At 41.2% G+C, this 72,089-nt stretch overlaps 3 protein-coding genes across 3 annotated transcripts; 1 reads left to right on the forward strand and 2 right to left on the reverse strand.

The window, feature by feature from the left end:
• The first annotated feature begins 9,067 nt into the window (after positions 1-9,067).
• On the forward strand, positions 9,068-33,841 carry rimbp2b (RIMS binding protein 2b). The gene is made up of 20 exons (XM_026322166.1): positions 9,068-9,172; positions 10,521-10,625; positions 11,896-11,946; positions 14,423-14,627; positions 15,526-15,653; positions 16,137-16,216; positions 16,934-17,043; positions 17,122-17,994; positions 20,109-20,260; positions 20,673-20,838; positions 21,034-21,335; positions 21,565-21,714; positions 21,908-22,069; positions 25,582-25,690; positions 27,611-27,792; positions 28,056-28,224; positions 28,755-28,858; positions 30,000-30,071; positions 31,056-31,190; positions 33,644-33,841. The coding sequence occupies exons 2-20, from the start codon at positions 10,524-10,526 to the stop codon at positions 33,839-33,841; spliced, it is 3,450 nt and encodes a 1,149-aa protein (XP_026177951.1). The 5' UTR covers positions 9,068-9,172; positions 10,521-10,523.
• Positions 33,842-36,505: 2,664 nt separating this feature from the next.
• Positions 36,506-43,959, reverse strand: piwil1 (piwi-like RNA-mediated gene silencing 1). Its single transcript, XM_026321560.1, has 20 exons — positions 43,894-43,959; positions 43,649-43,739; positions 43,375-43,503; positions 43,057-43,271; positions 42,781-42,902; positions 42,582-42,662; positions 42,153-42,350; positions 41,887-41,995; positions 40,928-41,054; positions 40,470-40,587; positions 39,957-40,071; positions 39,672-39,859; positions 39,397-39,469; positions 39,026-39,226; positions 37,902-38,005; positions 37,725-37,795; positions 37,478-37,631; positions 37,086-37,211; positions 36,858-37,005; positions 36,506-36,622 (listed from the first exon to the last, which is right to left on the reverse strand). The coding sequence occupies exons 1-20, from the start codon at positions 43,957-43,959 to the stop codon at positions 36,506-36,508; spliced, it is 2,553 nt and encodes an 850-aa protein (XP_026177345.1).
• Positions 43,960-62,195: 18,236 nt separating this feature from the next.
• On the reverse strand, positions 62,196-66,259 carry fzd10 (frizzled class receptor 10). The gene has a single exon (XM_026322310.2). The coding sequence runs from the start codon at positions 65,451-65,453 to the stop codon at positions 63,702-63,704; it is 1,752 nt and encodes a 583-aa protein (XP_026178095.1). The 5' UTR covers positions 65,454-66,259; the 3' UTR covers positions 62,196-63,701.
• Positions 66,260-72,089: the final 5,830 nt, after the last annotated feature.

The raw sequence follows: 72,089 nt of genomic DNA on the forward strand, positions 1-72,089 counted from the left end.
TTTACACTGTCTGCATCCATTTTTACCAGTTTGCAGCCTCTTCCTTCCCTGCCTTTCCTGGTGCATTGTTGTACACTGTACACTGCCTGTGCTATTATGCATGCTGCCCAATCAGCATGGCTTTAAGAGCGTTACATGGAGGAGCGCTCTGATTAGTAACACATGCTTTTCAAACTAAATAATTATATAGGAAAATTAAGAAATAAAAGGGATGAAAGGTAAGGCAAGATTTTCAGGTTTTCGTTTTAGTTTTTACTCACACCACTGGCATCAAATGTTGAATTGTCAAGTATAGTGGTTTATAACTATGTACAGTACAAGTGATATATCTACTGTTAGCATGCTGACAGGCTTGGTTAAAATGATGTATGGTTTACACTATACTTGCCTAACATGTTAGCATTGTCTTTGTGAGCATGTTAACATGTATTTAAAGTAGTCTTAGTACAGCCTCTCAGTCACCAGCAGAGCTGTGGAGCCTTAGTGCTGTTAATTTACAACCATCCCTGGTCACACTGAGTGAAAGCTTTTCAGCAGATTTGTGTTTGCTCTTTTTCATCACATTATTCTTAGAAGACCACACCCTAAATCCTCCACAATTGAACCTAATAATCATTGCAGCCCATGTCTGCTTCCTACCAACAAAAATACCTATTAAATATATATGCACATGAACATAGACTACCTACACCTACATGCAGACTAGTGAATGCTCCTTGTTTCCCCGCCGAGTGTCAGTGCGTTCTCTCAGGAAGCTTCTGTTCCTGACAAACTATAGCAGCCATCCTCTTTTTTTCTCTCCCCAGGAGACTGAGATCAGCACCAAAAGGAAGGAGTGTGAAGCACTTGAGGCAGAGGTGAAGAAAAAGAATCAAACATGTCAGACTTTGGTAAGTGCTCCAAAAATATACCTTGGCCTCTGAGTGAAAGGACAGAGACTAAAATTGATTTGCACCTGAGAGCCCTGCCTGCTGTCATCACACACAAATGTCCCCTGAGAAAATGAGTGGCAGTCTAATGTAATGACAGCTTGGTTCTCAGGCAGTGATGACTGAAATAAAATAACAGTGAAATGAATTTGAGAAAAAGAGATACACTTTGTAGCAGTAATTGTTTTTCATGCACAGAATACAGTGTATAATGCTATGAAGCGCATAAACCTCAGGCTTTGGCCACATTGGTTTCTTGTATCCACATTAGTTCATGAATTTCTCTTTAAGTAGAAAGCACTACACAGCAAGGCACAGTGTGTTTTTAAGTGATGGTCACCACTGTAAAAGGTCAGAGATATGTTACACACGTCTTGTATTTTCAGATGCTGTTTGGTGCATCTTGAAGGACATTTTCTCACAGTGCCCCAGAAATGTCATTCTGCCTGCTGGAGTGACCCTGACACAGGACAAACTGCAAAAGAAAAGGCAAAAAAGGATGAGGTGGAGAGAACCTGCTGAGAAAGAAACCAAAAAAAAAAACCAAAAACAAAACAAAAAAAGAAAACATTCTGCTGTTTTACATGACTCATCTTGACATTTTATATTTTATTAGTACTATGTTGGGCAGCTCGGTCGATTAGTGTTTAGCACCGTTGCCTCATAGCAAGAAGGTTCCTGGTTCAAAACCCATCAGGGACCTTTCTGTGTGGAGTCTTCATGTTCTCCCTGTGCTTGTGTGGGTTTTCTCCAGGTACTCTGGTTTCCTCCCACAGTCCAAAAACATGTATGTCAGGTTGATTGGTGACTCTAAATTGCCCATAGGAGTGAGTGTGAGTGTGTGAGGTTGTTTGTCTCTATGTGGCCCTGTGATGGACTGGTGACCTGTCCAGGGTGGACCCCTGCCTTTCACCCAAAGAGAGCTGGGATAGGCTCCAGTAGATCCCTGTGACCCTGGTTAAGGAATAAGTGGGTATAGATAATGGATGGATGGATAGATAGATAGTCCTATGTTAGTCTTCCTTGCTCAAGACTGCTCTTGATGCTGTATGTCAGTATATTGTATAGTTTATTTGCCAGAAGTGTAGACTGGCCAACTAGCAAGCTGCCAGTTAAAGGTCATCTGTAGACCAACAGACTAGTAGTGCTGTAGAGCAGTGCTTTGATGAGTGGCTTCCCATTATTATTTGTACTCATTTTTGCTAACTGCAGATGATTGCAATAATCACAGTAGTGCCCAGTATAAGATAGTAATACAGTACAGCAATAAATCAAGGAAGAACAGAAGACTGTAAGCTGATGTACTGGAAGCAGATATGCTCTAAGTGATGCATGAACAGCTGCAGCATTTTGAAATGCAAACAGCCTTTAAGAAAGACTGACGATAAGTGCTGAAGACTGATCTGTGGCCATCAGTGACAGTGTTTTCTGTTGGTTTGGTTGATTAAACAACTTTACCACTTGGGCTGTGGCTGTGGCTTTACCACTTGGGCTGTGGCTGTGTTGGCCTTCGTGTTAAAAAGAGTGAGTATGATTTGCCTTAAATGATGCAATGCAGCCACATGTGGCAAATCACATAAAACAGTGTGTGTTCAGTTTTTATTGTTAGGTAGTGCTTGAGAGTGGAAAATTTGCAGTTGGAGTCAGGCTAAATGAAAAAACCACTGACCTGTGGTGCCAATTATTACCCTGCTACAGCATGTTGTATTTATTTTAGCTGGGGAAAAAACAGAAATAAGAGGATTCCACAGTTTCTATCTGTCTGTTTCTAATCACAGCATAAATAAAGCTCAAGTGAAGTGTTCAGGTCTGAGGGCTTTTACCTTTATGGGAGTCACACTATGGGAGTCAGCTCGGCTCAGTGTTGCCTGAGAGAGAAAGACATCTCACTACTATGATGTTCCAGCAGTTGTTTTGAAAGATTGTTCCCTGTTGGCTCTGCAGCACAATGTTGTTTAATTTTAGTTGAATTCACTGGGATTTTAGGAAAAGTGCAAGTGTAGACATTTGTATGCTTATGGTCTGTGGTTGGGAAGTTAGAAAAAATAGCACAGCGTGTTTTATGACTTATGGATGCTGAAGTTTATCTCTACATCAAAATGATACATGGAGAAACAGAAGGAGGTGCAGAGTGATGTAGAGCTCCTGAAGTGAGCTTTTTCCTGTGAAAGACAGGAGCTAGAGGCATTTAGCAGTAATTTAAATGGAACTGTTTGGTCCTGGACCATTTGAATTCAGTCCCTCATGCGCCCAAGCCCCCTTTTTCTTTAGAGGTCTTTGTGTGTGGCTCTCTGCCCCAAATAAACACTCCATTAGGGCTGTTTTCTACGATGCCCTCCTCTCACTTTCCCTGCCCAAAGAGGGCACTTCCATCTTTGCCCATTGTCAGCATGCAGAGAGTGAGGGAAGCTACCCAAAGGACAAAGCGTCCCCAAATGCCAGGCAGAAATGGTCTCCACAGACCGCAGCACAGCCCTTATCTCGTCCCACACTGAGCTCCAAGAACAGAGACACAAACGCAGACAAGACCAATGAACACTATTGTAAGGGCATGGTGAGTTGACAGTTATGTCACTCCCTGTTTGCTCTAGTCTGCTTACCTCTCTCTCTCTCTTCTCTCGTTTTCCTTCCCGAGTTAAAGGAAGGAGTACGACTCAGTGCAGCTGCTCTGCTGGTGGATTTCTAACTGTTTCCCAAACACTCAGTGGTTATATAGGAATATACATTGATTTCTAGTGTTCAGATTTTAAGCCATGTCGCCTCATAGTGAGTTCATCTGTTATGTATATAAACACATAGTCTGTCTGAGTGACAGCAGCCATCTGGCCCCTCCAGCTTCCTGAATATTGGGTGTATAACTACAGACCATCAGCAGAGCATGCCTTCTGTTAGCATTTAAGACCTGTTACCACGGCGACAAGCTTTAGCTGTGACAACATCACTTGAATATGTATCAGTGCTAATCGAAGATCAATATTGAGACAGACAGTAGGCAGACTCAACAAATCCAAGGGCTGAACCGTGGAGCTGTACTCTCTGTAGCCAGTGTGAAATGCCTGGCTTTGTGATCAGCTTTCAGTCTGAGCTGTTAGTAAACACAAATACCTTCTGTCAAAGGCGTGATTGGCAGCATGTGGATGCTTAAAAGTAAAATGTCAAATCTCTTTCAAGACACAATTGCTTTTCTCAGCAGAACAGCAGTGAGGCGGGTAGCACTTTCGCCTCACGGAAAAAAGGTTCTGCGTTTGTCCACCGTGGGAGTTTGCATGTTCTCTGTGTCTGTGTGGGTTTTCTCCAAGTACTTCACCTTCCTCCCACAGTCCAAAGACATGCAGGTTGGGGTTAGATTAATTGGTGGCTCTAAATTGCCTGCAGCTGTGAGTGTGAGTGTTTGTCTCTATGTGTCAGTCCTGTGACAGACTGGAGATCTGTCCAGTTTGTACCCTGCCTCTCACCCAATGTCAGCTGGGATTGACTCCAGCCCCCTGTGACCCTGGAATGATAAGCAGTAGATGATGGATGGATCTCATTTCTCTTCATGCTTTTATTTATTTATTTATATATTTATTTATTTAGTGAGTTTTACACAGCACAGTCTAATCATTAATCATGTAAATGTTGTGGACCCTGGCTTTGAACTTCATGTTTGGGATTTCTTGTATTCAAATAATATAATAACATATTTAAAGGTCATGGAAATTATGAAAGAAGCATACACTTATTCTCTTTAACACAATTGGTTTTGGCAAATAAATAAGATGCAGACTGAAAAGGTTTAGATGTTTGTTAGTACAGTATTGTGTTGCTGTCTTCTGTACTGAACAAGAGAAAATGATGCTGCTTACATTAGCTGAGCATACAGAACAGAGCGTAAATAGATTAAATGTTTGTTTTGCTCATGTGTTAAATGTCAGAGTTTATTCATCTGTCAGGCTTGTCGAAATTAAACATGCCGCTCCAGCTCGGCAGGCTGTGTCAGACCATGTCTAGATGAAACACGATTGCCTCTTCACTGCTTTCAAACAGGAGTAACCCAGGTACTCTGCCCCGGCCATAATTATATTGTTTTATATTGTATATTCCATAGTGTACCATTCATGAAAGTATCCTAATAGAACTTCTTTTTTTAAAAGTCCTTGTTCATTGATACACAGTAATGTTATTACTGTGTTTGCTCATTAGACTGCAAATAGCATATTATAGTAGAGTTCCTCAAATAACTTTTTTTATGCATATATTTGTATGTCATGGAGATTTTTTTTGTTTTGTTTTTTTTTGCTTTTTTGCAGTCTCTAAAGCACCACAATAATCAAATTGACTTTTTGTTGTGTACATTTTATGTGTACATTGGTTTTAGTACTCATGGCAAATCTCACCTCAGCCGGAAATCTCTGGTTTTTAGCTGAAAAATGTGGGCTGCAGCTCAATATAGGCCACAAAGTATTCGGCATGGATTTCTCTCCATCATTGTGTTCACAGGCCCTCCGTAAAAATGTGTCTTGCCAAAGGATTATGACGTACAGTATGCTGATCTGTTTAAAGCGTTACAAAGTCGACAAAACAGGACAAAGACACAGCTGATTCTCTGTGTTCAAGACACTTTGGTTTCCATCGCTGCGTGTGTGCCTGCACATCCAAATTCCAAAAAGCAATAGTAGTAGTATGTGCTATTTTAACTATTATTGATATATTACTGTATACTGTTCATTATTTATCGTTTGGAACTGCCCTGTCAATACTGTATGGGATATGCATTAGTTAGTGGTATGATGTTGGTAGGTTTGTATAATTTGCAATACTTTTAATTGTCCTAAACACTTTTGTAAAAAGACTCAATAAAACTTAATATAATGCTCGAAAAATGCTCATTGCAGTTCATGAGTTATTATGTAGTTACTGTATCATCTTCTTAATATATATACTTTATATTATATACTTAATTTATATACTTTATAATGCTTTATTGCTGCAAAGAAAGTTGTTTAGCATTTCATGTGTTAATATGTATCCATGCATGTTACTATTTTGTATTTACTACTTTGTCCATTTTCCATCTGAGACATCCTTCATAAGTAAAACATAAGGGAGCTGGGGTAGATGCACTATCAGAGCCATCAAGAAGGACTGTATTTACTGTAAATGTATGATGCATGAACCGTAGGTTTCTTAGCTCACCACAAGAACAACACTTGGCCTACGTGCTGCTGTAGCCACAGCAAATCGCACCTCTGAGAGAGTTCCCCGTTTGAAACTGCAAATTGCAGTCGAGGCATGCTTCATGTCTTTTGATTGAATTTAATGAAGTCTTCTTCCTCTGCAATAAAGGGATTTTTTTAGCTCTGAGAAAGAGTGGAGAAATTGGGCTCTTTTTGTCTGTGTGTGTGGTTAGGAGGGCATATTAGAAGATGTGTTTGATTTACATTCACAGTCAGTGGTGAAGAAGAAAGATTTCCTGGTTTCTACTTACATCTGCTCCTATATATTTAAGACACTGACATAAAAGCTAATGCTATGCTGTTTGTAGTGTTCCACTGTAGTGGCTAAAATGGCAGCTTCTTTTAGTCGAGCTTGTCTCCAACATACTAGAGAACCTTGTGCAGTCTCGTCAGATGAATAATGCATGGCCTATTTCTAATAAGACGCTGGGTTTGAGTGCTATGCTCAGACCTCATCATGGTGGCGGCTTGGGTTCTAATTTCTAAACACTGTTTTTTTTTTTGCCTAGGAGAATGAACTTCAAGATTTCCTCCAGGAGAACAAGCACTTAAACCTCCAGTTCTTCAACAATAACCACAAGGCATTAGAATATGAGAAGGTAAGAGACAAAAAGACCTTGCTGTTGGCTTTTTGACTATATAAGTGTTGCTCTATGCATATTATATGCAATTATTTTAAGGACATATATGATCATATGTCATATGACTACACTTAAAGCACACTTAGGAATGCTGGTGACATGGCTCTGTGGATAACAGTGGTGGGTTGGTAACCTTAACTTTCATCTGGTGCCATCATCATGGTAAAATAGCACTTTGTCAATGTATGATAGTGGTTTAGATTTTGTTAATTGCACAAAAACATCATCATGTGCAATGCTTGTCTGAAATTATACAGGATGCACATCAAATTTAATTCTACTCCTTGTGCAGACACAATAAAGTTTGGATTAATTAATTGGATTAATTTATTGCACTGTTTTCCCTGTAGCCTCAACTGCACTTTTTGCTGGATGCTAATTGCCAAAATATTAGTATGCTAACTCACTAAACTAATTTGTTGAACATTAGACCTGGCAAACATCATCATGTTACAGTCATATTGGCAGTATAAGCATCCTTATGTTTGCTTTTTGCACAACTCAACACTGAGCCTCAGTGTGTCTAATGTGTCTGTAGACTCAGTATTGTTTTTTTTCATAGACCACAGACTCTCTGTCTTAACATTGACATTCTATCAGATGACTTTCTTACTATAACTTAGCCCAACAGGCCTACAGTGCTGGGTAAATGGAGCTGTTTCCAGCATATCAATTCAAGCAATGGACCTCCAATTCTGTAACAACTCCCTCACCTTGTGTTTGAGCCCCAGGACCTCAAAGGCCTTCAGAGCTGATAACACAAAGAGGATCATCAAACAAAGAGCATCAGCTCTCTCTCTGTAGGCAGGAAGGCAATTTCCTGAAGGAGCTGACTGGCAGGTAGTTACAGATGAGGTTGAAGAAGGGCAGTACGCTGGTTATTCATGTCTTATCGGGACTGGGGTGGCTTTTGGAGGCAAAACATCCCGAACTGTTATCACACTGACAGATATGAGATCAGCTCTTTGCAAAGCAGTGCGCATATTAGCCCTCATACACACCTCGGTGTTCTGATCTCTGAGTCACTGTCTCTGAATGAACTAGGAGGGACGACTAACAGCACCTCCCTCCACCCATGACAGACTGTTGACCATGTTGACCTGCTTCTATGTCTACATTAAGTCTGACAGTCATTCCTATCCATGTGAATAGCTTTTAGTGTGTGGAGGCGGGACTCACTTATTTCTGTTTGTGTTTTGCTTTGCTGGTGTTTGCTGAAACACCCTCATTGAGGGATCATTAGTCATTCATGGCTGTTCTGAGGAAGGGGCTTTACCACATTACAGCTGCAGGAACCAGTTATCTCACTGCAATGTGGGGCCTTTAAAAAGCTGATTGAAAAATACTGCCTGCATACAGCTAGTCTGTGGGAGGCAGATTATGAAGGATATGTGGAAATAGTCACATTGTGGATATTATTCATAATGGGATTATCGACTTTATTGCTGTTGAATTAGTATACAGTGTTAATATGATCTACAATTGCTTTGTTCAATTGAATGCTTACTGATTGGTTAACAATAAAGCATGAATAATTTATTCATATTTTGAGCTATAGCCATGTGAGTCAGTTTTTGTTGATATTTTATCTGAGAGTTGAGGACACTTTATATTATCATTGGATTTGATTATGGTGAATGAAAGAATTTAAAATTAGCAGTACTACAGCCACAACCTACAAATACATTCCTGTTAATGGGTTCACATGATTACACCGATCGCCAGTAATGCAGCAAAAATGTAGCAAAGCACCATGGAAATGCAGAGAAGAGCAGACTTCGTCTTTGCCAAGGTGGATGTAGAAAATAGTAAAAAAAAAAAAAAAATCAACTGCTGAATGAAAATGGAAATGCATTTAAAATGTTGAACTGAACTTCAGCAGTTCAAAAATAAAAAAACAAATGACAAAGATAATAAATGTGCACAGTGTCTGCACATTTGTACATTTTCTATGCTTACCTTCTCATTACTGATGTGGGATGAAGACTGCTTCTGACCATTTTACTAAACGGAGGGTGGAGACTTTGGCTCATTAAACTTTAGTATTAGAAGGAATAAAAAAATTAACTCTCATATCTCTAAAGGAAGACATAAACCTGCCAGTTTCCCTGAAAATGCTAAAAATAAGTTTGGGGGAGTGTGAAAACCAGATATAAAAACACTGCTGATTAAAGCCATAAGAGCCTGTTTTGACCCAAACAACCAAACTGTAGCACAGATGCACTCTCAGTGTCTTTGCTCCGTGCTTGTCCTGTCTGCACAGGTGAAGTCTGAGTATGCCCAGCTCAAAGAAACCCTTGGTGCTGTGACGCAGGAGAGAGATTTAGCCCTGTGGGAGAGGAACCAGCTCCAAGGCAAACTGGAGAACCTAGAGCAGGTGCTCAAGGTGAGGAAGCAAGAGCAGACACTATCTATCACTGTGTGCTTCTCTAGTTCAAGTTGTGCGTCTGTCCTGTCCAAATTCAGGTGTTTTTACGGAGCCAAACCCCTTGCTATAATCCCTTCACCTCCCTCGGCTACACTGCCTACCTTCTACTTATCTTCTGTTCTACTGTCTAATGTCCCTGACATGTCTGTTGCCTTCCAGTGTCGTGTTGGGAGGTCTGACCAGGAGCTGTGAAAGAGTAGAAGCTTGGAGCAGTCTGCCCCCCCCCTTCCTTTCCCATTACACCCTTTCCAGTTGCCTCACCCTCCATGACCTATCCCTTCCTGCCTACCCCCGTCCCCTCTCCCCCTGCTAGATTTATAAGGTATCAGTGCTATGTTTGTCTGTTAGGGAGCAGTCCTTTTCAGTCCCATTCTGAATGCTTTCTGTCCACCTCAGTGGCTGTGCTTATCTCTCCCTTTATCCGTGGGCTGCTTACCAGACATACGAATGGTCACCTGGCTATAAGACCACAGCACTGTGGAATGTGATTTTTGCATGAGGCAGGACAAACAGTTTGGCTTTATGAAGAGAGGAGGGGGAGGAAGAGTAGGTAGAGGAACTGGGTCACGCCTCCTGATAATAATGTCACCTATGAGTTTGATGACATTACCTATCTTAGACCTTATTTTTTTACTGGCATGAAAATGTAATTTGCTTCTTTCACCTACAGTGTTGCAAATATTCACATATAGTGGGAGCAGTGATGTGACTGGATGACACGGGCATATATTGTCATGAAGAGCCTAGCATTCAGTCCCTTGTATTGTATGGCTTTTTTTTGTTATGGATGACCACAGACAAGTGAGCACGCTATGGAGTTTGCTCACCCTTTTCATGTAACATAAAACCCTGTATTGATCACGCAAAGACAACAACACTGAGGACAGCTTTTCAAACAGTCCCTGTAACCAGACTTCTAAGGTATTGTGTTACCCAAAGGGGGCAGCAAACCTGACTGTGGATTGGTGTTAGTTTTTTTTTTTTTTCATTTTGTTCACACAGCAAAGCATCTCTACTCCTCATCCATGAGCACCTTTGTGCAAGATTTGATCTGATCTGTCCTGCGGATCATTCAACATAAACATGTCCTCACATGGTGTTTGTTGTGGCACAGTTTATGTCTTTCTTGTTTTTAAGGGTTTAAAGGTCAGTACACTGTTAACCAGCCTCTGTGTGTGTCATGTGAGTAACACTCTGTGTTGTCTCTGAGTGTGGAGTAGAACCACCACTAACCACGGCCCTCTCTATGCTCACCCCCCACCACACATCTTCCCCCTGGCTTTCCACCCCTGCACCATGCGGACAGCATATGCGCGAGGCTGCGGAGCGGAGGCAGCAGCTAGAGTTGGAGCATGAGCAGGCCTTGGCTGTACTCAATGCAAAGCAGCAGGAGATTGACCTTCTTCAGAAGGTAAGGGAACTCCGGTTACATAACACATGCAGCACAAGAGGGTTGGACTTTCCGCTCAAGCCTGTGCTTGTGTCATGGGTTAAAGAGCTTTTTGCTGAGCACTGGTTCGATACAGTCCAACAAGCATGAAAGCCAACCCAAAAACTGTGTTCTGAAGAGCAGAGCAAAGAATAGCTCTTTCCATAGGCTGTAGCACTCACTCATCTCAACATTTTCATCATGGCACTAGTACTGCTCTCCACTTGCATTTCTTATCCCCATCCTTCAGCTGTCTGTCACTCTCAACGCCATGAGTGCTCAACATTTCATGAGCACTCCTCTTGTTTGTTACAAGCGAGCATATAAAACACTCAAAACCCGAAGTAGATAGGCTTCCTCCTCTGTGCAGTGGAGCTGACTGTAATGTCAAAGCAGTGACTGAGATCGCTGGTAGTGCGAGCATGATTGACACTATCGCCAATGCCTTTCTTTAAAAACTGTGTGTGTGTACCCCAATGTTGCTGTTGCTGCAGTGTTGGTGCAACTTCACAGTGAGCCTTTCACAGGCAGAATCGGCTGCTTGTTTCCTCTCATTAACTGGAGCTCATTACTGCCTTATCTTCCCTCAGACACCGGCTGCTCTATGCATTCTCCGAAATTAATTGCTTGTCCAGAAGATGTAGGAAATTGTACAGTTTGCAGATGCTCTAATGTTCATGTGGACCTACTATGTTTGTTCACACAGAGCCTCTAACTAGGCAGTGTTCAAATGACTATTTTGAGTGTGGTCATAAAATAACAAGAAATAATAGCCTGCATCAGATATGTAACATTCTGTAGCTACATATAAGGAGTATGAGATTATAATCACCAGATTGATCAGAGGTGTCAAATCCAGATTATTAAAAAAAATGGCTGCTCACGGGTATGTGGTCTACCCAGGACTGTGTAGTAAACTGACAAATTCTTCACTGGTTTCATTTTCTTCCATGCACATAGTTTTTTTAAGTGAAAAAATAGAAAATCTAGACGGTGAAAATGATGTAAGAAAAGCTTCAGTATATTGAGCTGGCTGCAGTTTAGTGAGAACTGATTTTTTAATGATCCTCCCCTGCTGCCTCAAATAGTGTGGACAAAAATATTGGCCTTTCAACCATTCTCACACTGAGCACCACTGAATGAGGTGGTTTTTCTGTTTTGTTTGTCGTGCCCTTTAATTGGTGTTTTAAACTGAAACTAAACTGCACCGTTACTGAAAGTGAACTGAGACACTGCACCCTGTGTTTCCCAGGCTCAGGTTGAGGCTAAAAAGGAACATGAAGGCGCTGTCCATCTGTTAGAGGTGAGCGTCTCAACTCTGCCGGGTATGCTGTGTGTGTTTATGTGGTTGCTGCTGGACGATGAGGGACCAGTCAGCCTTGGGGCAGACCTGTGTATACCTTCAGCCTTTTTCTGCTCCTGTCTTCCTGAACTCACTATGGGAACCTCTATGTCCTTTTACCTTCAGTTTTCATGTTAAGAATGAATTCTGAGCTGAGTATATATTTTTCCTTGGACAGTGCTATTAAACCAGTTTGTGAGGTAACATTTAAACCTTTTCATGAAAGGTGAATATGTTATAAAAAGCAAAATGTCACAGAGTGCCTTTATCTAACTATTATTGTCATCTTTCTGTTAGTTTTGTATTAACATGATGCGTTTGTTGTCAAAGCAGCCTGTAATTTCAAGCGGGTTGTGTTTTCAGGATGTGTATGAGTGATCACATGTAATGGAGCTTGATTTCTTTTTCACATCTCTTTTCACTGTATGGATGTGTTTTATGCTTATACAGAACCACTTGGACAGCATGCAGGTATTTCAGAATTGATTTTATTTACTTATTGATTTTTTTTACAATTTCTCCAGAATAGTAAATACGACATACAGTTCCCCATGTGTTCGCTGGCTCAGCAGCTATGATGATGTAACATCACATTGCAAAAAGAACAATTCATCACGAATTCTTAAATTGTAAGAAGGCCAAATGTTGACGTTAAATATTTCGACTGATACTGTACATGATTGAATGTGTGGTTGTTGCCATTTGGTTTTAAGGGCAATACAGAGCTGCTGCAGAGCAGTTTTCTCCCCAACAATATCTCAGAGCAAAATCACAAGCGCAGGGTTTTTTTGACAGGCTGGAACATGACTGACAGCATAAACTGGAGGTCTTTCTGACTTGATCATAAGGAAAAATTCAGCCACACTCACTTAGCAATTGATGAAAAGACTCTAAAATCAGATGAAATTAAAGATTCATCTTTAATTTCATCTGATTGTAGAGTCTGGAGCCTGGGGCCCCACTGACAAACTTCAGTTCCACATATTCAAAAGTCTATCAACACAGTGAGGCGTGCGAATTTCACTTTTAAAACTGTGTGTTTAGATGTGAATAAACAGATGCCAATGAATGAATCTATTTAAGTAGTTAAAATTGCAATAAGGTCTCCATACAGCTTTGTGTATTGCACATATTTTCAAATGAAATCTTTTCAGTTTTTCATATCAAAGAATCACATTGTCAGACAATGATGAATGCGATTCTTTGTTGTTATAGCATTGCATGTACTGTATGAATATCAAGCATGTGTTTTCGAAACTGTCTACTTGCCATGCAGATGAGAACAGTATGAGGCTATTAAAACTAATGATACTAATACTTATTATACAATCATTCTATTTCATAAATGCAGAACTTTCTTGACATCATGTTATATCCAGCAACAAACTGTCTGCATGACATGGAGTCCAAACAGCACAGAGAGTACTGTAGCAGCAGCTGCTGCTGTGTGTTGGGCAGTGCTAAAAAAGTTCCATGGTAGCTTCAGGGTGTCGTCCAGAGCCTCTCTGGCTCACCCTCCAGCACCTGGAATTTCCATTACTTCTGCCCAAACAGTTATGTTCAGTTTGTCTGTGTTAATTTGTGTAATTATGTGCAATAATACTTCCTGTTCTTAAAGTGTACAGCTGGTGTTATTTTATATATTTTTTCATGTTAAAAACATCCCATGAAAAGATCACCCCCAACAATATACCCCAGTTCCATATACTGTCTGTGACTGTAAAGTCATCATACATATAAATATCACTATAAAAAGAGGCAAAGTAATTTCCTGGGCACTGTAGTTTTTAGCAAATATTACGCAAACAAACAGTAAATATTATTTGTACAGGGAAATATTTTCAGTCACACATTAGTACCTATGTGGTGCTCTGGTTCATACAGTATTTACAGCAGCAGGACTGTTGAAAGGCTTTTGGTTCTGAACTAAAATAAAATAAACTGCAGTGTCCATGTTCATCAGAATGAAAGAACATGTTAACCATTGCGATGTGTTTTTACTAGACATCCACAGAGCTCTATGGCTCAGAATTCAATTATTGATGGTTTTGGTCTTTTCAAGGGATTATGTGTACGGAAATAAGAAAACATATAGAATATCATCAGCCTCAGCATCTAAGACACTGTGCTGTTTGCATATGGCCTTGAAGCTAGAGGCTTTTTTATTTTCAGTATTATTAACATTAACCATACTGTAGTTGTGCATGTGACTGTAGACACATAAGCTGGTATACATAAATGCTGTATTTGTGTCTTCTACTATTTCTATGTACAGAATATTCAGTCCCACATCTTGTGGTTTCCTTATTGGTTTTTTCTGTTGCTCCTCTCTTTTTCCCATCCTGTCTCTTCATTCCTCCGCTTGCCTGTTTTTCTTTCTTTCTATTCTGTCTTTCTCTCTTCTGCCTCTGTGACTCTCCCCACCAACCATCATCAGGCCAAAGTCCGGGAGCTGGAGGAAAAATGTCGGACCCAGAGTGAACAGTTCAACCTCCTGTCAAAAGAGCTGGAGAAGTTCCGACTCCAGGCTGGGAAGTTTGATATCCTCAGCACAGAACCGTTGACTTTATGTGAATCTCCTGGATCTCCAAACAAATCCCTTTCCCAGCTCCTTAATGGACTGGCTGCCCCCACAGGAAAAGGTACATGTTTAGAAATGTTTATTTTTTCACACTAAAATGTCTCATAGGTCATATATTAGTATTTCATTTGCTTAAAGAAATATTTTATTGATACATCAAAGATGCTACAAGCAGTGGGAGTCGTACTTTCAACAAGCTGAAATCCCATTCACATCTAAAAAAACCACCAAATTCATTAGGCTTGGTCTCAGCCAGTCTTTCTAAAGCACTGTGCAGCTTATTAAATATGTCCTTTCTGTTTTGTGAGAGATGCTGGGAGCAGCTCCATACTGAGTCAGTTTCCCTCACAATGAGGTGATGAAAATCACAGCTGAAACGAAAAGCCTGAGAAGCAATGCTTCTGACTGCAAACACTAGACTTCTGCAGTAAACACAAACTGTTAATGAAATAATCAATCATAGTGAGAAATAGCCTCTAACTGGCAAAACATGTTCTCTTATTGTGTGAGACTTGTTTTTTTTTATGCTTCACAAATCGTAGCATCGTTCAACTCTTTCTATGAAACTGAAATTACTTTTATGTGGTAACAAGTGATTGGAAACTCAACAGTATAGTACAGTGAGATATGTACCAGGATCTGATATTACCTGCTTAACAAAAATATTAGTAAAATGATAAATAATCATATGGTAGGTCATAGTAAGCAGACAAACTGATACCGTATTGATAGTGTATGTATAAAAGTTGGAGAGCGTATTTATATGACTATTTTTATGGTTTAAATTACATATACTGTGGGTTACTGTAGGTTTCTAATTCTTTGTACCTTATCAGTGCTTTATCTGTGTCCCTCTCTCTTAAGTGGACATAGTTTAACTAATGAAGTCTTTTTGTAATATTTGAGAGCAGTCCTGTTATATTGTGGTTCTAATGGGAGACTCTTTGTTTGTACCACAGGAAATGAAGCACCAACAAGCAGATCTTTGATTTCTGAGTTCATTCGACCACTCCAGATCAGTGGAGACAAGCCCGAGCTCCTCTCTGTCAAGCCAACATTCCTCACTCGCAGTCGAACCAGCAGCCCAGCACGGGCTTTCCTCTCTGAGGTGAGTATCATATGGAACGTTTCTCCATTTACACTTTACATGATGTGTAAGAAACATGAAGCCTAACACAAACAATGACTAACAAAACACTGACATGACAATGTGAGGCGGAATAGAAAGAAAAATACCCACAATTTCAATTGTGTTGCCTTTGGTGTGTCTTTGTTATCACTATTATTATTATTGTGTGCTGTTAGAAAAATGATATTTGGCAGATTGCAAGCTTAACTAATGGACAATATATTGAAGTGCACAGACACCAGGATTTAAAGACCAAACATTTTTGGTTTTACACTCTGTGAACATCTTAGCATTTTTATAGAAAATAATCAAACCAGTTTATTAGCAAAACCCTTTCAGCCTGGAGCGTTGGCCGCTCTGGTTGTGTGAATATAAAGTGAAAGTTTTGAACACATAGAAAGAACGTTGATGTTGAAAATAGGATTATTTTGCCTTCTCTAGATGGACAAGGAGCTAAGCTCAACCACAAGGTCCAAACTGAGGTTCACAGGGAAGGTTCGTCTGTGTATTGCTCGGTACAGGTACGTATGCACGACACATACTTTCTTGGTCACCTGTTGTTCACTATTCATGTCATTTTTCATTTTGGGCACATAGCATAACATCAAGTGAATTTAATATTGTTTTAATGCTTATATAATTGATGAAGCAGATCAGATTGTATAAGGTTTTTAGACAGTATGTACAAAATTAGCATTAAACCGTTATTGTTTTCTGTTCTTTCAAGACCTTATAGTGGTTGCATTTTCAGTGGAGATTTGTGCAAATGTAGCAAATCCCCACAAACCAAAGGGAAACATGACAGTGGTGAAGGGTGATAATGATGGAGGTGACCAAAAATCCTGAACTGGCTTCTCAGTGTACACAAGTCCTGGATAAATCTAGCTGTGATTATTTGCTTTCTCTCACAGAGCTTAAGGCTGCAGTCTTAAAGATGATTCAGTGTTTCTATCTCTAAAGAAACTGACCTGTCAGCACAAAAAATAATTGGAATCCTCAAAGCACAAATATGTGAAGCAGCGCCAGGGTTTTCAGCCCACACTGTCCTCAGCTCTTTTTAAAAAACAAAACAAATAAATAAGTCACTGCATATTTTCAAAGTAATATTTAGAAAATTGATGGTCCCTGACATACAGTGCAGTCGCTGTGTTTGACATGAAAACCCTGGTGGAGAGTAGTTTGAAAAGTGTGTAAAGTATAACACTAAAAGTTGAATTATCCTTTCATTTTTGCTCTAGTTACAATCCTTATGATGGGCCTAATGAGCATCCTGAGGCAGAGCTCCCCCTGGTGGCAGGGAAGTACCTCTACGTTTACGGGACAATGGATGAGGATGGCTTTTATGAAGGTGTGACCCGCTTTGGTACTGTTTAATGTTCTGTCCTTAATATCACCACACATATTAACCATGTCCTTTCTTTCCCAGGAGAGCTTCTGGATGGACAGCGGGGGCTCGTCCCATCTAATTTTGTGGATTTTATCCAAGATGAGGAGACACCATCTGTCCAACACAGGGACACAGTGGCTAAAGAACCTGGCTACCTCAACCACAGTAGCCTGGGACCTCAGAGACTGGGGGTTGGCACAGGAACGGGAACAGGCATAAGCAGCCTGCTGTCTGACAGTAAATTAGACTGTCTAACCACCAGCAGCTTGGGCATGGACCTCCTGGGATCCTCCACCAACGGGACAGGAACCTTGGATTTCAGCATTGACGAGGTCGGTGAAGACATTGTGCCTTATCCCCGCCGCATCAACCTGATTAAACAACTGGCCAAGAGTGTGATTATTGGCTGGGATCCTCCTGTGATGCCACCGGGCGGGTGCTCCATAAGTGGTTATAATATCTTGGTGGATAAGGAGGTGCGCATGAGTGTCCCTTACGGGGGCAGGACGAAGTCTCTCATAGAAAAGCTCAATCTGGCCACCAACACCTACCGTATCTCAGTGCAGAGCATCACGGACCGGGGCCTATCAGACGAGCTCCGGTGCACTCTGCTCGTGGGAAAGGATGTGGTGGTGGCACCTTACTACCTGCGGGTGGACAGCATCACGCAGGTCTCTGCTGAGCTCTCTTGGATGCCCAGCAACAGCAACTACAGTCATACCATCTTCCTCAATGGTGCAGAGTACGACATGGTCAGAGCGGGGGGCTATAAGTACAAGTTTTTCAACCTGAAGCCCATGACAGTTTACAAGGTGAAGGTTGTGGCGCAGCCGCATCAGGTGCCTTGGCAGCTTCCAGTGGATCAAAGGGAGAAGAGGGAAATTTCGGTGGAGTTCTGCACTCAGCCTGCAGGTTAGCCCCCAACATTACATACATCAGTACTTTTGACTGTTCAGTAAACCACAGGGCAGACACTTTGTCCTCTATAGTGTATGTTTGTTTAGCTACAGTAAGACTTACTGGGAGAGTTTGAGCCAGGCTAGCATCCCTCTTTGGATGGCAGTCTCCTGATTGGTTGGTTGTGTCCATCACTTGCTCATTAACTTATTTGCAGAGCAACATTTGCACTGATTTAGGGGCATGTTAAAGTCCTACATTCAATGTTTTGCTAGTTCCTAACTGTGGCCCCTACCAAAGAGTAGTGGTAGTGTCTGCAAATGTGATCGGTTTGTGTTTTTTTTTTTGTTTGTTTTTTGTATAAGGTGTATTTATCATGAGAAACACCTCTCTCCTGCTGCCCACTATCTGATTCCCATTCTTGTAGTCTGAATGTTGTTCTGTTTCAAAGTCATCTGATATTTCACTGTGAAAGCCATATGATTATTTAGATCCAGCACAGCGGTGCATTTTTTTACTCAGCTATTCACTTCAAGTCCATTACATTTGCAAACTTGGCAAACATCTCAGCCATTTTCAGCTTTTAGATTGTCCTCAGGGAGTGTGTGTGTGTGCTACTGTGATAAGATCACAGACTGGATAAGACACCTGCACAGTAGAAACGCATAAAGAGAGATGTGCATTGAAAACACCGAAGCACATTTGCCCAATAGAGCTACATAACACTGGAAATAGGAGTCTCTCAATGCCAAGTTGGTGTAAATAGTGTTTGTAGTTCTCTAAGATGTCTTGTCCCATGAGGCTCATTGATGCTTCACTGTTGCATAAACGTAGGTCTCCCAGCCTGCCTGCCTTGCTATGGGAAATCTTTGAAAGTGAGAATGTACAGTAATAAGAGTCACTTTAAGGGTGTAGATGAAATAGTAATAACAAATGTCATGTTGTTTTGGGAGTATTTAATCCCTAGTCAAGATGGACATGAGACCAAGATTCCTATTACTAAGGTATCACAATAAGATGTTCAGAAAAAACAGGACATCACAATATATTAGGAAAATAAGTAATGAACAGAAAAATGGGGGACACAGAGGGAGTGAGCGAGAACAAGAGGAAGAGTGATTGAGGCTGAACTTTGAATTGACATTTTCTGTTGGCAGCTGACGAGCTAACATGCCGAGAGTTCATTAAATGAGCTATTTATTGAACATGTTAATTAGAAGTGACTGCAATAGTTTCAGTATTGGTGGTGGACAACTGTTGTGTCTGGTGACACTATATTAGCCTTTCACGTGCCGCCCCGTGCTCTTCAAACAAGCGACTTCATTACTTGATAGTGATGCAACATTTTATTAATATTAGTCACACAGAGCCAATTCCCTGCCTGGAAATCAGTGCCTCTTGTTTGTGCCCAGTATTAATGAAAGTGGCTCCAGTGAAATATTCATCTCAGCACTCATCTCAGTCCTCACAGGAGTGTGTTGTTTATGACTCGCTTCGTTAAAAATGACAAGAGGAAATGAAATCACCAAATAGCGACTGCTGCTATTCCAAGATTGTGTGTTGTCTGCTGACAGTCAGTGAAGAAATGTGATTAAGATTGCACCTATGCAGATTCTCTCACACAAACACACACACACACACACACACACCGCTGCACGTTGCAGCTCAAAGATACTGCTGACTGCATCTGTTCACTCTCTATCAGTGTGTGACTGCAAGGGAGCAGCAGCACTACACAGATGGGTATGTTGTTTAGTATGCAGGCAGTGCTGACAGATTGTGTGTGTTGTTTTTTCTTTTTTTTTTTTTGATGCTCCATAGAATACTGTCAGCACGAATAAGGCAACATGATATGGCTGTACATAAACTGGGCTTTTTCAAACACTGTTAATGCCTGTGCACGATATTCACAGGAGTGAATCTTGGGATACACACCATGAACAGAGATGAGCATAAATATAACCGTCATAGAAATTATTATATTTGAATATAATAATGCTCCATTCGGCTTTCACTGACTCACAGCACTTGGCAGCTGGTCATTTTAGTGCAACTGAAGTGCTTTAAGAATAATTTAGTGTACATTATTTTTCTCTCCTTATCAAGTGTGTGTGTTGTATACTCCACAGGGCCTCCCCTCCCCCCACAGGAGGTGCAGGTCCAGTGTGGTCAAACACCCGGGGTCCTGCAGGTCAGATGGAAGCCGCCGCCTCTGACACCTTCAGGAACCTCCAACGGGGCCAGTGTGATTGGCTATGCCGTTTGCACAAAGGGACAAAAGGTATGAAATGTTAAATCAAGTCTTTAATTTATTTTACAACAGAACATTTAAAAAGATACCCTTTGCTTTCCTCACTGATGACTTCTCTGAGCAGTGGTCTATTGCCATCTCCTGGAGAAATGATATAGTGCTGATATATGCAGTCCCCAGGGGCAAGTGTTACTTAGGGCATAAATCAGAAAAGAGAGCTATAACCAGCTCCATGATGCTGCCTCACTGTGACATTCTGTTTTTTAAATCGAGCTATTGTTTTTAATTGTTAATAATCAGATATTAGTATTGAGATAGAAAGACAGAATTCAGCCTATAGGTAAAAGAGCTACACATGCATGTGGTTTTGAGTGTATCATGGTATGGTGTGTGCTATCATTCTGAACTGGTCTGTGACTCTCTGATTCCTTTGTGAATGCAGATAGCAGAGGTCTTATACCCCACAGCAGACTATGTGACCGTGGATTTAAACAGGATTCAGTGTCTGGAGGCCAGAGAAGTCATTGTAAGGACGTTATCAACACAAGGAGAGTCCCAGGACTCATCTGTGGCCGTCATCCCACACAATCTCTTGGGCTCGCCGCGCCTCTCCCACCGAACCACTGCACCCCTTCACCCTATGCCCTCACAGTCCCATCCAGCACACTCACAAACCCATCCTCCTTACCCATCGACGTACCCCCCAAATCACCCTCAGCCCCAGGTGCAGCCTCTGCCTCGACCCCAGCCCCACACACTGCCCCACGCACAGCCACACTCGCAACCCATCCGCCACCCAATTACACATCCCCAGTCTCATTTCCAGCGCCACCCCATGCCCAAGTCCAAGCCATTAGTAAGTGCCAGAGAGCCAGAAACCAAAGAGCATGAGGTGGGCCTGCGGCCAGCCCAGCCATGGGAGCGCTCCCCCTCTCCACTGCCTCCCATGCGTGGACCCAGCCTGGAGCCGCCGCACTTCCAGCCAAGGCGATCGCCCTCTCCTCAGAGGATCCTGCCCCAGCCTCAGGGAGTCCCCATCCCCAATACCATTGCCAAGGCCATGGCCAGGGAAGCTGCCCAGAGAGTGTTTGCTGAGGGCAATCGGGTGTGTGGGTATTTAACTATAAAACAGTACTCAGGTTCAAGATGATGTAATATTTTCACTGATTTGTGAAAATCTGCAAACTTTAAAAAACAACCAACACAAGTACTGATTTTAAGAGAACTGGAATTTTTTTTTCACTTGGTTGAAGAAAAAAAATATGATTTCAGAAATATTTTCCAAAATAATGTGGATCAATGTCCAGACACAGAGTCAACTTTTCTCTTACCAGGTTGAGAAGAGGAACATCTTTAGTGACCGAGGTAATGTCCTGCATCCACTCAACTCTGATGAGGAGGAGGATGGCTACGACTCACCTCATGCGAGGAGGAGAGGAGCCTCGGTGGATGAATTCCTCAGAGGCTCAGAGCTGGGCAGACAGGTACTGTGCAGAGACACAACAAGCTGAGCTCAGTCAATCAGTGATTACCTGCAAATTGGCAAACTCTAACTCAGTCAAATCAGATCCCATCAGTATTACTTTTGTTTTCTAGAGCCGTGTTTTTTATATTTTCAATATAAAACCGTTTACTCTGTTAACAAATCTGACACTTTGTCCTCTTTTTTTTCTTTAGCACCATCATCACCACTACAGCCACAGTGAGGAGTACCACACAGAGAGCAGCCGGGGTTCTGACCTGTCTGACATAATGGAGGAAGATGAGGAAGACCTTTACTCTGAGATGCAACTAGAGGAGGGCCGCAGGCGCAGCATCAACTCTCACAACACTCTTAAGGTACAGACTGTGCACATTCAGTTTGTAGTGGCCTGGCAGAGGACAGAGGAAGGTGGGGAAGACAAGGGTGTAGGGAAGGAGAGAGGGGAGGGTTTTGAACTCTGCAGAGTTACCTGCTTTCTCTCACAGGCTCTACAACCAGGCCTGGTGTGGCTTTGCCTGCCTGAGCTACCCTGCGCTGCATTAGCTGACTTACCCCCTCACTCCAGCCTGCCCCTCCACCTCGCCCCTGCAGCATTGCTCTATTTTCTCACCCCTGAGCTCATGGGAATGGCTCTGTATACATAGCTGTAGAGCATGAAAGAGGGAAAGGCTGCAAACTAAAAGCATAATGTTTTTAATGGTTTGCATTGAATTTTGATGCTACTGCTCCGAAGGAGTGTTTCGAATGTGTGAATGTGATATTCAAGTGCAAATTTTAATATACTCTACTGTATCAAAAGGTCATGGCATATCAAGTGCATATGGGAATCTCATTTAAGTGAGTACTTAAATGGAAATATTCACTTTTGTTTACATCTGTCATGTCCTAATGTTTAATTTCTCTATTGTTAATGTAGATGTTACATTGGCCGGTACATGATCCTGTCTCCATTTGGTCTGTCAGTGGGGATGTTTGGATATAAAGCCAATCTGCCATCATGTTATGAGAGTGAGAGGTACTATAGTGGCTGATTGGTCCTCTGTATTATACATTGGAAGTCAATACAAAATCACTGCAAATTTGTTTAGGTTATCCCTGTTAATGCTCAGATAAACCTGTACAGTAATGTGGTGGTCGGCAGGGGTATTCATTGGTGTATTAGCTCTTTAAATACACCAATACTGCATCTCCTTTTTGTCATCACTGTCTGTTTTTAAATCACTGTTGCACATTATCCATCGCCTTTATTTGTGTAAAAAAAATACTATTTAAATATATGTAATTATGTATAACAGTGATATAAATATTTTAATTGAATTAACATGTTAAACATGAATTGTCAAATTTTCCTATTGTTTTTTTTTTTTTTTTTAACTCAGAGAAGAAGGTCCTACATGTTGCTAAAGAAATGTCCCCAGAACATAGTACGTGTACGTCCTTCTACTCTCTCAGCTTCGTGTTGTTCATTTACATTTTTGGCTTACTTTCTGTATTTATTTATACATTTCATCCACACTGATGTTTTCACTTATCCCTCACCCATGGTGCTAAGTCTGCCACTTTTTTTTTTTTTTTTTTTTGGAAAAGTTCAGTTTTTTACAAGCAAAATTCCCTTTTCCACTTGTAACCTCTGTTACCCTCTGTGCCCACATGAATCAGTTATTAGAGCCTTCACAGATTCCTGTTCAGAGCATGCCATTTCCTCCTCATGGAATGAGACTGCATGTCTTACTACATTGCCACAAATAACTAATTCTGTCTTTATTTTGTCTTTCCCCCCATTTGTTCTACTCACATACTGTGTTGTTTCCTGCCTGTTCTAAAACCTTCGAAAAACTTTTCAAATCCCCCTCACAAAAATCTAAACTGAACCTTTTGCATTGAACTAACTGAACTGTGAAATTGTGGGACTCATGACTGAAGGCATATTATAAGCGTCAGGACTTAGCTGAGGAAAGAGACTGCTGGGACCTCCAAAGGGAGGTGGTGAAGCAGAAGTCGCTGCGGAGCAAACGTCTCCACAGCATCCCTGAAGTAGCTGAGGAGGAGTCAGACAGTGTGGACAGCATGGGCCAGCGCCTGAGCTTCGAAGATGGCGGCCGGCCGGGAGTGCCACACACGCAGCATAGGATGTACCCCCAGGACACCCACATGCACAACCATCTCACCCCCGGCAAGACCTCCCGCCACCTGCAGCGCCAGCGCTCCTCCCCTCGCTTCACTGAAAGCCGCTACTGCTACAGTGTGGAGGACCGCATCCTGGGGCGCCTCAACCGCCAGAATACCAAAAGTCCTGATAGTGGTTTGGACTGTGGCAGTGAGGAAGAAGGCTCTCTAGGCCGGGGTCATCGAGGGTATTATGCTCATGGAAGCCCCATGCGGGGACCTGTGCGCATCATCCACTGTGAAGGCCCGGTAGAAAGGCGGGCACTGGCTATGGGCCGTAAAAGAACTCTGACCCGCCAGTGCAGTGTGGAGGAGGAGTTCGCTGACGTCCCAGTGACTGCAGCCAAGTCAGTACACACAGGTGACTTTAGGAACAGGGAGCACTTTGGGCCTGGTCGGGAAGCGGGGCTGCGAAACTACTCCAGGGAAGGGGCCCTGAGCGAGGGCAGGCTGAACGAGCTGGACAGGGTCTATTACAGCCCCCACAGGGAGGCTAGGGCCCAGTCTTTGTCCAGGCTCAACCGGGACCAGCCGCTGGTGTGTGATTCAGACTTTCTGCTGTACTTTCCATCTGCAAGCCGCAGCCATTCTGTTTTTGTAATGTTGTCAGTTTTTCTTTCTGATTACCCTCCCCGACCCGTCCCCCTTTCATTTGACACTTGTTTTTCATTTAATAACAAATTTTCACATGTTCATGGTTGGTCTGATTTGATGTTTTATTTCGTGTAAATTACTTTGCTTGAACCCAGAATGTCAGGTGGTTAAAGTGAAACTTCCAGTTACCTAAAGGCCATTTTTAAAGTTTTGAACTCTCATGTCTTTGAGGGGAAATGTTCCATTTAAGGCAAAGTCTCTGTGCGGTGCATGGGGACACGCTGCTCTTGCCCATTCTTCCCCTGGCCGTGCCTTCTCTGTGCCAGCTGCCAGCCTCATATGTTGCTGTCCATGTGTTGGCCTCTAGAGCTGCAGCTGCATTGCCCCACCTTGTGTTTGGAGCTTTATCTCGGCATCTTCTGCCTCTCATTGCTTCACATACTAAATAAGGCCAGACCTTAGCAGCTTGTTGTGATTCATTTAACCTTCAACCCAAATGCATCATATCTTGTCTCTTACACTTGTTTCAGCAGAAAAAAAAATGTGTTCATCATCACTTTTCATATGTTAAATCTTTTGATTATTATAATACAAAGCCCCAGGCTGAAGCTGTAATGGTCTTGCTCATCTAACCAAATCTTGATTCATTCTTGATCACACTCACGTTTCACTTTTAATGTTTTCCTTCTCATATGTTTTGTCTCTGTTCCTGAGTCATCATGTTCATCTTTTATTATTTGCTTCCTTTTTTTGTCATGGAGCTGACATGCACAGAACAAAACAAACCTCACAAATGGTCTTTAGCTAAACATCTGACCCTTCCTAACCCCAAGTCCATGTTGTTGTATTGAGGGTTGATTTGATTTACTTTTTTTTTCTTTTTTTTTTTTTTGATGGTTTGTTGGCTTAATTTATGGTCTTATAGATTTTTTTCACTATAATTTTGCCTCCCTAAGGACAAATGGAAGCCATCATTTGCTCTTATGATTTTTTCAGTTCTTTTAATGGGATTGTGGGATTCTTTTATCTGATGTAAAATGTTTATTTGCCTCCACATTTCAGGTGGTTTCTTATTCTAACCCATTATCTGGTGTTTTTCACTCTAAAGATCATTGGGAACTCATCATCACATGGAAGTGCTGATCGTCTGGACCACTCAGGGAGGAGGCCGGTTCACATCGGCACCCCCTCTCAGCGACGACCCATCCCATCCATTGGTTAGTGAGGTCACCACATGAGGAGATGCCTCATCCCCATCTGCAGGCCCACTGATGTTTGTGCTATTACACCATGTCTTTCCCTTACCCATGTGAGCCGAGCTGTATATCTTTCCCATAGAGCTTAAACAACCACATAGACCCTTTTTTGTGGGGTGTTTGCACACCCCGTAGCTGTCCATCCTCATGAGCTGGATTCACCAGGAAAGTTACGCCAGACACACACTATGCCTGTGTTTACTGTGGGTTAACATATTTACATGACCACCCAATTTGACCTCCCCATAAAAGTGCAAGCATTGCTGTTTTACACCCAGTGACTCCAGAGTGAAACCTGTTGCCTTGTACAGCCGCTCTCCTCACCTCAGGGCAACCTCATCATCCTACTGTCTCAGCATGAGTGAATGGGCCGTGGTGCGGGGGTTCTCTGACCATTACATTGTGGTTGGTGTTTTCTGTAGAGATCACCATGGACAGTAACAGTGAGGGCAGTGAGGGGAACCTCTCACCCATCAAGGACGATGTTTACTATGGCAGTGTAGCTCGGCGCAGGATAAGGCGATCTATGTCCTCAGAGGATCAATATGGTATGTGGTGCAGCTTCTCTCCAAGATGACAATTCACCTTGACAATGCCAGAAAAAGCCACGTAGCCAAGTATGGTACTTGAACATATGCAGTGATATCAGTGGTCTTTGTTCTGTGCTGGACAGTTAGGTGCTTTGTTCAGTTTAGCCTAGTTTAGGTGAGTAAAGCTGACGGGGGAAAACAAGACTGGCCACTTTTCCCTTTGCTGGAGAATGAAAACCCCTCCCGTGTATGTATTCCTATACCTTTAATCCCCCAAAAAACCTAACCCACCCACTTCTCCCATTCACCCCTCCATATTCAAGCCACTCTCACACCCACTGCAACTTAGCCTGCCCTCCTGTTCCTTAGCCACCTCTTCTCTTCCTTCTCCCCCCACTCTCTATGAGCCAGTAGCTTGTTTCTTAATTTTGCATGATCCGTTTACAATACGGTGAGAAGGAAAGGCACATTACTGGATGAGTTAGTGCATTCTTGCCTTGTTGGTATCACTCCGTTACACATTCATTTCCTCTGCTGCCATCAAAAACAAACAGATTTTACACAGTTGAAGCATCTATTGCATCTCCTAAAATCCAGATGTCAGTTGTTTATTTTCACATTGGCTTGTTTGCAATTCTCTGAACCATTATTCAGACTCCTGCCACTGAAGCATTTAACATGATGATCCATGAGAAGCATGGGGAGCTGATATCAGGTTCATCCCTTCTCCCTCACTATACCGCCTGATATCTGCGTTGCCAGCTACTGTTGGGACATTTGATGTGTTCTCTCTTCTTGGGAACATGCCTCCTTTCTCTGTTTTTGGTGCACATTGTTCCCGGATGTGATCTAACAGCATGACCTCCCCTGCATTTGGTGTCAGGATTGCGCTCTTCAACGATCCTGGGAGAGCATGCATGTTACTCAGCCTCTGTGAGATAAGGCAGTGAAACAGCAATGAACAATAGTGTTACTTGTGTCCTCCTGATGTGCACAGTGTTTCTCTTGCACCCCATAAACCGCTAGACATGTGTTTCCTGTCTGTGCTGTGTTGTACTGTGTTTGTGACCGTCACGCCAGCGAGCGGCGATGTGTGAACAAGGAACCCTGCAGTGCTGCGATTGTACCCAGCCTTTACTGTAAAAGCATCTTTTGCTTTTGGTGCAAGACATTCAAACTTAAAGTGGAATTATCCCACATAATTTCAGGGTCTTTTTTCACACATGCACCTCATTGCCCTCTCCCCTGTCAGCTCTAACTAAGAGACATCTTCTGCTCTCATTGCTGCCTCTGCAGCCAGCGTGGCTGTATAAGGCTGGTAGTAGCAGCAGAGGCCTCCTTTATGTTTCAGACAACTATGGAGGGCGCAGGCACGGGCGGGGACGACGCTCCCCAGATTACTACGAGGAATCAGAGCCGGAGGAGCTGACCCGTGTGTTTGTGGCTCTGTTTGACTATGACCCCATGTCCATGTCTCCCAACCCTGATGCTGCGGATGAGGAGCTGCCATTTAAGGAGGGCCAGATTATAAAGGTGAACTCACCCTTAGGACTACAGAAGGCTATGTATCTTACAGATCTGAAAAATAAACTGAACAACCTGCTAGATCTTCTGTCTATTCCAGTCCCCTAAACTTAAACGTTGTCTGAGCCTTTAGGATTACATGTAAATAGTGGTAATCATCCAGGATGGGCAAACATTACAACTGTACTGTTTACATGTAAATAGTTCATAGGTTCATGGCTTCACTTCTTTGTTTCTGGCATATTCTCCCTGACATGCTGCTGTGCCTTCAGGTATTTGGGAATAAAGACACAGATGGCTTCTACAGGGCAGAAATCCGAGACCGAATTGGTCTGATCCCCTGTAACATGGTCTCTGAGATTCAAACAGAAGATGATGAAATGATGGACCAGCTCCTTCAACAGGGCTTCCTGCCACTCAACACTCCTGTGGAGAAGTTAGGTGAGACGTCATTTCCCCACAGTACCCCCTCAACTTCTTTGTTACTTTGACCTGATACTATACCAAGAGGACAGCTTGATGTTCTACCAAAATTGTCTTTTACTGACACATCTCTTTTTTTCCTCTACTCTTCCCACTTAATTATCTTTTTCTGCTTCCCTGCAAAGTGAACTGTGACCGTTTCAAAGATGGCCGATCAATAAATCGCAGGTCCAGAAAGTCCAAGAGAGGTCTGTGTCCAGTGAGATGCTCTTCTGCTCTCAGCTTTAGCTTTGCTGCTTTTTTCACTCCTCATAATCCTTATTCATGCCTGAGCTAATTTCCACTATATTTGCTGTCTCTAAGCTTTCTCTAACTACTAACATGGAACTAGTTCACACTGAAAGCCAGGTGCTAACATAGTGCAAAGAGTGTTGGATTTGCAAGACTGTTTTGTCTCGTCACTGGTCATCACATCCTTCAGTGACAAATGTGTTACATTATCACTGCTGCTGATTGTTTTTGTCTTTTATTGCTTGTCCCCTCCACAGAGAGGAACAGACGGAGCGGCCGGCAACACCCAGTGTCAACACGGAGGATGGTTGCCCTGTACGACTATGACCCCAGAGAGAGCTCCCCTAACGTTGACGTCGAGGTACTGTCCTCCTGTAGTTCCAGCTGTTCACTTTGTGTTGACCAGTCTCTGTCACCACCATCTTTTTAACAGATGTTTAAAAAAAAACAAAAGTAGTGAATGCACAAAACACAGCGAGAGGGGCTATTCTATTTGTCATTGTTAAAATCAGGGTTTAAAGAAATAGCCTGGCATTTTGAGAATCCACATGTTCACTCTCTCTGTAGATAAGATTGATACCACTCTTGTGTTGTTTCCTGTGGAATATGGAGCTATCTAGCTTAGCTTAGCACAAAGTTTGGTCAGTTTAATCAGTAAAAAACAGTGGTTTTAAAGGAGTAATGCTGCTATAGGTGTTTGTCCTTGCTTTCAGTCTGTAGGATGAGGTACTGTAGCTGATGAGTAGCTGATGATCTTTTTATCTAATACTTGACAACATCAGACTGTTAACTTAGGTTCAGTCCAGGGCCATATGTACACAGGTGAGGTTACACGAGGAGTTTACACTAGTTCCATGTTAGCTTTGAGCATTGAAAGTACATTCCCGTGCTGTTTTGTTGGCCCTTCCCCCTGGTTTCACTTACTCTCACCTTTCTATTGGCACTGCCATCGACACAGTATGAGGGCAGCAGACTGAATGAGGAGGTGAGTGAGGGTGAGGAGGGGATGCTACTGTCTGCTCTGTGTGTGTTTATTCCCCCCGTTTGTTGGAGTGTAAAGGAGGAGATGGGCTTCGGATGATGGGCCAGGGCCCTCTGTCCCTGGTCCCTTCATGCATTGCCTGAGCCAGCATCTCCCCTCCTCCGTTTGGTCTTCTGTGTCGACCCGTCTCCTACTGTACACACTGTACATACACTATGTTTGGTTTGTGTGTTCTTGACAATCCCGTCAGAGACATGTGCCCAGTGTGCTGCAATCCTGTCTTCAAAGTTTCTACATTTGATGCATTTACAGTTGTAACAGTCCATCTGCTGAGACTGGATTGACACTTATGTTTAAGATGCATCACATTGATTTGGAGAAGGAAGCACAGCATTTCAAACTCATCAACCCCCCAGTAGACTTGATGTTTTGGAAAGTCTTTGGTGCAATTAAACAGCTCTAAGCAAGTGAATCAACACAGTGGGCCACATGTTTCTCAGCGCTCATTCTTCTTTGACAGGCCGAACTGACCTTCTGTGCCGGTGACGTCATCACAGTTTTTGGTGAAATAGACGAAGATGGTTTTTACTATGTAAGTACAAAACATTCCTTCCCTAAACAGACCTACATCCTTCTGCTCCGCTGGAGATGAAGAATGTAGCTTTTGTGTCAAAGACGTACACTGAGCATTAAGGAGTCTTTTTTTTATGCCAGTATAAACACTCCTTGCCTCCTGGTGTGGGCAGAGAGGAACTAACAACCATGTCACTGGTGGTTTAACTGGTCTAATAGGTGATGACATAAATACCTTTATTATGTTAGCTCAGCTTTGACAGCCAGAACCCCAGCTCTAGACAACAACGTAACTTTCTACGCATCCAAAATCACAACAGTTTTCTCAGGTGAAGTGTTTCTGAAGCCTTCCAACAGAACTAATTTCTGAAGAGAATTGAGATTATTAGTTACAGCACTACAGACAAGCCATTTATCAAGGAACTCTTTTTTTTAATAGGACATCTCAACATGGGTTTGTTCATTTAACTTGTACTTAATTCATATGCATCAGAACTACATTTATACTGCACACTTTGTTTTCAAGCGAGGGAAGCTACAATGAAGATACACGAATCCACATCAGACTGATGAAAAGTAGGCACTGACGCAGCACAGGCCTCTTAGCCTGCACTCAACATAGAGAGCACAAGCAAGAGCAAACAAAACAGGGGGAGAAGAGAGAAAAAGTATGTGCCTTCGACCTGGCATGTGAATTAAAAGAAAACTTTAAACGAAGGAAAGAAATAAAGAAACATGGATGTTTGATTGTTTTTTTTTTTTTTTCAAATATTAAAAAATCTTTTAAAAAACATTTTATGAGGAAGGAAGCCTCAAGGGTGCACACAGAATGTAACCATAACTTTTATCAGTTGACAAAACAGCTCCACAGGGCACCTTTAACTTTAAAGGGAAATATTTATGTGCTTCCTCAAAGCACAAGGAGATTTTTTTTTATTTTAAGATTTTATTTTAATGTTTAAATATGGCTGGATGAGTCTCACTTCCACTGTGTACTCCACAGGGCGAGCTCAATGGACACAAGGGACTTGTTCCTTCCAACTTTCTAGAAGAAGTGCCTGATGATGTAGAGGTTTTTCTCACTGATTCACCATCTCGATACCCCCAGGACACTCCAGCACGGATAAAGACCAAAAGGGTACATGCTCCTTCGCAGTACTAGCCCTCTGTCATCCATTTACTCTTTTCAGTTCCCTCTATCTCCTTTAGTTTCATGTCTGTGCGTGTGTGTGTCTCATTGATCAAAGTACAATGGGATTTCTGACTTTGGAGCATTAAACTGTAAATAAATAGATGTCTAAGATCAATGAAAAAAATAAAACTTTAAAACTAATACTTGAGAGAGGTACTTTTATTTTTCATGTTTACTGCTGTGAAAGGGGGGAGGGGGTCTGCGTTGTATAATATAAAAAGTATATGGTATTCATAAAGCATTCTCAGTGAGAGTAAAATTGAAGGGGTGAAGCTCCTGGGACTTTTTACATGTTATGTCATGTCTTGAAAAACAGCAGTTAAGACTTTTTGCACATGCATATTTAGCATTCGAACAGATGCTTTATGAATATATTCTGTGTTTGAACTCAATTTCTAATAGAGTAAATAGTTTTGTTGTACTGAAAGATGAACTATGTAGTCCTAAACTCAGCATGGTCTATAGTCCCGATGCATGAATTCTTGAACATTTTATATAAAGATAAGTCTAGTGTAGTACAACTTTTGTATCTGCTCCTGAACGCCTTGTTTTGTATATTGCTTTCTTGTAAAGTAGCACGCAAAGGTCACTTAGCTTATGTTGCCATCAGAGAAGAATTTCACAAGTAATTATTTACTAAATGTAATATGTGATGCTATTTTTTGTGTTTAACAAATAATGCAATTGTTGAAATATGAATAGGTGTCATCAGATATTTCTTTCCTTGTGTTCTAATTTGCCATTTTCATAGTGCAAACTATTGAAATGCCATCACCATATTTTTTTTATTCTTTTCCTCACCCGCTTGGCAAAACAGAAGAAGAGTGTTCATTTCACACCTTAAAGGCTCTGTTTCCGTCACGTAAGTGAGCAACTGAGGATACCAAGATTACGCTCCCCTCGTCTAATGCACATGACGTGGGTTCCCTTAGTTTCTGGTATGCAATGTGTACACATTATATGACAATCCTTTAGCACTCTGCTGTAGGTAGATTTTAGGAATCCTGTTTGTTTCAGCCACAACACGGAGTACTGTTTATTGCTAGGTGATAGTAACCCTAGCCAATGCATTAGACAAGATGTATGGTATCTTCAGTTGTTTCTCTGAGTGTTGTACCTGACAATGTCCGTCTCCTGCAATGAGTCTCCTGCTGTAACTCATGGTATGCTAAAAGGCCAGTGTTGCACAACTACCCTTAGTTAGAAACATAAAAGCAGTGGAAATGGACAGCAATAATTTGAACATTGAGACTTATTTCAGTGCAATATTGACACTGCACCCCAGAGAAGAAATACTGTCAATTCTACTCTCCCCCCACCTCTTCACGTATGTGAAATGGTTAAAAGAAACATTCATATAATTCTGAAAATAAACATTTCATTACATCAGTCAGCATTTTGTTTTTCAGATCAGTGCTACTTTTGTAAACCAAGATGAACACACAATAATAGTTACTGATTTAAAGTGAGACTGTGCATCTTCAGCTGAACGGTGGCCACTGTGCTCACAAAGGCCAGTTCCGGGATAATCCAACATTTCTGCACCACTGGTCCTAAAGTCAGCAAACTGACTGGATGGTGTCTGTTAAACAGCAATGTTTATCTAATGATGGAGCAGCACCAGCTAACAATTAGCTGCTTATGCTACAGGTTGTACCATTACAGTTGGAGCAGCAAAAACCCTGGGTGGACTGAACTGTTTTCTCAAGAAAAAAAGATTTGATTTGTTCTCTCAGACGTTACACAGTCTTGCTTTAAACTCAAGGTAATTGTTAAGTGGAGCAGATGTTGATATTACATGTTCTAGTGGCTAAATCATATTCACACCTGGAAATATAACCTCATAAATGGACTTGTTAACTATCTGTCCTTCCACAGTGCAATATAAAGGAGCCTTTTAGCTCATGATTACAGAAAAGGAATAGTGACTAGTAGTTTCTCTGTAACCCAGTTGTATCCGTAAATATCTATATCTATTTAAGAGGAGGGATCGTGAATGTGATGCACATATGTCCCAGTTGTCCCAAAAATGCAAATGTATCTGTTAATGTGAGAGGAACTGCCCTGCCTTTTATAGTTGTTGTTGGGAAATGTTTCACCTTACATTGATGTACAAGTTAGTGAATGTCATTCTTAAATTCTGTGTTGCTGTAGCTTATTCATAGCAGTTTCCTTAAACAAACACAACACATGCACTGTTTCTACCTGGCAGAGGGGGAGGGAGAGGTGGGGAGGAGAGAGGAAGTGTGTATCTATACCTGAGTGCACAGGACAACATCCAGGGAGGTAGACTTCAGAGCTATGGTGGCCCTGCAGAGACAGAAAGGAGTAGTGACTGAGGTGTGAGAGACCGCTGGCTTTTTAACACCCTCAACTGTCCCTTACGGGTCTCCCATCAGGTTCCACTGGAAAAATCGGGTCCTCCTGGAAGAGCAGCTTCTCCCACAGTCCATCCACACATCCCTGGCTCTGGCCCTGCCATCGTGGGGCCCGGCAGTCCCATCAGGGCCCCAATGGACATGTACTCCTCCAAAAAGAAAAAGGGACTGCTCTCCAAAGGGAAGAAACTCTTGCAAAGACTTAGCGCTGTGAAATAATTTCTTGACACGCTTCCTTGTAGTGATAAAATCGATCAAAACATAATACAGTGGACAGATGGCATTTGTGAGCATAGCCCATGCTTTATTCTTGTACATCTGTTGTATACTAGAATATTTGTATTTTGTTAACGATATCAGCTACATATTTTCAATACATCTTATAATATTATGGTCCCGAGACCTCGTGGTGTCGGTGATGTAGTATTAAGCATCTTACCTCCAACTCTTTAGCTGTTTTAAGTTCTGCTGTAGACAGAGACAGGGCCCGGGTCATTCTTCATTTTTGCACAGGATCAAGTCTGATGGCACTTACTACACACACTGACCAGTCTGACCAGTGTCTCTGTGTACAGAAACCAGAATGTCATTCAAACAAATGAGGGCTCAACTAAACCTTGGAGTCCATTATGAAGCCAAGGCAAAGGATGGCCTTGGTGGGCCTCACCTCAAACTTGTTTGAATCAACGAGTAGGCTAAATTGTATGAGAACTTTGCATGCTTTACTTCAGCACATTCCCTCTTGACACCTTGAGAGTGCATGCAATGTGATGGGCTCAGCGTGGAACCTGGAGCATGCAGTACTTTAATACGGCCTGGCTCACTTGCTTTGCAGTATACTGTGATTAATCAGCAGAATTAACTCCTACTCTTCTGCCCCATCTCAACAACTGTGAGAGAAACATGTCAGACACCTTCAAAAGAAGCACATGCTGTACCTACTACAGGGTCTCTGCAGTAAAATCAGCTTGAAAGAAAATGCCTAGTAGATCCAACCTCCATGTATTTGCCTTATAATCGCACAATGGTTAGTACTTTGTTCAGTACAGCGTGCAGCTCCATGCCTACTATTCATTTTTGTTGTTACTTCAAAAATCAAGGTGTTTGCAGATGTTAATCCTGACGTGTAATGTGCAGGGTGTTGTGTGACTGTCCTGATTTCTACAGGACCAGAGCTTACATGTAATAGTCCAAGATTCCTGTGTCAGTAATGTCCATCATACACAGTTAGGCCCAAGCATAAAATTATATTTTTAATCATAGGCATATGTTAGAAAATAGATACTGGAAAGGGCAAAAATTCTGTTTACCACATTACTGAGCAAACATTTTTACTTCAGTTGACCATTTTTGACGTTACACTGATGCACATCTGATGTAGATAATATCTGTATAACATCAGCAAAAGATGTCCTGTTATTGTACTGCATTTGATTCATAACATGCATTAGCTCTGGGCTCACCTAGAAGTTGAGTGACTCTGTTCACAGTTCTTAACAGTGACACACAAGGCTACCTCTGTGCTGCCCCCACACCCTCAACCCAAGATCTATTGGCTCTGACAAAGGTTTATTCAGCCAATCCGTCATTGATGCCTGTTCAGTGTCCCGTTATGTTAGTGCAGAATAGTACTGTACTGTGGTACTTAAGTACTGTATACCAACATATAAATATATATATACACATTATCTATACCTTAATGTAGAGTAGTGAATGTATGAATTGAAAGCCAATGTGTTTTCAAAGCTGCCCTAAAGGATTGTGCAGATGTCAGTTTGTGTGAAATGAAACAGTGCACCTTTATCTCCTGTTTTCCATTTCATCCCATCATGTACTTTAATAGCTAGCCTATTCTATTTTTTCTATACACGAGTTGAACTGAAACTGCCAAACAAGAATGTATGCAAAACATTCTGTAATATTTTCTGTACAATTCTCAGCTGTACGGCCACAATAACCTGCATTGACCTGACGTACACCTTCTCTTTATGGACCATGTCATTGCTTCGAATTCAGTTTGAGTGACTGTTGCTCTTTTTGTACTTTGTCCATTTGTAAACTTGTTTTTAAATGTTTATACTTGATTTTCAAACTGCCTTTTTTGTACATTTAACTTTATAATCAAACAGTGCAAGCTCTCCCCATGGTGTCTTGAAGACCATATTGTTTAAAACTCTGCAATTGTGTGCTAGCTTTATGGTAAGAATTATCAGCCTGTATTGATGGTTACAAATTACTGTGTGGGTGTGCATGTGCAATCTTTTCTAAAGAAAAAAAGTCTAATAAATTTGATATTTTCTAACGTTTGCATGTCTGATTTACAGCAACTAAGTAAAGACATGACAGACCACACAGATTTATTAGAACAAATAAACAGATATAATGAGGACTTAGTTCAGGCACAGCGAACTGTCCATTTTTATCCCACTGCTGACAGATGGGAGACAGTGACAAGCGGAAAGGACAAAAACAGTTGGAAAACAAGCAAGACAGTGGACCTTGGGGACAGTTCATCCCCATCCCTGACCTAAAAGCTGCCTTAAGCCTTTTTTGTGTGTGGGGGGGGTGTTCCACACATATGAACTACCATGTACAATAAACTGATTAAACAAAGATGCCAGGCTCTCCTTTGGAGAAAACAAAGATAGTCTCTTTTTTTTCTTTAACAAGGCAAGCACCCCCATTAACTTAGTACTAATTGAATAGGAGCAAACACAACAATGACCTGCTGTCTGAAACTAAGAAATTTTACTGTGCACAAACCACTAACTGATGTTGAACCTCTAAGTGACAGCTGTCAGAACAGTCAAATCAGAAGTTTATAAACATATACAGTTGTCAACAAGCTAACTGATATCTGCACCAAACTGCCCATTTTTATCTTCACAGGTAGAAGAGCAAGTCGTCCAGCTGCACATTGGGCTCCTTGTGGATGCTCTGACCCACAAGAAAAGCCAACTTGTGGGCGTACTGGCATGGAGCAGGCACTCGGATGACTCCCTAAAAAACAAATAAGGGGTGGAGGGGGCTTGTTAAATAATAAAAATCACTTTTAGCATCATTGTTGCCCCAATCAAATTTAAAAAAAAAAAAAAAAAAAATGCTGGGGCTGATTTTTATTTTTAAATAGAAATTCAGATTATACCCAGCACTCCTGTACTGAAACACACATCATCTGTGGTGGCATATCAAACCATACCACTACAGCCATCTAGCATGTTATCGTGCAGCCTACCTGCCAGTTGTAGTACATGTGGCACAGCTTGTAGGTAAGCCGCTGCATGTGATCAGGCTTCAGTCCACTGGTGTCATACACGACATTGTAGTGGGTTGGGGAGACGCTTCCACTACGGACAGCCTGGCTCACAATGTAGAAGTCATACCTGGAAAACAAAGGCTACATCTGTAGGCTGCTGGTCTTTCTGAATAAATAAAACAATGCAGGAACAACCTATAAACGTACCACTCTGGACGGGTGACCTCTGAGTCGATGACGGTGCCTGGGGGAGGGTTGTTCACTTTGTTATTGATTAAAGTGAAGAACCTGCTGGAAATGCGTTTCTTCACCACCACCACACTCAGCTTGGGCCTAAGATGAGCAAATTGAGAGTCTCCATCAAAAACCGGCCATTTACTGGGCATTCTGCAACTAATGTGAAATGAGTACACAAAATACCACACTCAAACCAGAATGTATATCAGTTTATCAGTGTTTGGCATGATCTGTGCTGCAGCACCTGCTGTTCTCAGTGTTTTCAGAGATGTCAGCACATCCACATTGGAGATTTCATAGCTTCTAAGCAAAAGCTTTTAAGATGGCTTTAACCCCGCCCCCCCCCAAAAAAACACACTCACATGTAGTCATGACCCATAGAGCTGATGGAGTCCATGATCTGTGCAACCTCATAGCTGACCACACTGTGCAACTGGCCGTCTCCTACTCCATCTCGGTACACAACGATGCGGGAAGGCAGGCAGTTGTTGAATTTCAGATAGTCTTTCAGTGCAGCTAAAAACAAAACACAAAATGATAAGTTGAGCTCAAATTGTTGAAAAGTGTGGAATGAAATATATATTTGTGTAATTTTAAAGTTAAACTTGCCCCTTAAGGCCATCTTCAGACTGTCCATGATTTCCTGACCTTTCTGCTGCAGCACACACTTTGAGAACCATCTTGAGAAAATAAATAAGGTAAGACAGATGTCATGAAACCCGTTTCAACCTAATTCTGACTGTAGACCTAGCTAGGTACAGTATGGAAACACTGGCAGATACTAACCTGGTCATACTCTGGTTGAGGCTAGCTACTAGAGCTCCAATTGACCTTTTCCCAGCAGTAGTGTCATGGTAGCAGTCAATGCCCACAACCATCAATTGTTTAAGCTGCACAAAGACACAAGTTATGTCCAGTTCTGTCACAGAACAGCATTTATCAGTACTTCCCTAACCCTTCCCCCGATCTGCACAGAAACTATGAGCAACATATGGATGCAACTTTCTAGATTTAGAATCTAGGGCTGATTAACAAAAAAAAAAAAAAAACATAAATCAAAGTGACAGCAAATAAGCCAGAAGCCACTGTCCCAGTTTGCAAAATACAGCAAAGCAGAACCAGCCACATTTGCCATACAGGTTCTGATTGTAGGAAGATGCAGACAGAGACAGGTCTGGAGCCCCCGTCTTAAAGAGTCTCTTCCTCTGGCTTTAAATGAGCCGAGCAAAACCGCAATGGGGCAGGCTTTATGTAATGAATCATATTCATATTCACTGACATCCCCAAGTCTGCAAATCTTTTTAGAAGGGGCTTCTGCTGTTTACTCCGTGCAAAAATATGCACAGAACTGGTAATACCATGTATTCTCATGTTTACACAACAAAAACAGTCATTCACTAGCGTCTCTACCGCACACCATGTTAGGCTAGGTTTTTTTGTTGATACTGGCCTCACTGTCGCTGTGCTTGTGTCATATCCTTGGTTTCCCGGATTAGTTTATTTTGTGTCCACTGGCCCGCCCCCTGAAATTTGATGTCAATCCATGAGATTTCAGACTAACTTCTAACTGTATTGAATAGAAAAAGACTTAAGCCTGATACATACTCCGTAAGAACAGAGAAATTTGCAAGTTTTCCCGAGGTGCAGGGGGAGAACAAAGTTAGTTCTTGTCAGGACATTTCATATTCCACAAGAAACTCAACTGCAGAACTACTGGAACTACTCCCTCCCACTGCAGCACGTTATGTGCACTAAGCATTGTGGGAATCTGACAGAAACTACAATACAGCGGTAATCGGATATCTTTTACGACAGACGCTCTCCTCCATATACAACGTTTGAGCTACCTTTTTCCACAAATTATTAGCCATTTGTGTGTCTTTACATGCCCTGGGGTGTTCGTGACTTACAGGGATTTCCACACTCCAGAGCTCTCCTCCCATCTTGCAGGCAATCTGCAGTAGGATCTTGGTAGCCACAGTCATGAGTGCCTGAGGTTTGCTGATGGTACGGGCCAACACGCACTGGCTGGGAGTGGGGCAATCCACGCAGAGGTACTTCTTGACACACTCGTACTTGTCCTTCATGCTGCTAGACAGGACCACCACCACCTTAAAAAAGGAAAACACTGAAATGTTTCATACAGTTTTGCTGATTCAAGACATCTCTACACCTCAAAAACAATGACATGTTCGTCCATGATTTACAAGAAATGTTAGAAACTGAACATAAGGAATGAAAAGTGACTTGCTCTGTGGTTCTTTTATATTTAGTCACCTACTATATGTGTTTGGGGTCCAACATTGTGCTTCAGAGATCTTAGGAGAGACTCCTGACGATCCTCATACTCAATCCTGGGGAGAAAAGAAAAAAACAAAACAAAAAAACAAAACAAAAAAAAAGGCTTACATGACTTAACTAACAGAACAATGATATGACCAAAAATCAACATAACATTTATTTGGACAATAAACTGGTTATGTAACAATGAACATCCAACTCTAAATTGAAATAACCCTGTTTAAGACTGTAATACAATGTACTTATTAAACTCACATGACAGCTCTATCTATGCGGACACCGAGTGGACCCGAGACTTTCATGAGTGTCTGCAGGAGGGACTGGGCTTCATGGCTGTTACGGCGAGTGTGAAAGATGAGCCAATTACTCAGTGGAGGAGCGCTGATCAGTGGTATTCCACGCATCTCTCTGGCCCAGTCAGCTCCCACAGGGTTGTACTCATACTAGGTGACAAATATGTTAATGTTTCAATTAATATCATAGAAAATCTATTTAATTAACTCAAAAGAACAGATTTATTAAACCACAAGCACATTATACCGATCTTGATCCCTGGAAAATCCTCTCTGCTGGAAGGACTCTGCCAGTCAGGTTTAGGAGTTCCTTATCAAAGCGGAGTCCCCACTTATCCAACTCTGCCTGTGCGTCAGCATTCCTATGAAATAATTTTCAGGATTTAAATCACAGCATGGGATTATACTGCCTGAAAAGGTCAAAAGGAAAAATTTCCATTTCGAATTCTGTGCATGTGAGCAGACTAATTACTCAAGCTGCCAAGAGGAGCAGAAGTGGCAGGTAAAACAAAGTGCCTTCACGATCAATTGAAAAACAAATATTTAGATAAATTACAGCATTGGAAAAAAAATTGTGGCGTCCCAGTGTCACCTCAGAACTAGGATTTTGAAGGCCTTGAAATAACATTTGCATTACTATCTGTTAAACAGATTGATTCATGAATTCCTTTTAACACCTGGATCTCAGCTGATGTAAATTAGTGTTTTTCTGATTATGACGCCATTGGCACAAATACAGTTAACACTGATTATCGCCTACCTCTGTATATTAGTGACAAAACTGTTGAGGCGTCTTTCCCTCTGGTCTGGAGACAGTCTGGTATGTACGCTCAAGTCCTTCATGATGTTTCTGTCAGTTCGCATCTTATCAGTCAGACCTATCAAATATCAAGCCTCATAAATTTCACTTAATGACATTAGTTCACCACAGGTTACATCTAAAACAGGAAGTAGATTTGCTGAATTTAAAGGCTTTAAATCACTGTTAACTAGTGTGCTGCCCCCTTGTGCTGTGTATTTAACCCTCTGGGGTCTGAGGGTGTTTTGGGACCCTGGACAAGTTTTGACATGGCCTGACATTTGTGCTTTTTTCAGTTGCTTTTAAACATATTAAAGCCTAAAGTAAAGTCAGTGCGCTCAGTGCGAGGCGGGATCAAATTAGCTCAAAGATGTTTAAGCCTGGATAAAGAGTCAAATAGTGAAAGATTAGGTGCCAACCTGTAAGGTAGCACAGCTCTGGGATGAGCAGTGCCGGACCAGGATGGGGACCTCCAGCAGGACTCATCTTCTTCACATAACTGACCAGCAGCACCTGGTACTCATCTTGGATTTCCAGGCCATATTGCTTAGAACCAATAAAACAAAATTTTTGAAAAAAAGTGACAAGGACACTAATAATTTTTGCTCTATCCCAATCTGAGTCCTTTACTGAAGCAGAAAGGATTGTGGCAAATAGTTTCCCAGTTACATCACTTGTGTTGACTGCACAACACCAGTGTTTAGTTTAGTTGACTAAATAGCATAAGATTTTAGTCGACTAAAATATATTGGGTTTAATTTAAGTGTAATTTAGTTAAACTATTGTAATATACAAAATATTCTAAATTAAAGTTAAATGAAAAACAAGTTTCATTAAATACATATAGAATATGGCCTTTCCATAAAAGACCAAAAATTAGATACGCATTATTAATAACCTGCATATGACATTCTTCATTCTTTAAAGCAAAAGTGCAACTCCAAAATATTTAAGAGAAAAACTGTATTTAGCAGTAATGACATTGCGTCAAACGTGAAACTGACCCATATATCTTCTCTTTGTTTTCTCCAGCTGTTTCCATTTCATTATAGTTTAAGTCAGACAGAAACCCAGTGTAGGCTATGATGATGTCGTGTACTCGCGCATCCCACATCACTAGGTGGATCAGTTACTTTTCAAATGTGCGTGGGCGTCTAAGAAGATTGATTCTGATTGGATCTTTTCTAAAAACGTCACTCACTCACATTTTTGTCTCGTTTTTATTAGTCAAGAAAATGTCAATATATTTTTATTTAGTTTTCGTCGTCATCACTTAATTTTTATTTAGTTAACGTCTCGTTTTCGTCAGTGAAAACTTGTCGTCGACGAAAATTATAACGAAAATACCTCAACGAAATTAACACTGCACGACACCTACAGCCTTGTAGTAGTTCATGAAGGAAACTTCAGTATCCCCTCTCTTGAATGTATTGCTGGGTGTCTGATTCCATGCAATGTCATCAATCCTGTACGTTTTGTTGTTGTACCTAAAAATTGAGCAGTGAAAATAGTGATATTAGTTAACAGTTACATTTTAAAGCTTTAAAAATGATATAATCCCATCTTCAAACCTAGTATTATAAAAAAAAAAAAAAAAAAATCAGAATATTAATACAAGAATATGTGAAAGAAACTGGATCTTACTTGGTGAGGACAATCAGTCCAACAAGTTCCTTAGTGCAAATGTCAGTGAAGCGGTCATCTCCATACTGCTGCCTCAGGTTGAACATGACATCAAGGACTGTCTCACTGCGCAGCACCTTATGGCTCACATCAGTGCACATCATGATGGATGACTCGTACCGCAAAATGGTAGTGGTGTAGCCCGGCCAGATGGTCAGCCTAGGTTTAAAAATAAACAAAATAAATAAAGAGGAAGGACAGAAAACTAGCACACATTCCCAGCTTGGGTAACAATTTACTTTACCTAGGAGTGGATTTATATAGATGTCATAATACACCCAAGGGGATAGTTAATATATTTTCTAATTAAAATTAACACAAAAGATGACCTTTTATAATGGGGTGATATCAGTTATGTAAAGACAACAATAATGAGGAAAATTAATATACCTGTGTTGTGGGATATTGAGTGGATCACTGGGGTTGTAGTAGTTGCGTCCAATCTGCTGCATATTAAGAATTCTCAAAATCCTGTAGAAATAATTAAGGTGACTTTTGGAGGTTTCCAAATACAATCTCATTCATATCCTAACATTAAAGGACTTTACACTTAGCACAAGTCTGAAAGACTCATAACTAGAAAACCTGCCTTCTGAATATGATGTTGTAAAACTGAATGCACACTGGTGATGTTGGTGGCAGTTCATTTGTCAGGGTGACAGTTATCTGAACCTTCTCTCCATTCCTCATCTCACTGCAGAGCACAGTCTCCTAAACACAACGCACAGCAGAAAATCAAATGTCACCTAAACTGCCAGTCTGGTCTAGCAGATGCAAGCAACTCTAAGGACATCATACCTCAGACTACTTTTAATGTTTCTCTTCCCCTGTGTGTGTATAACCTAAGAAAGAACTATCAGAGTACCTTGTTGTGCAGTCTGTGAGGCATAAAAAGTAGAGCTCCATCAAAGCTACGTGCTGAGCCAAGTGTTTCCTCATGCTGGAAGAGGAGGACATATCTCAGGCGACGGGACTCCACTGGGGGATTGAAGTCCACATGGTACTGATACAGTACCCACTGTGGGCGGGACAAGATGCGGAAGAAGTTTGCCTTCAACTGAATGGCAGAACCAGTTGTTCCTGAGGAAATGCAAAATTTTAAGGAAAAATTTGTAATCCTCTCCATTAACCATAAAATGTACATTTCCTTAAGGCATGTTAATTTAAAAGAATGATGACAGACCAGATTTTGATTCCTTAACATGCTCCATAGCCTGCCTAGTGTAAATCCCTGTATCATGAAAATCCCGGCGACGCCCTCCTCTTTCTCCAAGCTTCACCTGCTGAAATCCAGCTGAAATCTGGAGAACAGCTAAAAAAGGCAAATTAAGAATGTGAGGACTAGGTGATGAAAAATAAAACACATACCTTTAAAACTGGGAACAGATACAAATATACAATGTTTTAGGGATTGGCATGGCAAAATGACTAACTACTAAATGTGTGCCTGATTGTACCTTCTGCAGAAAAGGGTCCTGGAGCACCTTGCTGCCTCCCTCTACCGACCAGCTCACCCTCTGCAGGTGGAGGGGCAGATACTAATGCACTCTCTCTAGCCTGTCTCGTCAAGGGGAAATTTAAAAAAACAACAAAAAACAGTGGTACAGTGTTAAGGAAAGTCTATTCTTTGAAATAAGAAACTCTTCTGTTCATCTACTTTGAAGAAAGTATTATATGCCAGTTCAGTATTTTATGCTCTTACAGCCCCAGGTGCAGTCTCCTGCCCACGTGCTCTGCCTCTGGCTCTTGCTCGTGCCCGACCAGTCATTTTTGGAGACTCAAATAGTGCAGCTGGAAACAAAAAGTTCACTGTTAAGGTTAATTAACACAAGGAGCAATGAGCTAACGTAGACATACGGTACACTTGACCTTTTGTTGTCATTATTTGAAATAAATAGTTTCAGGTCACAGATTTAAAAAAAAAAAAAAAAAAAAATGTATATATATATATATATATATATATATATATATATATATATATATATATATATATATCCCCCTCCCCCCTTCCCCCCTATCATCAGAGGGACATCTGTTATGTCCATTGGAGAGATGATAGTAAGTGAGAGTGGGTTTCCTGCATGCACCTGCGACAGCACGAACATGGGTTTGAGGAAGATTTTGCAACAGGACAGTCCAAGGTGGGTAGGAAAATATGGCTGCAAAATACTCATTTAAATATGCTTTTGATAACAAATACATAAAAGTCATTACTAACTTATTAAAAAGGGTTTCAGGCTCTTTTTCTTATAAGGTTTTATATTTGAAGTTATAAACCTTGCACTGTTTGGTTAATGTCTCACGTGGTCAATTAACATAACAGCTTTCAATTAAAAAGAACATACTCCCAAATTACACAACATGAGCTTCTTAGTCAGCGGCATTTCATGGATTTTATTTATTTATTTATTTCAAAAGTGTTAAAACACTTTATGAGCTGAGTACATGAATACCACTAAACTAAATAAAAGAAATTAAAAGTCAAATGATATGACTATAATACACAGACGCTATCAAAATGCCAAAGCTGCATGATGAAACTTCAGTGGTTTTAACTCCTGCAGACCTCATGGCGACTTTCCAAATTTGGCCAAAGATTTTCGGTAACACATCTGAAAACATATCTTTCTATAGGTCACATCTGAAAACATATCTTTCTATAGGTCGGGCCACAGGTGGGCCCGGGGACCTCATGGATCCACCTGCTAATGGCTAGAGTTAGCTAACGACAGCATGCTAACTAAGCCAACTAGCTTTAACGACCCTTTTTCCTTTCACAGCGTACTAAATGGACACGTTAGTTTTTAATGTTGACAAACTTCTATAACGCTAGATCATTTTCAATTACAGTAAGGTGATTCTCGTGTTAACTCGTTTCGCCAAAGTTAGCTAGCTTGATAACTTTTATTTCCAAACGATGACTCTGGAGTTTGCTGTCTGAAGCCGGCGTCATTTCAGTTACATCTAACCTTAGGTCAAATTCACTCGTAAAATGTCTTGTAAGAACGAACAAATATTGTTGTCAAATTGAAATGCGTTACTTACCTCTAAAGAATATAAATGACTAAATTATGCCAAGGTTGCACATGCGGTTAGGACGAGCCAGAAATGCGCCAATTCACTTATAGGCTTCTTCACCTAGAAGATTAATACGCGTGTAAATGTTTTAATACTCCATTAAGACATTTCTTCAATTTAAATAATATACTTGGATCTTCTACAAGTTCGGTTGTTCAATTTTAATCAAAAGAAGATGTCACTGAAGGGTTACTGAAAAAATAAAGTCCTCAGAGAACTCTAAGAACTACTTTTTTAAGCGGAGGGATTTTTAACAGTGCGATCTCAATTGTGACCACTGGGTGGCAGCAGAGCTCGTATGGTAAATACACTGTGGCAGGGATCTCTGTGCCACCAGCACCTACTGCTCAGTGTCTGATACAAATGTTGCTGGTTTTTATAAATCAACAAATTGAGAAAGGTCCAGTTTCAGCTTTTTCAGTCAAGAAGACAGTTCAGTGTGATAATAGTAGGAGCATATACTAAAACATCACTTAGACCTTTTGTCAGAGTAGATCTTAATCTGAAATTAAAGTGAAAGAATGATTTGTGATTCCAAGTTTAGCTTTACATGCAGACCTGCAAATAAAACAGGCTGTAAATGAATGGATTCAGGTTGAGGGTATGAATGAAATAAAAATGTAACCATGATTTTCTTACAGGTACTAACTGATTGTACTGATTGTGTATTGCCCCTTTACAATTAGCCTAATTATGGCTTTGAGACTTGCTCCAAATCTAAGAAGGACTTGTTTATGGAGTTGATCATTCCCTTTCTTGTCAAGTTTAACTTATGACCAGGATGAAATATTAATGGTTCAAAAATGTAAGAATGGTTTTCTAAAAAGTAAAAAAATCCCAATTACGAGCTATTATTTTTCTCCAAACTTTTCCTCTCTTCTGCACTTCCTACATTTGAAACAGAACTTGGCAACTCAGAGGGCATTTTTAGAAAGATGTATATCTTTCATGTCTGAGATCTAAGAGTGATTACAGATTCAGACCTAAGGGACCAGTCTGCGAGGACCTGCTTCAGTCACTGTTTACCTGTTGGAAGAAGACGGGAGGTAGATGAAAAAATTCAGGAACATCAGTGTCATCAAGACAAATTGAGAAAAATTGTGAAAGTCACATCGAGACGTGTTAAAGACACAAAAATACACATTTCTATTTCTTCATGAGAATGTGAACAGTTACAGCTGCAAACATAGACTGAGTTTGTGAAGGCAGGAGGGACATTGCCTAGAATAGGTCCAATAAACATATTTCTTCTCTGTATATATACTTTTACGGATGCAATAACAAAAAATCTATATTCTGTTTGGTTTTGGAATAAATTCCTATCTGAGCACTATCAGATCTTCCTATCAAGCTCTTTAGTGCATTGAGTGATTTAGCTATTTTCTGTCATGAGCAATTATCAACATTTAGTGTTTTCTTAAACGTCCAGTTTCAGGTAAAGTTCTGACAGCAGCCACCTGAGCCTGCCAGGCAGCAACCACTGACACCGACACACACACAACCAGAAGCAGCTGTGGACAGTGCAATACTGATTTGATACCCTGTGTTGTTTTCCACTGTTCTGTTCAATACAGTACGTATTAACAACACGCAATGCAATAGCTGGACCACATACTGACCTCACTTAAAAAATGTTTAGCCCGCCCAGTCAGACTATGGCTGTAACTGAATATTACATACAACTACTAATACTATGTTGTCAGCATGCTGAACAATATGGTCCAGTATAGCTTTGTTGAAAAAGAAGAAAAGCTTTTTTTTGCTTTTTTTTTTTGTTTTGTTTTGGTTTTTTTTTTTTTTTTTCAAAAACCACCCTATCTCTTAAAAACAACAAAGGCCATGCAAGAAAGAAGAAACATGGGCAGAGAGAGGGCTGCAAGCTGAGCAGTGTGAGGTTGAGAAAGGTGCACCCTGCCAGGGACACTGATGAATGCGCTTCAGGCTTCAAGCTTGCCCTGCAGCCCCCAGCAGTGTGAATTCCACGCTTACACTAATCATGCTCTGTGAGAGACTACGGCCCAAAGCTGATGAAAGGAAACATGCAACACAGTTAGTATATCAAACTGACTGCACTTTCACTGAATACACACCTTTCACTCTTATGTTATTCTCATCACACCAAGGATGCCGTTATCAGCGTCATTATTATGAACATGCTTTTCTATTGATCCATAATGTTGGTATAGTATTCATAGTTAAAGAGAATCAAAGCTTTCACTCTATATTAATCACGGTGGTCCCAGTAAGTTTGAAGGTCTAACTGTGAACACAGAGAAGGAGGCGACTCCGTCGTAATATCAGTAAGTGGGTTAGGAAAATTAGATTATTCTCTTGCCTGCTGTGGAATCTAATCTGCCCTGCACCAGTGTGTTCCCAGGCACTGCATCACACACACATACACACATAAACGGTTATACGATGGCTTTCTAAAGCCCATGGAGAATAAGTAGACAAACCAAGCATACTGTATTTTAAATCTTAAACAAACTGGTGTTCTATTTATAATAAAGACAGAAAACACTATAACAGTTTCATGGTTCGTAAGTGATGGCGAACAGCTGGTGTTGTCAAATTCACTCAAGCTTACTCTCAGTAGAAGTCCTCCATCAGAATGAGAAAATAATTTGTAAGCAGATTCTCAATGAAAATACCACAAGAAATAGTGTTATTCCCAAACATTTGAGTTTTCCCTGCATTTATTGATGAAAAACTTTGTTGCCCTACATTATTAATCAGCCATAAATTGTAGCCCGCTATAGCTACAAATAAAACCCAAAGGCTATAAAAATATTTGAGCACCACCCTCTTTCGCCGTCGTGACTTCAGTGGACATTTAATTAAACTTTTTGTTTTCATGATCAGTCTCTTATTGTTCACTGTTTTCAAGTCTAATGTCAACAACAAACATTATTTTTATACAGTTCTTATAATACTTATAATAATAATAATACTATAAACCTATAATACTTATAACAATATAAATAGTTTTACTGTTTCTTCAATTTGTTTTGTTTAATCTTAAATACTTTGATGTGCTGCTTTATGTGACAGATCAAATTATATATATATATATATATATATACATATATATATATCAAAGAGGGTGGTGTTCATAATTTATATATATATGATATTGATATTATTATCAAACCTGGAATAAATATATATTGTAAGTGGGTTCGGAAAACCCACCCATATATATAGTGTATATATTCCAGGTTTGACCCAGAGGTCTAGCTGTATGGAGTCTGCATGTTCTCCCCATACCTGTGTGGGTTTTCTCTGGGTACTCTGGCTTCCTCCCACAGTCCAAAGACATGCAGGCTGAAGTTAGGTTAATTGGTCACTCTAAACTACCGGTAGCTGTGAATGTGAGTGTGAGTCTCTGACTCTGACTCTCTATGTGTCACCCAAGAACTTGTGAGTCAAAGTGACTCTAAACAGGGGCTAAGACAGGAACAGAGACCAGTATGTGCTTATGATTTCAAGGATTTATATCCAACTTATGATCACATAGTTTTAAAAAACAACATTTAAAAAATTGCTTTAGCTTACATAAAATCCAAACCTTAAACATGTTCACACAAATTCTTGTTAGGGCTTTCAAAATACATAACCCTTTTTTTTCATAAACGATTCAACCCCTTACACTTCCTGCAAGCACAAATGCCAAGGCCATATCCCATTCATTCTGCACTTTGGTAGAGAATTTGGCAAATACAGTTTCCTCTTGATTTGATAACAGAAACCTCTGGCTGATAGCCTTGACTTGTTAGAAATTGTTTGTGTACACAGACACAGGAACTCTAGGTAGAAAAAATGTAAGTCAGTTTGTCCACTGACTAAAGTTGGGCACCTAGTAATGTTGCTAAGAGAACATAGTAACATTAAAGGATTAGGGCAATTTTTAAAATGTGCTTGTGAATATAATTGGTGTGTTCAAATATCAGCTCAGGCTTTTTTGTAGAGGCAGGGGGTAAAGGCAGCAGGAGGAGTAGGGGGAGGCCCATGTTGACCATAGCACAGTCCTGCAGCGGCAGAGCCCCCTCTGAGCCAGCCTCATGTGATCTCTGAAAAGTCAACAAGGGTTGGTCCTGAGCTGGGCTGCAGGAGAACAGAGGAAAGACACATAGCAACACCCTCCTGCTGGGTGCAGCCGTGGAGACGGAGGACTCAGAGTCTGCCTGTGAATCTACTGTAGATTTCTCCCCTGTGAAATCTGAGCGGACAGCAGGGAGGAATCTTCCCCAATTCAGTTTTCTCATCACAGAAGCATTTGGTGTTTTTAACGTTCATTTTAGTTTTTCACCTTGCACTCCTGAATTTTTAAAAAAAATAAATGTATCTACTCTAAGCAAACTCACAATCAATCTCCCCTGTGCCAGAGAGCCACCACCCAATGGGAGCACTACAGCTTTTATTTCCAAGATTAAGTTGCCTTCTGCATCGCTAAAACTTTCTGGGGGTTTGAAGTTGAAATCTCAGTGGTTATTCCTCTCTTTGTCCAAAGAATTGGTTAGAACAAAGGTGCAGTGAAGCATCAGCAGCAGAGAATCTAATAAGCACGATGCAGGAATAAAGCAGAGGGGAGTGAGCATCAAAGGCAGCCAGACACAGCAGGACAGGCATTGGGCTGAACTCCCAACCTAGGACACTCAGCATGCTCTTCAGCAATCGCCCCCTTTAGACCAGTCCTGAGCAGTAATTAAAACCATCATTCCCACTACCTTGGTATCTCATTAGCCACAGACCCTAGGCTTTTATCCCTGCCTGTCTAAAAATATCACAACTCTGCACCAGCAACGATGAGTCCTGTACATCCCACACACATCTGTGACATGTTTGAGCTGAACAGAGCATTATCTAACTATCACCCAACTCAAAACAAACAGGAAGATCACACAAGCCTATGTATGTCCACTGTAGTTATTATTGCACCTATCAGAGATGACCTGGAGGGAACCTGTCACACTGCTGTTGGTAGATTAAATGTACCTGTACAGCAAACTAAGAATAATTACAGATATGAAAGAGTAACCAAAATCTCACCATAAAACATTTGCTTTGTAGGCAGCAAGGCGGAAGAGTGCTTTTGTATAATTTTATTTTCAGCTGTAAACATCAACCAGTGTTTGTGACTAAAATCCATTAAAAAATGAGGACAGACTGATACATTTGAAGCGCCTACGTTTTCACTATCAAAGGGAGGATTTGAAGTGGGCGAGTATCAGTTGCAGTGGTCAGATTTAGCACTTTGGCTGTAGATAAAAAGAAACTCTTCTTCCCATGTTTAATTCAGTATGAGCCATGACTAACTCATGTAATATACTGGGCCTCTGAAGTAAGGCTGCTTTTCTTACTTTGTGTACTGTGGACAGAAATTAATGTGTCACTGTATTTTGATGGTGATGTACCTCAGCACAGGGATGCAGGTCAGGAAAATATGTTGGGATATCTGTATTTTATTCCCATAGTAAATCAGTTCTTCAGTATAGTAGCAGTGCAGAGCTATACCAAAACCTTAATCTGCTGCATGTTATTAACCTACTTGGCATCACTGCCAGGCTGTTTTAGTGCTTTCAAATGACTGCCAGAGAGCTAATGGAAAAGACAGAATGTCAGCAAAAGCATCATTATGTCTCCCAGGTATATATACCTATATAAACACACGTATGTAAATGTATGGTTTAATAAAATAAGAATCATATTTTAGAGGAGTTTTCTTCGTTCCTCAGTTGCAGCAAAGACTTGCAGTGCCAACATGCTCCACCCAAACATATAAAACAGGATCAGTCTGTTTCTAAAGAGTACTGTTACATCGCCCTCACAAACATGCCAACCACTCCTCCTGCTCCTGCCAGACAAGTGTGTGTGCAGTGCATGGACTCTCCTCATTCTTTGGTTATGAAAAGTTTTGTTCTATGACACAAAGACTTGTGCAAGATGAGGATGAGCTCTTAACCTTTGTCAGCATCCAGGCTGAATCTGCAGCACATTGTTTATGTGAGTGTTTACTCAAAAAGGCCTCGATGCCACAGGACCCATTATCAACAGGATCCCCATTTCCTCCTCTGTGGCACTATGAGTCAGTTGAAATTAAAACCCAACCACAAGCTGGTGCTCAGCCAAACTCAGCTAACTGACTCTCTCCCGCTCTGTTTCTTTGAAAAGCCTTTGATGTTAGCAGGGGGCTTTTGCACTTGCAGTGATGGTAACGAATGATACTTTAAGCGATTCTTTTTTATCCGGCGAGCTTAATGAAAGATTAATGGGTTTGATATTTCCCTTGTTTATATTTTATTTAAAAAGTAAGCCTTGGTCCTTGGAACCTGTTAAAAGCTTCTTAGTGATGATTTTATGTATCAGTGGAAGTCACATTATTGTCTTTGGCATTAAACAGTAAAAACTGTGATTGCATTCTTAGCAAAAATTATCTTTTCATTAGGAGTACTGACCTTCAGTGCCATGATAGCATCTTGCCTGGTATGGATGGAGTACTGCAGCTTGTGGCAGAGATATATTTATTTCTATATGTTATAATTCAGCTGCCTGCAGACTCCCCATTTCACAGCTCAAAGGATGAAATGACACTGTATAGAGATTTGCCCTCCAACAGAAGATATTGCCTGTTGATCATTGCTGATACAGCTGGCTGTATAAATTGAAACACCATGACACATGCTATATGTTATGATTGGTATGCCTCTCTGACACATTTAGACCATCCAGCCATTCTCTATTCTCTTATTCCTAACCAGGGTCCCAGGGATCTGCTGGAGCCTATCCCTGCTCTCTCTGGGTGAAAGGCAGGGGTCCACCCTGGACAGGTCCCCAGTCCATCACAGGGCCACATAGAGACAAACAACCTCACACACTCACACTCACTGCTATGGGCAATTTAGAGTCACCAATCAACCTGACATACATGTTTTTGGACTGTGGGAGGAAACTGGAGTACCTGGAGAAAACCCACACAAGCACAGGGAGAACATGAAGACTCCACACAAAAAGGCTGGGTTGCGAACCCAGGACCTTCTTGCTATGAGGCAACAGTGCCAACCACTCATCCACTGTGCTGCCCACATTTAGACCTTGTAAGGATATTTCTTTTTTCCTCTCTCATTTTATAAAGACCTTGAAAACTCTTTTCCTTATGGAAAGCAGGTAGAGATCAAGATCAAAGACGTCCTTTATCACTATTTTTAATGCACTGTATTTGACTGATCAAACATTTTGCAGCTTTTATTGGATGTATTCAGATGAGGTCCTTTTTTCACCGTGAATACAATGAAACGAACACACCAGTAATTTTACTACCTATCTACATGAATGGAAGTGATTTTCCCCCCCTGATGAATGCAATATTATGGCAGCATTTCATCATTTGAAATTTCCTCCCAGGACAAATGAGAGCTTTGGTTATTTCAGTCAATGCCCTAAAACAACATATCTTTATCTTTTAGAGATAACTGGTCCACCGCGATCAGGAGTAGTAGTGTGACGTTGCTGTTTATTTTGCATTTCTCTGACTGTAACTAAATAGTTATTATTGTAACCAGCACGACAAAGGTCCCCTAACATTAACAAAGCAGTCATTTTATCCCAAATCACACCACAGTGATGTCAAATTATAAAACAGTTTTATTTTTGAAAGTGTATTGTCAGTGTCAGCTGATAATCGTGTCGAACAGAAAACTCTTCTGCTTTTAGACAATAGCAAATCTGTTTTGAATCAGGTGTAATTAGACCAGATTAAGTTTTCAGGTTATGCACTGATGATATGATACATCATGTGTTTACATAGGTCACAGATAATGTTCACAGACAAGCTTTTTTTCTGCCAAATATCTGATCATTCAATATTCTCCAACTGTTGCTACTACAGTATTATTTAGTATTTTATCAGTATTTATTAGTTTTTATGATTATGTTTAGGCAGTTACAGCACCAAGCACTGGTGCACATGTGCTTATGACCACTACTTTTTTTTTAATCTACTGTGTAATATCTTCTGTGGGATCTTTCTAAACTTTGATAATAATAAAACTGATGTTACAGATTAATAAAAAAGCAGTGTGTATTATCATGAGTGTAGGGATCAATACTTCCGAAACTAGGTGACAAAAGGGACTGGTACTAGGGCTGGTCTTTTGGTCTGATATTGAATGTTCTTTTTAGATCTGTACCTTATAAGCCCACCAAATTTATGGTAGAAATAGATTGCCCCTTTAAGTCAGTAATAAATGGTGTGGGGTCCTGGTGACTAAGTTGTTAGTACTGTATATTGACATGATTCTGGCTGGGACCATTGGTGCATGTCTCTCCTCTTTTTCCTTACTGCTTACAACAACACAGTGTTATACCTCATATTGTACTGTATATTTCTGTTCCAAAGACACCTGTCTGTCAAAAAATATGACAGAAGTATATTCCCCTAATAAAGCATGAATAAATTTGGTCTCTGCTAGGAGGCTGGTTGTGATGCAGTTTGTAGAGAATCAAAAATTTCAGTAGGATTCAGCGGGAAACGAAAACAAGAAGACTGGCATTGGTTTACATCGGCAGTTACTACCATTATTTCCTGTGGTCTAGTTCTTACTGCTTTAAAGTGTGTAGGATGAAGGAGTGTAGTGTAATCAGGAACCCGCAGAACCAATAAATGACCCAGCAGAGTCCAACAGCCACAGCCACAGGAAGGATGTGGACCCTAAGACACAGATGTGTTGCTGTTTCACTATTTGGGAGCATGGAGGAAAAAGGGAAAAAAGAAGAAAGTGAAAGAAGGGATTGGGGGTGAGAGCATTTAGAAGGGAATGGCATTTTTTCTGAGCGTCAGGACCTCCTCTGGCCCTGAGGCTATACTAGTCTCTCTCTCTCTTTACTTTCTCTGTCTCACAATCCCTCACTCTCCCTATAACTCTAGCACATCTCCCTCTCTCCCACCTTTTGCTCTGTGATTTATACCTAACCTCCTATAATTACAGTGCCAGCCACAGCAGCTGTCAGGTTCAGATGGGGTGAGGCACAGACATGCCCCATCACCTGAGAGCAGTAACTCACCAGCTCTACCGCTAAATACAGCTGCAATTTTCCCTTCAGCCTAATCTCCTTGACACTGGGTCTAGGAACATATTTGTGTGACAACAAGACACCACAGAGGCTCACTGCCAAACATCAGTCAATTGTTTTCCATTAGAAGACATAGTAAGTTTATGAAAAATGTATTTACTGTGAGTGAATGAGATTAATTTCTGTTGACTGATTTTTGCTCTTATCAGTGAACTTTAGTGTTACTGTGGCTGATGACTGTTAAACAGACTAGTATACGGTTACCATAGGTGCTCAAACTAATAATGCACATGATGCCACTTGGATTGAGGCTTAGCTGGTGCCACAGTTCTTTGCTCCAGCTGTGGAATGAAATGTATTTTTTGGAGTTAGTGACCTGCACTACATATTCACCACCTGACCTGAGCTGTCTTTTTATACAAAACACTCACTCAGATCCCACAGCAGAGAGGAAATAGATCAGCTGTCATGTGTTTTGGAAAAGAATAACCCTTGGATTTTCAGAGCCTGCTCGTCTTTGCACTGTATATGTATGGGGATGTCCATGACACTCCAGGCACTGTCAGTGGACAGAAAGCTCTCTTCTGCAGCTCCCTCTGTGAAGCAGCATGATAGAAAGCCAGAGAAATAAAAGAGAGGAAGAAAGAGAGAATGTGCCCACATGAGTGTGACATAGTGCTGCTGGACTGATTTGCTCACCATGACAACTTCGCTGAGGGGGCTGGGAGACCCCCTGGCTTTTAGGCCCACCACAATACGGAAAGGCACGGCTGTCTTAACCTCGGTGACATCCCTGTTGTCAGCGGGTCAAATCCTTGAATATCAATGAACTGACTCAGTGCCCCTTGCAGTGGTCCTCAAAAGTGTCCGACTCACATAAGAAGCTCTCGCTGTCCTTTCTGACCTTGCTTGACCTGCTTTTAGCCTCTTGCTGCTTTCAGACCAGAAGCACTGATTCCACAGGGTTAAACAGTACTTAATCAGAGCACGTGCATTCCTGTTCCCAGTTTAGAGTAGATTCTCTTAATTTCTTGTCTGCTAGAGCAGTGATTCCCAACCAGGGGGTATTTACATCCCTTGGCACATACCAGAGGTTATTTGGAAAGACAGACATATATGTATGATTAGGAGACAAATAAAAAAAGGTTTATTTAGTTAATTGTACAGGAAATGCCTCTTATCAATATGCCACAGTTGTAATTCATTAAAGGATAGGTTCAGGATTTTTCAAGTTGGTCTTAGAACAATACTAACGTGCCCTTATGTATGTGAGAATACTTGCTGGGACTTTTCCTACTCCCCACACCGATGTGTGTCTTTTTACAAAATATAACACTAAGCTCTAAGAAATAATTGATTGAAAGGCTCAACATAATACAAACCTGACCAAAGCAGCCTTAAACCAGAAGCAATAACTACTTTTACATTTCATGTTACTTAACATCTTCTTTACATTTAAATTAAAAGGAACTTTGGAACATGATGAGTGGGGCTGACAAAGGGTTACTTGCACCCATCTGACAGTGATTAGGGCAAGACCACTGAGCCAGAAATGCTGGACACCATTAACAATGTAATATGTTTCTTTAGCACGTCAGCAAACTCCTGGTACTGCCTGCAACCAGGGCAGCATTCCTACAGCAGCACCATCTACATGCTCAGGTGTTTCTTTTTTAATTGTCTGCAGCTCTGCTCCTTTCTCTCCTTTGAAGAACAGAGGCTTGTCTTTATGTGACTTTGTGAATCTATCTATGGTGGTTCAAAGTGTTGTCCATGACCTGAGGCTGATCAAAACAGAGAACTATATTTAGTTCTTCATTACCATGTCTGCCATTGTACAGCAAACATTCATAAGCATACTGTGCAGTTGTTGTGCAGTAAATATGTGGACACATAGTTTGAATGTTTTTGAGGAACACCCTTTACCACAGAGTGTAATGCCTTCGGCTTGGGCCTCTCGTTCTCCTGACAGCTGTTTTATGGGCTACAATCAGTTTCTCTTGTTTGACCGTGTAAATCCTGCCTATGCTCACATCTGTACATGAAGATTTTGACAAGCAGAATGAAGTAAATCTTTTTGGAAACTTTCCTAACCAATCTTAGCTAAAAGTACAAGAGCAATTTTATTCAAGTGTTGACAAGTTGATGAATATAAACAAACCTCAAGCAGCCTCAAATCTTACATCAAAAGCTCAGGGAATATATTTCAGTGTGAAAAAATGCCAGTAAGTCACTATATAAACAAAGACAGCAGTGGGGCAACAGTGTTTCAACTGGGTTGTCATAGCGCAATCACAGACTGGTCCTTAAAGTGGGCCATTATTTTCCACTCAGGCCAGATAAGTGGGTCCTGACCCCTACTCTGTGTAGATTAGTCGCCGCTGCCATCACTCCCATAACTATTATCAGGACCAGACAATCTGGGCCAACCACCAGTGTCCAGGAAACCAAGATTCTTCTGCCATGCTGTACCTTGATTACTCAAAGCAGCACATGCTCTAGCATCAGATGCAGTCAAACCCTAACAATAAAGTCATTTATCATTTCTTCAACTATTCCTTGGTATTTATCCCAAATTGCTTCCAGTCCCGTCACTACATAAAGCAAAATGGGACATTATCTTGGACCACTGTAGACCAACACATGTTATGTGTTGTGGGTGCCTATTCATATTAACTTGATGCTGTAAGAAAAAAAAAAAGAAGAAATAAACCAAAAGGATTTTTGCCAGACCAAGTATCATGTGGCCAAAACCTGAACAGTAAAAACAGAAGCAAGCTGACAAATAGTATAAGTGTGTTGTTTTACATTGTATTTGTGTAGTCCAACTATATAAAAACATGACTTTGAATTGTAAAAACCTAATTGAACACCACAGCAGATGTGCCAGCCAAATACAAAAACCATCACTGCCTTCCCTGTTTCTAAGGTATTCTAGGCTAAGCTAACTGGCTGACATGAGTCACAGCTTCATATTAACTCTACAAAAATGAGATCATGCAGTCAAACTTTAACTTATGTCAGTAACACACTGTGTATTATGATTTGTCAGTGTCCAGTGCATAGAGTTAATGTAAAAATACGCAAATGTGTGCATATAATATATTCTGCTAGCAGGGCCAGGATGTTTTCTGCAACTTTATGTGAACTGATTGTGTAGTTTCTCTTTATGTTCTCCCCCTCTGTGCTATCTTTCTTTGTTAACTTTGCTGAGAGTGTCTTTGAACCACAGACATTTTCTCTCAGCGGTGTTCATGAGCCCTGCCAGATCCGTCATCATCTCGCTCCCTCTGTCTGTCCTTCTATAGCTCCTATACTGCCTGTAAACACACACACGCACACACACACACACACACACACACACACCCTCACACACACACACACACACACACACACACACACACACACCAATATAGACACATGTAGACAGTCTCCTGTTGTGGTTGCTCTCTCCACTTCAGCATCAATCTTGTCACTGTCTTCATAAGATCTCCAAAAAAATGCCACTTACATGTCACAAACAAGTGCATGGTTACACAGAGAAATACACATGCACTCACACATACATACAGCTGAATAAATAAGCAGCTTTATGTGATGTAACTCATTCAGTCATTCTCTAAAGAAACGTATTGTGTCTGTATTTTTAATGCATAAGCATCACTGCAAACCAGATTGCTTGTGTGTGTCTGTTTATCTGCGTGGGTACATGAATGTCCTTATATATAGCAAATTCACCCCCGCTTTTTTTCAGTGTGTTTTAAAATGATCAGGGCTCTTTGGTGTGTGGATTAAGAAGGTGGCAGATTATAGAGTCTTTCACTAAGTCACCATGGAGAAACACACGATCTAGTCCCTTATGAGTCATGTTACAGCCCATGGATGCCAACACTACTTGTAATACTAATTCCTTATGTCTGACAGTGCTGTGCTGCATTTTACATATCTGTCATTATGATGGTAGGGAACACATGGATCATACGATAAATTAAGCTCAACTAAGCTCAGCTAAGATAAACTTTATTCACACCCAAAGGGAAATTCAGGATTCAGGTAGTCTTGTAGTAAATTAGTAAATCCATAGTGAGAGTAGTCAGTCATCATCTTCCATTGTTTAAGGCTTTGTAGAGCCTGATGGCAGTGGGGATGAAGGATCTCCTGTGTGGTTCAGTCCTGCAGCTCACTGAGGTGAGTCGTCCACTGCAGCTGCTTCTCTGCTCCATCAGGATGCAGTGAAGGGGAGGGTCAGTGTATTCCAGGGTGGCCTCTACCTTTGTCTGTGTGCATCTCTGCACCACAGCCTCCAGTGAGCCCAGCCTCATTCCAGTCACTGAACCAGCTTTTTGCACCAGTTTGTCCAGCTGCCTTGCAGTCTTAAGCTTTATGCTGCTTCCCCAGCAGACTGAAGCATAAAACAGCAGACTTGCTACCATAGTTAGGTAAAACATGTGCAGCATCTTCCTGCACATGTTTTACCTACAAAAGAACCTACACCGCCTTAGGGGGAAAGTCGTCTTTGCCATTTTTATATAGAACGTCTGTGTTCAGTGACCAGTCCAAGTGGTGTATGCCTAGATATTTGTAGGCTGGCACCACTTCAATGTCCACCCCACAGATGTTGACTTCAGCTCATGTCCTACTTGTCAGTTTGATGTTTTAGAACGTGGTTATTTGCATTCTGGCTTACAGTTAGATGGGAAGACTGATATCATATTTTCTTAATACATATAAGGCTACAACCAACTGCCAGTTAACTGTAAAGACTGGAAACAGGAAAACAGCTGGCCTGGCTCTGAAGATGACAAAATAGTAAAAGACTGAACTGAACAGAACACTAGCTTTATGCTAACATAAGATAGCCGGCTACAGGTACATATTTAGCACGCTGTTGGAAAATAGTATGAATTCACTCACTTTCTCAAAACTACTGCTTTGCGCGTTAAAGATAGCGCTTAATGGTGTCTTTCTGTACCCTGTAGTTATTTTATTCTCTAATGCAGTTTTCACTACAGTCAATTGAACATCCATCATTAATATTATCTCTTACATCTTTTGCCAGCTATCAGTGTGCATGCCTTCACATGCACCAAAACCAACAAAACCAAAGTATATGAATAAAAAGAGAGCGGAGCTGAAGGGAGGAGTCATACAAAAAGCAATGTCTGAAAAGTAACAGGAGTTTCCATGCTCCGGTGTTGTCTGATGTTGCATTCAGCCTAACTAGTCCTCTGAGAGGCCTGAGGAAGCGAGCCTCTTGCCTGCTTGTATGCAGGGGGAGTGTTTGTTTGCACAGGTCTCTGTCAGTTAACACTAATCTGTCTGACCTCCATCTCAAAGTCACTCACTTTTCCATATGCAAATAAACATATTCAGTCCGCTTTCAAACCAGAGCCACTATCAAATACTTGTTTGATCAGCAGTGAGCCTGCGAGGCAGTTCATTACGCATTTGAAAAAAAGAGTCCTGCCCCGCCTTGCAGGGAGAGGACTCGTTGTTGCCAGGTTTTTGTATAATTATTCTCACCTTCAGCAGTGGTTGGGAACAAATGCCTCTACAGCAGACTGTCTGTCTGTGAGCGATTAGTGTAGCTTGTTATTGGAGATTGGGTATATATACTGTATTTTTACATTGCCCTAGATTTTTTTCTATATACCTCACTTCAGAACATGAAGCCCACCCACTCTTCCTTGTACCCTAATCTACAGAATTCTGTATTTATGTACCAGAAGAGCTTCTGGGACAAAAAGGAGCTTTTATTGCGTTTCATGGTAACACTTTGTCTGTGAAACTCTGAAAAGTTTTTTTTTTTTTTGTGTCCCCTTTACACAAAGTTACTGTGCAGGAAAACAAAGCTGCTTCATTTGTCACGATCCAACAGCTATTTTTCTTCTCTAGCACAGCCAAAGGTGGCAGAACTAAAACAAGAAAAAAAGCAGAGCAGCTGTCTAATGAGAAACCAGAGTCAGTATGGGTCTAGCATACATTAGGAGCATACATGTTGGAAGAAACCCATCCACCCCTGAGCACCAGCCAAATTCCTATGTGTGTATGTTGGTGTGTGCGTCATGTATGCGTCTGTGACACCGAGAGGCTAAGCACGGCTTTCCAAACAGACAGGCCCGAACTAGTAAACAGGTGTTGCTGGAGCAGCTGAGGATGAGGACATGGGGCGTCTCCACAAAGGCTGATCAAAGAAAAGCTGCCTCAGCTGCCAGTCATCCAGCAGCATGATTTATGTCACTGTGTCAGAGAACTTTATGATCGCTTGCAAAGGCAGCAGACACAGTGAAGGTGCATAGATTCCTCTACGGCCCTGAATACAACAGCATGGTATCAGGAAGATGCTGTAGTTGTTTACTAAAAAGAGATGACTGTTTTGGCTGATGATGATGTGTCATTGTTGCTTTTCTTCTAAATCTGAATCAGCAGCATGCAGAGGATTAATTGTTCTGTGATTTTACCTTTATGTTTGTAATCCTGCTCAACTCCACAGTGGATCTTAACATCAGCTCAGTTGGTATGAGAAGCTGACAATCCTGGCTTGTGGGCTAACAAGTCAAATTAAATTAAATCAAGTTGTTATCAAAAGTTTGATGCCATTTCAACAACACTGATCACAAGCAGAAGCTCTTTTATGTCAGCACATCACAAGCTAACACAAACACTGCTTTCTTAAGCATAGCACAGCAGAAACACAGACAGGGAGGAAGTGGGTGAGTGTGAGAATGACGACATTTGTCCTGGTGGACTTTGGAGATAAGTGGGTCTCAGATTGATCAGGCTTAGTCACATTGCTGTGGTGTGATTCCCTGCTTGGTAATATCAAACGAGTCATCATAAGGGACACGAGTTAATGATCAGCAAGGCCAGGCGGAAGATGTTTCACTCTGCTAAAAGACAATCCTGATGACCTGTGCTCTGATGAAATAAGATCTATAGTTTTAAAGGCCTTACTGCAGTGATATACAGGTGGTGTGATTTCCAAAAAATTAAAAAGAAAACCTTTCTTGCCTGCAATACTTTGCCCTTGCTCTGAGCAGTATTTTCCCTTTGAAGAGAGAAGAAGAAGAGAAGTGAAGCCTGCTTGGCTGAAGAAGCCCTGGAGGGGGGTGGTAACTGTCATTTATATTTACAGCCTTCCCAGACACCTCGGGGGCTGTTATCCAGGTGGCCTCTGTTGAAGCTCTTAGAAGCACTCACACCTTTTTCGCAACTCAGAGTATCAATAGACACTGGCTGACTTTGATTCAGCCACATAGAGGTTGTGAGTCATGTGCTTTTGACTGTTAAAATGGGTTGGGTTGACGCTGGAACTTGAATGCCCTCGGGGATAAAGCATTACCACATTTCTGAAACTTTATTAGACCAGAAAGGACTCTCTACCATAGGTGTCAAACTCTTAAAAAAGATATGAAAGTGAGGCAGACACAGGTGGAATACGTCTTGTACTGCAAAACCATATGTTATTATTTTTTCTAAAAGTGTATCTTCATGCTTTCTAGTTCCATTTACAATCATTTCTGACAATCTATTAATATTCTTCTATGTGGCTCAAATGGGTGACATGGGTGTACATGTGACTCTAAGTATCCATGTTTTCCTGTTGCTCTGACAGCACCGTCAAGAAAAAAGTCAATTTGTGATTGCTTAGATTCAAGACTAGACGTGACTCTGAGTGCGAGCATCTCAAAACTGTTGACAGTGTAAGGATTGTTTAACACCGAAAAATCTCAGGATACCACACAATATGTTCTCATGCTTTAGAAAACAGCTTCAGTCAATATGTAACTACTTCAAATCCAGGCCAGATGTGTCTTTAGAAATGTTGCTATGCCCTGCTGATAAGAAGAGAAGAGATGATAGATATTTTGTATTTTGGTTTGCAGCAATCCTCTTTTCAAAGTCAAACCCTTCAAACACTCTAATCCTGTCCTGAATGAGAGCTGGATTATTGTATAACCCCTTCAATGACACGCGCCGACATATGCAACATGGGGGGAGGACGACTACAATAAAGTTGTATATTTACTTCAGCTGAGTTTAAGAACCCAGCATAAAGCCATAACAGAACAAAATCATCACCAGGTTATCAATACTCCGATGACAACCTAAAATAGCTAAAATAGTGGATGTTTTATTCACCTGATTTCCCCTTTTGGTGAAAATCACTTTCACTTTTCATGTTTACATACATTGACTGAAATGTCCACTTAAATCAAACATTATTTACTGTAACCTCAAAAATTAAAACAACTACACCCCCTTTAAGATTAAAATATTTTGTTTTTCTGTTTGGATGATGCAAAGATATTAAAATAAACATTTTTATATTACATTTTAAAATATGCACAAAATGACTGCCTTTTTGTGCTGTATACAAACAGCAAATAATGTTTTTTAAGGTTAGCTGCTATTGTTTCCATATGAACATATGAAACAAGAGAAGCCACTATTTATGCTTTCTGTTGGTTTGAGTATCAATACGACAAGTCCACAAAGCATGGTAAGGTATTCTGTCATTTGGGGGATAGAAAAGTGCTTTTCATCCACAGCAGGAGAATAACAACACAGTTGAAATACACAATTTTAGCTTTACAAACATTTAAAACTAGAACGTTTTATTAATTTTTCTATAAAATCTCAACTTTTTTAGAAATATATACAAATGTTCCCTTGTGCTATAGAACAGCAAAGAAGAAAAATGCAAAACTCAACAGCATGTACAAATAACTCTTCAACAATGAGTGCTTGATTACTTTATGGCATGGATTTGCCTCACAATGGGCAGTCCGTAAGGTCTTGAGCAATTTTCAACAGCTGCTCTCACTCCACTTCAAACGTATATGATGCTGTGTGGACTTCCATCAAAGAGCCAAATGCAACACTCATCTCTTTGACCATATGCCTCCATTATCTGTAGGGCCTTTTCATTGTCTGTAATCTGTCACCAACAGTATGAGTGCCTTTTTTTTTTTTTTTTTTTTTTGCCTGTAAGGAAAACATCTATTGCACATTATTCAAGTAACCCCATGGCACAGCCAAATGATTTACTCCACTCTTTTTGTCTTGGGAACAATGAGATTTTTTTCTCCACTGTTCCTCAATAGCATAAGTGAATCCAGGAGTAGCAGATTTTTTCACAGACAAAGGCAGCTCTTGTTGCATGAGATGGCTCAAGACACAAGAAAACCCATGTTTCATTATTCTCATTGCAGTTTGCATAAATAAAACATGAATTTTGATTTTTTTTTTTTTTTTCTTTTTTTTTTGATGGGACTCTGATTACAAAATCTAGTTTAGGTAAGGGCATCCTTTACAAGTGTTTTTGGGTTGTTTTTTTTTTTTTTTACAATGAGAGTCACTTCATACACATGTTGGAGGGGGCCGGGTAGGCTCATACTTTGTACTTTGCCCTTTGAGAGATGGGTGAGGTTTGATGTAAGGTCTGCTGCTGGTGAACACACTGGCAGCTTTGCTCCTCGTCCTCTTCTTTAGCTTCCTGCTGAACACATTCTGCCATGACTGCAGCGTCTTTGAGGTCCAGATCCACATGCCACTAGTGATGCCCACCACCAACAGCATAAAGATCTTCACCATGAAGATCTCGACAGCGGGGATGGAAGTCTTCATGACACACTCGTCTGACTCTAGCCCGCTGCTGGTCACACACTTCTGTTCCCCAGCCAGGATGCGCCAGTAGTCCATATTGAGTCGCTCGTAGAAATAGCAGGCAATGACGCAGGTGGCGGGGACAGTGTAGAGCACAGAGAAAACCCCAATGCGAACCATCAACTTCTCCAGCTTGTCTGTGTTCTCGCCCTCTGTTTTCATAATTTTACGGATGTGGAAGAGGGCCACAAATCCAGACAGCAGGAAAGAAGTACCAATGATAAGATAGCAGGAGAGAGGGATGAGCACAAATCCTGTGAGAGCTTTGACATCCATGCTACCAACGTAGCAGATGCCCGTCAGCTCGTCCCCTGCCACCTTTCTCATCACCAGGATCATGATGGTCTTTATGGCCGGGATGGCCCATGCTGCCAGGTGGAAGTAGCTGCTGTTGGCTTCAATGGCCTCATGACCCCACTTCTTCCCTGCAGCAAGGAACCATGTGAGCGTCAAGATAACCCACCAGAGGGAGCTGGCCATGCCAAAATAATACAAGATGAGGAACACAATAGTGCAGCCGGTGCTCTCCAGACCCTCCTGGATAATATACTGGACCCCATTGTCTCTGTCACAGGCAATTCTGTCAGCTCCCACAAACAGTCGGATGAGGTAGCCCACAGAGTAAACACAGTAGGACATGGAGAGGAAGATGATCGGCCTCTCGGGGTATTTGAATCGCTGTGGGTCTATGAGGAAAGTGAGCACAGTGAAGGCGCTGGAAACAAAGCAGAGGATGGACCAAATGGCTATCCACACCAGAGAGAACTGCTTGTCTCCCTGACTCCAGTATACATCCACTTTGGGGTAGCATTTAGGGGCGCAGGATTCACTCTTCTCCACAAAGTGGAATTTGCCAGGGTTGCTGCATGTCTGCTTGCTGCTGCTGTCCTTTAGGTGCATGTCCTGTCCGCTCAGAGGCCGCTGTGGCCTGAAATCCGGAGGCTGGGTGTGGGAGACTTTGGGAGGCTCATCTGAGCCATTGTGTGGAGCCTCCATGCAGAGGTTGTTTGGGTCATTTTTGGTTGGAAGCCGGGAGCAGTCCAGAGAGTCAGGCCAGGGAAAGTTAAACTGTTCCAAGATAGGCGAGCATTTAAGCTTGACCTGCTCACACATAACTCTACACGCTGGAATGGGGTTGGACACCTGCTCTGTGCACATGGGAGCATACAGAGAACACAGGAAAAATTTGAGATGACTGTGGCATCCAAACTGTATCAGTGTTGCAAACTCCTGCAGCTTTATTGCTGCCTCTTTCTGGTCATCGTGGCCCATTAGATTTGGCATGCGAGTCATGTTGTAGCCAATGTCTTTACACTGAGGGATGTTGATGTGCTGACATTTCCCCTCTCCTGACCAGTCCGGGTCTATTGAGCTAATGGCTGAACCATCGCCGCTCCACAGACCCAGAAACACACAGATGAAGCTCAGTTTAACAGATGAAAACATTCTCACCTCTTGATTTAAAGAAAAACTCACACCACTACAACGCACGAGTTTCTTTCATTAAGAAGTCAGCGATGAAACCAGGCCGGTGTTGGTGTGTGAGATCTGTGCGGAGGGGGAAAAAAAAAAAAACTTATACAACTAGCTGCTGCAAGACCATCATTTCCTCAGAGAGTTTAATACAAACACAAATCCTGAAATGTTTTCTGGCTGGAAGCGGCGTGCGCTCAGGTCCATGCTTTCTAGCGCTCAGTTTGTGGCTCAACTGTTCCAACTACTTGTTCAGGCTCTTGCTCCGCGCGTATCAGCTGTGAGCGGAAGAGATTTGCTTTGAGGTCCGATTTGTCGCCTACTCGTCTTCAGAAGGCTCATCGGTCCGTCCACACGGTTCATGACACTTTTCCGGAGTATCTGTCTGTGTTACAGTGCGATCTCCGTCCTTGTGCGACAACTTGGAAAAACAACCAAAAATATCTTCCCCCAGTCTCTTACGCGGTGAAGGGGGGCGCACCCGACACCAGCAGTCTGTCAGCAAAATAAGGAAATAAATATCCTCGATGATAATAAGAAATTTGTCCCCGAAATTCAGGCTTATGCTTCCTCCGTGGGCAGGCAGTTGATGCGTTTGGTGGCAGTGCTCGTCTGAGCTGGTCGGAGCCTCTGTCCCGGTCTAACCTGCCAAAAGATCCGCCTTCAAAGACAGCTACTTTGCATAAGAAAGATGACACTGACACGCGGATTATTTTCAAATCGTGCGGAACAGCTTGTTCATTACAGCAGATTCAAAGGCTCGCAGCAAACTTCCTTCTCTCTGTTTGTTTGTGCTCAGCCACCAACTTCAACTACAGCAGACGCATTTTATGAGAATCCCTAAATATTGCGCAATACGGGTCAGAGACGCACCATCAGCCAGAGCTTTGATCCCTGCACGAACCTGCGTGGTCGGTTAAGTTCGAGGACTTGTCGTGTGACAGAAGATGCGGCACAATTGTTTATTTTACCTTTCCCCCATTTTATTGCTTTCTCTTGTAAAATACGTTTTAAGATACATCTCCCACATCAAACACACTTTACTGTTGCCTGTGCAGCACTTAGCTTTTTGCACTAAGGTTTTTATATAAGATGAGTAGTCATGCATTATATATACTTAGCTTATAAGGATAACCCTTAAATAATAAGGGAATCCACGTGATAAATCCTGTCATATTGTCCCGACTGCACCGTAGAAGCTGGACTTGATCCTTTATCCAAGCAAAACTAATGAAATCAATATATAAATACCGTGTGACAAGTAAAATGTAAATATATAGGAATATTTATAGCAAAATACACACCAAATATCAAAAATGAATGCATATTACACAAAATACCTCCCCTTTATGGTGTTGGGCATTTTATAAAAATGCATCATATTTTATTTCTTAATCGTATGTTTGCATGTCAAATATCAGGACCTGCAAAATAAATGCCCCTGATGTGTAATTGAGTTGGAGACAATTAAAGGCACATTTTCAAACCACAGACAATAATATTAGACTCATTCCAACTGCAAGAAGACTATAATAATAATAATGGTTATATTCTGAAGTGCAGATACACTTAGTAAGTCTGTTGACAAACTGTATGAGACATCTCAAAAGAACCAGAACAAACCAATCATGGAGGATATGTGTATTATGATAAAAATATGTCTCTTTATAGAATCTGTTTAGTAGTGCAGGGATCTGTACAGTCTGTGCAAAATTCAATAATGCCTTTCAGTCATTTCTTTTTCAGAGAAAGACATAATCCAGCAAACAGGTAAAATGGCTAAATTCCTTTTTAAAACTTCAGCCTGAAGTGTTGACATGGTTCTATTGTGGAGCCCAGAGAAGTAAGCTTGCATCAATAATCCAAATGCTGCTTAGCCTTTCTCTCATTGACATCTGTTTTCTCACCAGATCTGGGCCTTTTCTCTATGTTCACCGTTCTGCTTGGATTTCTACTCATTTTGTTGAGCTCCAGAAATGAGCTGTCACACAAACCTACAAAGTCTTCACTTTTGATACCACTGGCTCATAGTTCATCTGTGTGAAGCAATATCACAAATGCACCTTTAAGTGCAACTTTATCCACATATTTATTCTATAACTTCCAAAAGTTAGTTGAATCTTTTATTGTGACCATTGACCCTAATAAGACTCTCCCGCTGACTCTACAGACACAGAAATTGTTTCATTGTTAACATCTGGGCTGCGCTCCAGTGACTATTGCAATATTGCAAATCAAAATCATATTTCTCAATATTTAGAAATGACTGTCTCCAACTCAGTTGCTATTGTTGCATTGAGGAGATAAAGACACTAACAAACTTTTATGGTAAGGTTGATTCACTTGATGTCTCTTGCTGGCTGTGACCCTGAACAGGACAAATTCCTCAGAAAAATAAATAGATGGACTTTTATTAAGCTGTTAAAACAAAACAATTCCTGTAGCAAGGCTGTCTACACAAAGTGTCATAAAATAAAACTGAAAAGGAATACTACATGTCAACACTGTAATAAATGACATAAGTAAAACCTGATGAGGCTGTTACAGTGAGTGAGACCTCCATCTTAGTTTTATACTGTCAGCATGTTTGTGGACGAACATGGTTGTATGTTAACACTGACAGACGAACAGGTTATGAGGTCTTCGTTCTGTTTATGACTGTGACAGTCTCCAGACCCCACTCACATTACCCTGTAAAAACTTTGTGGTGGTGAGATTTATACCAGGGTCCTCATCCAGGCTAAATACCGATCACTATTCAAAAGGAGTGCCTTCAGTGCACTTTTACAAGAGTCAGCTTTTAGAAGTATTTCTGAAATGTGTCTGGGCAAGATGAGAAACCTGGCACCACCGAGCCTAAACGGTTTAAGTGCGGCATATCTCAATGGTGGCATTTCAGCTGTTAGCGCTCAGTGTGAGGAGCAGGAGCATAAATATAGGGTATGAATACACTCACAAACACAATGCCCCCCTCCTATGCAGCACATGTGTCCCTCAGATTTTCCTTACCCAGCTGTTAACATTTGAAGAGGTTTGGTCAGAACTTCGACTTGAAGACCAAACTGCAAATCATTTTCTGTTTACACATTCATCTGCTAATGTGCTCCCAGTTTCTAAGTCTTTATTTAGCTGCTGAGCTAGTTTGTTCTCCTGTTGGACACCACTCTTTTTAATATTTTGGTAATTTACATTAATATTCAAAGAATTTTCATTTGGTAGCATTCATTTGCTTTGTTCTGACCCATCACAAAGACAGGAACAACAGCTGACATGCCTGCCCTGTCCCTCCCACCCCCACAGACTTTTATTAAGTGACAGATGTGTAGAGGTAGAACAAAAAGACGACAAAAGAAAAGAATAATGTAAAATCATTGCATCTGCAGGGCCGGGGACATCGCTGCTCTCCATGTTCTGGTCATCTGGCCTTCAGGAAACCCTGTCTGGCATATTTTAAAGCAAATATCTGACCTTATTATCACTGCCTTTGGTGTAATGAAACTGACAAGATAAAATTGTCACTCAGTCTAATAAGAAGACACAGTCTACTGGTTTGCTGTAATTCATCACCTTTGTTCTATTCTCGCTCATGTCTTTCTTCCTGCCTCCCTCGCTTTCATGATTGTTTTGCTGGTCATGATGATATCTCTTTGAAAATGAGAAGGGGAGGAATCAGGCTCTGCTCAGTCATTAGCATCTGTAGCTTCAGCAGCCACTACTGTATCTTTCTTTTTGTTTTTTTTTTCATCTGTCACCCTCCTCTGTTGTCATATCTAGCCCTTTCCTATAACTCATTCCTACTCATATTTGTGTAACACACACACACACACACACACACACACACACACACACACACACACACACACACACACACACACGGCAACTTTATCTCATCTTTGCAACCACAACAGAGCGATGAAGAAAAGCAGCACAGCTCCATCACTGGAAAATCAGCAACTGTGAGATAATTCTGTAACTAATAAAGTGAAAGGAGGGCCCTTTGATGGCTGAAGCTGAAAAGATATTTTATTTTTTTGTGTGTGGGATTTGAGATGTGTGATTCTATGGAGCGAGCTTGCTCCCCTGCTGCTAGGCTCTGGCTGGAAGCTGGCCCCCCTCTGGCTAATGTTATGGAGAGTCGGAGGAATTTTATGGCTGTCTTTTCCCTCAGCCCCCTTTTTTCTTTTGTTCCCCTTTGAAGAATGACTTTAGACATTTTATTTACATATTTAACCATGGAAGAAAGAAATGACGGGTAAGGAAGCAAAATTCCTTAGATTTTTAAGAGAAATTTGATCAGTAAAATTGAATTGAAGCTAATACATTTTTGTTTGTGAAGCCTGAAATTAGATGGCTATCGTGCATGTTAATATAATGGCGACATTTCTGAAATTGGCACCATCAGTTCTTTGGTGGGAAACATGATCTGCTTACACCAACTTAGCATTTGTAAAACTATTTGTAATATTCCCCTTAATTGCTGTGGTTAGTTGACTCGTATGCTGTTCCAACATGTGAGGTATGCTATGGGAGAGATGGGGGACGTTTTAGACATGTTTGGCATTGTTGTCTGCGTTGAAAGGGCATGTTGATTAAACGTACGGGTGGGGTAGGGCTATAATCTTCTTAACCAGGACCCTCCTCTTCTCTTTCACAGGGCACAATGAGAAGAAACAACACACTCAGTTGGAGGTGAGACTATTTGTCCACATGCCCTGCACATTGTCCACGGATCCTGTTCTCCCTCCTGATTGCACGCATTCACCGTTTTGCTCAGGATGATCCTATTTATCAACATAATCTCTTATTTTCTCTGTTATTGCCACTCAATAATTTGTGAAGAGGCTGGTGCCAAAAATGACAGAATAGCATGGATACTAAGGAACCCAGCAAAGTGTGAGAGGACTGTGAGAATATATATATATATATATATATACATATATGTGTGTGTGTGTGTGTGTGTGTGTGTGTACATATATATATATATATATATATATATTATTTTTTGCAAATGCTGGCAAATATAATTCTGTTTAACATTAATACGTGGTATTTTTCTGTCCCCTTTGAAATACTGGAGCTTTAATAAGAGCCCCAGTTTTAGTAAAGGGTCAGATGATTTGAGGAAACGCATATGAATCAAGCAATTAATTATTAAAGAGCCCTGTCAACATCAAAGCTTGCAGTATTCTTTGCTCATATGGCTTAAATAGTTCAATAAAGTAACTTGTTAACAGGGACTAATTTGTTTAGTTCTTCTCTTCTCTTTGCTTCATTAAAATCTGCTTTGTTTCACTCCAGTTAATATGACTGGAGTCCCATCAGTTGAAGGTTAACTCTCTGACCTCATTCCTTGGTTATTGTGGGTGATAAGTTGAAGTCACTGCATTATTGTAACCTTTCAAGTGTTTATAGAGTAGATTAGTATAATTATAAGGATGGTGGACCTTTATATGGCTGGGGAAGCTGTCAGGCAATGTGCAATAAACAGTGTTGTAATGAATCTTGTTTGTTCTGAAGCCCCACAACATCTGGGTTGAGGCAGCTTTGAAACAGCAATATTAGTTTAGTGGGGTGCTCTTACATCATACCCTTTCATGTGGTGGTCGCTTAACAGCGAAGAGGAGAGGAAGGGAGGAAGAAGTGGTGGTGGAGGAGGAGGGATGTTGGAGTTCAGCAGCTCAAGACGAAGCAATGAACCAAAACAGTTACAGTCAACTGCTCGAAAAACACATTTTTGTTTTAGAAAGTCACAGCAGACCCACTGGAGATGTTTGAAAGACTTTCTGAAAAGTTCTTACAAACATGAGCATGATTAGCAGACATTAAGGATGAAGAAGGAGAAAAAAAGTCAAAAAGGGGGTAAATATTTTATTGCCTGCGTCAGTGAAGGACACTGGTGGCAATATTTTTACCCAAGGTCCTTGTGGGGGCACTTGAGTGTGAATTGCTAATCAGGAAGGCCTTCTCTGGTCTAATCCCTCTTTGAGTGGCCGGCCTAGAATCAGCACGTCTGGGGAGACTCCCCACTGCTTCTGGCTCTGGAGCCTCCATTCAATAGTGCAGCCCTCCTGTCCCATTCCCACAGTCCCCTCACACTGTGCAGGACAGCCATGCATGTGTGCGCACACATGTGCACGCACCCACACAACTTACATCCTCCTCCAACCAAATTAGATTAGAGCCTTCCCTTTCTCCCCAGCAAGGCGCTGGTCTTTTCTCTGCCCAGTCATTTATCCTACCCTTTTGTCTCTGCGTTATAAAAGAGAAACAAATTCCCAAACAACTCCTTCCTAAGAAGACATGGGTTTGGAAAAGCATGAGGGAAGGGCAGACATCTTTAGCTGACCTTAGGTGATGTTATAATATCGCCATCCTTTTGGTGTGTCAGCTCTAATGATGTGTGGGGGAGAGTGGTGTGGCAGAACAGTGAGAACGACGCCAGCTGTGCATCATGTCAACCTGTTACCCTGCAACAACACTGAGCCGTTTGTGACAGCAACACTAAGGATCTCTTTATTGTGGCCCCTGCCTCCAATATTTGCTCTGTTTTGCCATAAATCCACCATGAGTCAAATACATAAAGTGCAATCAGTGCACTGTCTGCTTTAG

The sequence above is a fragment of the Mastacembelus armatus genome, chromosome 9 (assembly GCF_900324485.2).
Source record: "Mastacembelus armatus chromosome 9, fMasArm1.2, whole genome shotgun sequence".
NCBI classification, from domain to species: Eukaryota; Metazoa; Chordata; class Actinopteri; order Synbranchiformes; family Mastacembelidae; genus Mastacembelus; species Mastacembelus armatus.

Bases quoted from the DNA above. Each gene is read 5' to 3' on its own strand.
- rimbp2b (XM_026322166.1), top strand. From the start codon at position 10,524: ATGCGCGAGGCTGCGGAGCGGAGGCAGCAGCTAGAGTTGGAGCATGAG. The intron at 27,793-28,055 runs GTGAACTCACCC...CTGTGCCTTCAG, and splicing joins AGGAGGGCCAGATTATAAAG to GTATTTGGGAATAAAGACAC. The intron at 30,072-31,055 runs GTAAGTACAAAA...TGTACTCCACAG, and splicing joins ACGAAGATGGTTTTTACTAT to GGCGAGCTCAATGGACACAA.
- piwil1 (XM_026321560.1), bottom strand. From the start codon at position 43,959: ATGACTGGTCGGGCACGAGCAAGAGCCAGAGGCAGAGCACGTGGGCAG. The intron at 39,470-39,671 runs GTGAGTTTAATA...TTTTCTCCCCAG, and splicing joins CGCATAGATAGAGCTGTCAT to GATTGAGTATGAGGATCGTC. The intron at 37,212-37,477 runs GTGAGTGTGTTT...TGCTCATCTTAG, and splicing joins TCTATGGGTCATGACTACAT to GCCCAAGCTGAGTGTGGTGG.
- fzd10 (XM_026322310.2), bottom strand. From the start codon at position 65,453: ATGTTTTCATCTGTTAAACTGAGCTTCATCTGTGTGTTTCTGGGTCTG.